The 72,089-nt window shown below is 33.8% G+C and overlaps 2 protein-coding genes, 1 long non-coding RNA gene and 1 pseudogene across 3 annotated transcripts; 3 read left to right on the top strand and 1 right to left on the bottom strand.

The window, feature by feature from the left end:
• The first annotated feature begins 1,099 nt into the window (after nt 1-1,099).
• LOC120120787 (mitogen-activated protein kinase 2-like) lies at nt 1,100-5,765 on the top strand. The gene is made up of 6 exons (XM_039140313.1): nt 1,100-1,411; nt 4,431-4,560; nt 4,631-4,768; nt 4,864-5,196; nt 5,305-5,488; nt 5,573-5,765. Exons 1-6 carry the CDS (start codon nt 1,233-1,235, stop codon nt 5,743-5,745), a joined length of 1,137 nt encoding a protein of 378 aa, XP_038996244.1. The 5' UTR covers nt 1,100-1,232; the 3' UTR covers nt 5,746-5,765.
• A 9,838-nt stretch (nt 5,766-15,603) lies between these two features.
• On the top strand, nt 15,604-17,560 carry LOC120120820 (annotated as a pseudogene).
• Nucleotides 17,561-20,610: 3,050 nt separating this feature from the next.
• On the bottom strand, nt 20,611-24,270 carry LOC120120932 (homeobox protein BEL1 homolog). The gene is made up of 6 exons (XM_039140419.1): nt 23,936-24,270; nt 22,750-23,689; nt 22,246-22,625; nt 21,831-21,891; nt 20,763-20,962; nt 20,611-20,668 (listed from the first exon to the last, which is right to left on the bottom strand). The coding sequence occupies exons 2-6, from the start codon at nt 23,602-23,604 to the stop codon at nt 20,611-20,613; spliced, it is 1,554 nt and encodes a 517-aa protein (XP_038996350.1). The 5' UTR covers nt 23,605-23,689; nt 23,936-24,270.
• A 7,102-nt stretch (nt 24,271-31,372) lies between these two features.
• On the top strand, nt 31,373-33,940 carry LOC120120864. The gene is made up of 4 exons (XR_005515943.1): nt 31,373-31,491; nt 33,208-33,393; nt 33,472-33,538; nt 33,647-33,940. It is a non-coding gene; the product is annotated as an uncharacterized LOC120120864 (long non-coding RNA).
• The last annotated feature ends 38,149 nt before the right edge of the window (nt 33,941-72,089 follow it).

Consider the following 72,089-nt stretch of genomic DNA (forward strand, 5'->3'; position numbering starts at 1 on the left):
GATCGATGAAAAGTTTAGTCTCAAATTCGGTGAAACTTAAAATACAACATACAATATTTTTCAGTTGCTGAAAATTACTTTGACATTACTAACGGTAATGGTAACCATATTTTCAAGGTTAGAGATGAGTTGTTCAACTTTTCTTACATGGATGTATTACTTTTATATATTAACAATGATGATATACTTTGTTCAATGTTGTTAGAATTTGACTCGAATTTAATATGAAACAAATTAATTAAGAGATAATTATATAGAATAAGAAACATAATTTGATTAGAAGTGAAACTTTTTTTTCTTTTATGTAGAAAACATATTTTTAGTAGTTTTTTTTTTAATTAATCACTGGTATCTGATCTATTGACCGACTATTCCAGATCAGGTACTAGAGGTGAGGAAAACCCTCCCAACCCAGTTTGCTCCATTCGCAAACGTCAGGATTCGAATCTCTGACGTTACTTAAGGGACCTAATGCCTCATCCCACTAGACATTGTTTCATTTCTAAAAATATATCCCTATAAATAGATACTATTAGTCCAAAGAGAATTGGATACGAAAAAAAGCAGATCAAAATCCAGTCGAGTGTTCAAAAGCCGGGCCCAATGTGCAGCTGAGTTGCCACCCTGCTATTAACACAAAATGACATATTCAAAAATATTTTTAAGAATATATATATATAATAATATAAATTTTTATAAATAAAATTTTAAGATATATACAATTAATATAATTAAATTTCAAGATAAACATTTATCTACCTTCAATAAGGTGTGTATCCTCCGCTGCCAGCCCAGTAAAAGGAGGCCAAGGAGCGGCAGCCGGCATCCCGTGATCAGCACAACCACCATATCCGAAAAGCAGTTGCCTGAGAGAATACTTGGCACCATCTTGCATGGGTGATTTTAAAAGGTACCACGTGTTAAGCTACGTGAAGGATGGCTTAAAATCAATTTTACTTTTTTAAAAATCTTAAGAAAAACTAGAAAAAGTCTCCTTTTCATCTCACGGATTTCGACCCACCAAACTTTGATCATATCAAACAAAAGAAAAACTCTCCTTCCCTGGGTTTCTCAAAAAAGAAAAGAACCAAGGAAGCTAACATTTTTTGCAGTCTAAAGAACATTACAAGTACTTAAAAAAATCAACAATGATTCTCCAGATATAAACAACCTAGTCTGAGTTTTCTTCTTAGTAAATAACTTGGTTTGGAGCAGAGGAAACGAGGGGGGAAATGAAGAAGGAAATGGGGAGTACAAAAGAGTCAAGCTCAGAGGGAAGCAGTGTGAAGGGAGTGCTCACTCATGGAGGAAAATATGTACACTACAATGTGAATGGTAACCTGTTTGAGGTTTCCAGCAAGTACGTCCCTCCTATTCGTCCAATCGGTAGAGGTGCTAATGGTATTGTTTGGTAAGTTTTTTTTTACTTGTTCAATTTGTGCTACGTTTAATGCTCTTGTTCAAATATTTCATGGGTTCCCAGTTCTTGAATCTGCTCTTGTTTTGTTTGCTGGTTGATTCATTTTTTCTCCCTTTTTGGCTATGTTTTTGTCAACCACAAAACGGAGTATGGGTTCTCTATTATTATCTGAAACTAGAATATTTCCATAAAATGGCTTAGGATTTGCAACGATATTCATATTAGTTGTGTTAAATAAAATCTTATAATTTCAACTTAACAATCAAGTTATATACTCAATCTGAGATGAGGTAAAAAAAAATTAAACACGCAGTAAAAAAGTAACATAAAAGTAATTTAAAGATATAAGGGTGTAAAGAAATTATTGATATTTTTTGTGATCCGAGTTCGAGTACAGGAATATCAAAGATGTAAGCGTTAAATGTTAAATGATTGAAAGTTTATCTTTAAACAAATATTAACTTATAATTATCTAAATTAAATCAAAAAATATAAGGGCGTAGGAATATGGTATAACATAAATTATTAATGTATAAACAATTTTATACAAACGTATATGCAACATATATAATTAATTATTTATTGTAAAATAATTAAAAATATTTAAAATAAATAATACTTTATAATCTATCTTAATTTAATAAAACAAAATACATAAAAAGAGATAGACAACTTTTAAGAATACTACATGTAGCTTATCACAAAGACAATGATATAAAATAACTTATACAATCATTTTTTTAATATAAAGTCATAGTTTTACTAAAAATAGAAAATATCTAAAATTATAATGAAGATTTACGAGCATAACCGTAACCGTAAACGTAAACTAAATTATAATTAGAATATTTTTTTATAACAATTAACACAAAATCTAACCATCTAAATCACACAACCATAAAAAAAAGTTAAAAAAACCTAATCAATGCTCGATTAAAATAAAGATATAAACAAATATGATTGTATCGACAAACGAACTACAAAAGGGAATGAAATTACTGAAAGACCAATGACAAATCGTAAATCAGAGTTAAGCGGCGTGAGAAAATTAGGGGTGTTCAAAATTCGGTTTTAACCGAATTAACCGACCGAATCGAACTAATTCGGTTAATTCGGTCGGGTTAATTCGGTCGGGGAACGATTAAGGTTTTTTTTATATTTGGTTAATGGTTAATTCGGTTCGAAATCGGTTAATTAACAGAAATAAAATTTTAAATTTTAAATATATTATATATAACATATGTGCTCAACCCAAACCATTTAAAACCCAATTAATAATTTAAATTCCAATAATTTTTAAACCTAAATCAATATTAATTAATTAAAAAAATTATATAAATTTTTATTTTATAATTATATATTATTTAAATTAATTGTAAACTTTTTTTCTTAATTAAAAAATATTAAATGTATTATATATAATATATGAGCTCAGCTCAAACTATTTAAAACCCAATTAATAATTTAAGATCCAATAACTTTTAAACCTAAATCAATATTAATTAATTAAAAAATTTATATAAAATTTATATTTTATAATTATATATTATTTAAATTAATTATAAACTTTTTTTAATTATAAAATATTTAATTTTTATATAAATTAGAAAATTTTAATTTTTTTTTGGATAATTCGAAAATTAACCGAATTAACCGAAATTTATTCGGTTCGGTTAATATTTTCGAAAAAAAGTTCGGTTCAATTAACGGTTAAAGAAAAAAAGTTTAGTTAATTCGGTTAATGGTAGTTCGATCGGTTCGGCCACCGAATTAACCGAATAAACAACCCTAGAGAAAACTATTCGCGAGCACAAAACGCGTATTCAAATCAATTCGAGGGTCTAAAACAGGGAAGATAAGTAAGATAACAAATAGCACCATCTTAATCAGTTGTGACGATGTCAAATCCAACACTGTGAACAAAATAACCGAAAAAAAGCAAAAAACCATAAACTACCAAAAGTCAGAGAAAAACATGTCACAAAGACAGAAATAAATGTGTCATAAAGAGAGAGAATATGTCACAAAGATATAATTATTCTTATTAAAAAACTAAAAAAACAAAGAAATAAGATAATTGGCCGGTGACAACCAACATCAAAGTCGGTATCATCGACGGTAAAACAAAATTAAAGAAGAAAATATTGGATTGGTTAATAAAATTGAAACAAATTGTAAATAAGAATAAAAAGGGAGAAAGAGGAAGAAAGTTGCTAGGGTTTTTTAACTTATACAATTATTTAACTCGACACTGCAAATATAATTTATATATTAAATGAAAATTTATCCCTACTACTACTATTATTATTATTATTATTATTATTATGTATTCATAATAAATTAATTTAGATAAAATACTACAAATATATAAAAAAAATTATGGATTTTATTCAAAGATTTAACATCTTATTCCGTTATATCAGTCGGTCGTTAATATATCATTTTTATTAATAAAAAAATAACAATGAAAGTTTAATCTTCAGTTTGTACAAATGACTTTTCAAGTTTATTCAAAATTTAGCTTAATGATATGATTGAAAAATGATTAACGACTTCAAAAATTAAACTACATATATACATTTAATTTTACTTATCACCGTGATTAGGCACTTCCATTTTGTTTGATTGTTTTTAAAATAACTTCGAATTAGTGTTATAAATAAATAGGTCCGGTATAAAATCATATATAAATAAATTCATATGTTCATCATTTTCAATTATAAATCATATATACTAAAATAATTATTATAAAATATCTGAACAAAATATCTATTGATATTAAGAATTAAGATATAAAAAAAAAATCTTAAAATTTCATTCTCACCCATCCCGTTTCTGCCATTGTTAGGTGTAATATATGTGCATGTAGTTTTTGTGATGTTGTAGGAAAAAACATGAAATAGGCGCTCTTCTTATTCCTGTTAAATTTTATGCACTACAATACCACTTAGCATTCAATCCTTTGTTAAGGTGGGACTAATCACATGAGCTCATTGTGGTCCTTCTGCAGTGCTGCCGTCAATTCAGAGACACGTCAGGAGGTTGCTATTAAGAAGATCGGCAATGCATTTGATAACATTATAGATGCCAAAAGGACATTGAGGGAAATCAAGCTTCTTCGTCACATAAGCCATGAGAATGTAAGCCGCAAACTCCAACTTTAGGCATTGCTTCTCAGGGTTAATCATGCATCTCCTTCTGTTTTTGCAGGTCATTTCCATCAAGGACCTCATTCGACCACCGAAGAAGGAGACCTTCAACGATGTTTACATTGTTTACGAATTGATGGACACCGATCTTCATCACATAATTCGCTCTGACAAACCTTTGAGAGATGATCATTGTCAGGTTTGGATGAACAGGCTATGGGGACTGCACATTTATTATCATACTTTCATCAAATGCTGCATATAACTTGAATCTGATAATGAAACCTTTTGCAGTACTTTTTATACCAGTTGTTACGAGGGCTGAAGTATGTACATTCCGCCAATGTTTTGCACCGTGACCTTAAGCCAAGCAGTCTGCTTTTGAATGCCAATTGCGACCTTAAAATTGCCGACTTCGGATTGGCCAGGACCACATCCGAAACAGATTTCATGACCGAGTATGTCGTCACTCGATTGTACCGAGCGCCAGAGTTGCTCCTTAATTGTTCAGAATACACTGCTGCAATTGATATGTGGTCTGTTGGTTGCATTTTTGGAGAAGTTATGACAAGGGAGCCTCTGTTTCCGGGCAAAGATTATGTTCATCAGCTCAGACTCATCACTGAGGTAGCTATATATGGTCTTGCACAAGGCGATCCGCATTTTAATGCTTTCATTCTAGATGTAAACCTCTGTTCATTTTTTTAACGCTGAACATCCTTTCTTGTACAAAAGTTGATAGGTTCACCGGACGACGCGAGTCTCGGATTTCTCCGAAGCAACAATGCCCGAAGGTACTTTAGACAGCTTCCACAGTGTAGAAAGCAACAGTTTTCAGCTAGGTTCCCAAATATGTCTTCTGCAGCTGTTGACCTGCTAGAAAGAATGCTTGTCTTTGACCCCAACAAACGAATTACAGGTACATGAGCCAAGAAACTAGAATTTCAAGCACAGCATGTGTGATGATTGGATATTAGTTATTTTGTTGCATCTCTTTATGCAGTTGATGAGGCACTTTGTCACCCATACTTGGCATCTCTTCACGATACCAATGACGAGCCTGTCTGTCCTCGAACTTTCAGTTTTGATTTCGACCAATCGTCATGCACCGAAGATCACATCAAAGAGCTTATATGGAGGGAATCTCTGCTATTCAATCCAGTTCCAGTTCATTAAGAGAATCTCCTATGGGATGTTTATGTAAAAATGTAGCAGGAATCGGCGTCATTCTCTGGAATTTCCTATATATATATATGTATGTATGTATGTATGTATGATGTTGGTGGTCACCATTCAATTGAGTTTATATAAATTAGGTTGATATCATTCAACTTTACTTCTGTCACCTGAAGTGAAACTAATCTACAAGGAGATGAAACATAACTTTGTTTGTGAAATTTGGCACCCAAAGTGGTTGAAATAAGCCCAATCAGGAGTTAGTTTAGGATCTATATGATGGACTTGTACTAAGATGAGTCGTCTTTCGTCTTCTCTTCGAATAAATCGAATCTACTTTATTGAAAAAATGTTCAGATTATTATATGTATCATCTAAAATTTATATGTTTTCACATCGGTCTAATCAAGAAGGTTTTGAAAATTGTCGCATCTAAACATTTATCTTATAGTTTTGTAATACCATATCATATTGTATGTGTATTTGATTTTTTTTATATAATCTGAATAGGTTCCAACATTGAAAGCCAATAGTAGGGGGGGTTTATGTATAGCATGAGATATTTGTTATTGGCTTAATTTAACACAGTATTGTTTATCGTTACTTTTTTTTTTTTTTAAAGTATGGTTTAAGAATTTTAAGTGTTCAACCTATGGCAAACTTGACCCGAACCCGATTATTCGAATCGATTTACCCGACTAATTACTTGATATTAACCCAGATATGATGATTAAATTTGATCCGAAACCCGGAACATTCCCGACCCAAGTCATACCCGATCCAAAATTTAGCTGACCCAATATGGAATCATATCTAATTTGATCTGGATCGGAAACAATTCGAGCCAAAATTAACCCAAACCGAAAGCAACCAAATCGAAAATAACTCAAACCGAAACAACCCGAACCAAATTTAACCCAATCAAAATTATTCCGAATCAAAAGCAATCTGAACCCAAAATCTATATATACTTGATTAGACTCGTAATAAATTCAATCTGAATTGACCTGATCCAAAAGTTGACCTTAATCGAAAATCAATCGATCCGATATTGACCTGACCCAAAATCTATTCGATCTGGTATTAAACCGACCTAATCTGAACAAAAAAAAAATAACCGATCTGATAGTCACCCGACCCAAAAATTGACCCAACTTGCTAACCCGACCCAATTTACCGTAAACCCGAACTAAATTCGAATCAGACTCGATTTAACCCGAATAAAATTAAACCAAATATAATCTAAACCCGAAATTATCTGACCCGAAATGACCCGACTCAAACTTGATCCGAATGATCCGTTTGAAACCTCTACTTCAACGTTGTTAAAAATTGTGATCTTCAGCGCACGATGATTGATCAACATCGAATTTTTATAAGTTAATAAAAAAATACAAATTTTATATATTTAATATTTTTTAAGAATTGTGATGTTCAGTACAATCATCAAAGAGTCGTCTCTCACATGAATTTTTCAAAGTCTAACATTTTTCAACCACCTAAAAATGATTTCGATATATAATATATATTTTTAATATTAAATAAAATAAATATATGCATCGTGGTGATAAAAATAATATTTATATAGCTAATTGCCCCTAACATATACAACACTCCATTTAATCCAAAAGAATGCACAATAATAACAATGATAAAGTAAGAAGTAATAGACGTTGGACATAGAATATTTAAATATTTAATTGGCGGATAACAGCCGCTGAATGCCTAATTATTTGCTTAATTAATTATCAAAACATATAAAATAGTTATAAATATTCTGAATGGAGAGGGCCGGTGAAGACAATTGTCCCTATAAAAAGTTTAAGGGTAAACTTCATAAATGGTCATCGAACTTTTAGGGTGCTTACAATTTTGTCATTCAAATCACTAAACTTTTAGTTCTTTTTCAGTAAGTTCCCTTCGTTACCTACGTTAGTTTTATCTAACGTGGCACGTTATTTCTCCTCCTCGTCCTCCTCATCCTCCTCAACAATCCCACCAACAAAAACCATAAAATTCAAACCCTCTTCTTTAACAACACAAGTGTGATTGTTTTTACCAGTTTTGTGGTGGTGGAAGCCATGACTACCACCAGTGGCAATTATAAAATCAGACAAAATAAGAGAAGGGTCATACAAGGGAAGAAAACCCGAGCAACCTGAAAGAGAAATAATTGTGAATTTTAAACTAGTCGGGTGGTTTTGAGCCACATTTCTTAGCTTATCTCTTCTAATTTGTTGTGGGACATGGATGGCTCAAAACCTTTCACCATAGCCACTCAAAAAAAGCTTAAAACATGACAAATAAATATGTAGGCCTTTCAATTTTCCTTTTCATTTTGTCTATATTCTACTATTTCATTAACTATATCTTATTCTATTGATAGCTTGTTCAGTATGGATGGAGACTTTGCACCCATGACTAAGCTGGCAGAGAAAACCAAAGTAATTGAAACTAATAAGCTTGCAAGGAATATGATAATACATTTCCAATCATTGTCACTCTACTCGAATGACTTGTTGACAGGTTTCTCATCAAAATCAATTTCCCATAAACCTTTTTCATTTTGGGTAATGAAAAAGTTTAGCAATAAACACAAGATTTGTAACGCCCTAATCCAGTTCGACCCGAAGAACGAATGACTAAAGTGTCACACGAGACCACCGAGGTGGCTAACCTAAATATTTTCTTTTAAATCAACTTTAAAACATCATATAAAATCATTCAACGGTAAATGAAATAAAAATGTGATAATCCAAGTTTACAAAATATGATAAGCTCCCATATGATCCAAAACAAATACATTGAGTTTAAATCAAAATAGAGTTACGACTGAATATAAAAAAGGTCTACAATAGTACATACCCTCTAATACAAATCAAGACATACCCTAAGGATCTCTATCGAGCTGGAATATCTGGTGATGATAATGCTCCATGAATGCTCTCCTAAGAACATGTATACAGAAACACAATCCGAACACTGAGCTTACAAGCTCATTGCCACACTAATATTGTATTATACTGCATGTATTCACTAAATGCGCATGCTAGTGGCATAGGTATGAAAACATAGGATAGTGATATGACATGCCGAGGTAGGCATCCTAAATTAATATTGTATTATTTTGCATTTCAGAGAGCACACCCCTCTAGCCTTCCTAAAATTCCCTTGGGTATCTACGGTGAGATCCAGAACCGCATCAAAAATATACACCCGATAACTTACTCCGTCGAGTCTTGGGACATCTGCATCCAGCTGGCAGTTGAAGTGCCTTGGCACTCATTGGGATATCCTAACTATAAGATAATTACCTACTAAAGTAACTCAGGTGTCCTGACTGTGTCTCGAGCATCAAACAATGATAGTTTTATGTCTTCCTTACTGTTATTGTTTCTAATTGTTATGAGTTTATTTCTTTTCTCACTTGTAGTTTTATATCATGGCTTTCTAGCATTATTGAGTCCCTCAAATCTATCCATTAAAACCCTTAGGTTACTTACCCAAAACTTATTATGTGTATTGATACTAAGCCTCTTAGTATCGGTACTGACCTTTGGGTATCGATACTAACCTATAGGTGTAGATACTACTGTCTTATTGAAAGATGATAGAAAAGGGCTAGTATCGATACTCTAGTGTGAGTATCGATACTTCTAATATGTGGTATCGATATTTTCCTAAGTATTGATACCAAATTTGGCTTTGATGTTTTAAAAAATGCCTAAGAATCGATACCCCTATTGGGGAGTATTGATACTTTACCCTCGTTATTGATATTCCCATGAGTACCGATACCAAAAATGGCTACTGGAATTTACTAAGTGAACTAAGTATTGATACCTTACCTATAGTATCGATATCCACTGCATGAGTATTGATACTAGCCCAAAATTTCTTTGTCTTTAGCATCTGAAGAACAGTATCGGTATTGTTCTTCTAGTACCGATACCCACACCTAGAAATACCCTATTTTAGGCACGAAAATGACCCTCTAACTCACCTACAAGTTCTACTGAGGTTCCCAACAACCAGGGTAAGAAGCAATTTAAGCATGATGTGCGGTTCTATTATAGGGGATATCACTACTTGTTCAAACAATACCCTGATCAAATGATTCAGATATGTGTCCCCGAAGAAAAGTAAATGGATATCTTATTCCACTGTCACACAACTCCCTGTGGAGGTTATTTTGGAGGTGCAAGAATTGTTACAAAGGTCCTCCAATCAGGATTCTATTGGCTCACGCTCTTCAAGGAAGCACAATAATTTTACAAGGCTTACGAAAAATGCCAACATGCGGGGAATATCTCTAGGAGACGCGAAATGCCATTGTAAAATATCTTGAAAGTGGAGCTCTTCGATGTCTTGCGCATAGACTTCATAGGACCCTTTTCTTCTTCATTTAGAGATTTATACATCCTAAACGAGGTGGATTACGTGCCCAAGTGGGTTGAAGCAGTAGCTACTCCTAAGAATGACTCCAAGACAATCTTAAAGTTCCTTCACAAGAATATTTTTACAAGATTTGAAGCCCCTAGAGCCATCATAAGTGATGAAGAAACCCACTTCGACAACAAGCTTATTGCCAAGGCTTTGCAGCGATACGGTGTGAGGCATAAGACTGCTACAACATATAACCTCAGACCAATGACAATATGAAATTTCCAATCACGAGATAAAATAAATATTGGAGAAAGTGGTGAACCCAAATTGGAAGGATTGGTCTCCCAAGCTTGATGAGGCACTATGGGCATATCGAACAGCCTTCAATACGCCTCTTGGAATGTCCCCATTTAAACTAGTTTTTGGCAAAACTTGTCATCTTTTGGTAAAACTCAAACACAAGGCATATTGGGGCATTAAAAATATAAATATGGATGCCCAACTAGCTAGAGAAAAAATGCTACTTGAGTTGAATAAAATGGAGGAGTTTCAATCTCAAGCCTATGAAAATGCAAGGTTGTACAAAGGAAAAACAAAGAAGTGGCATGATAAACATATTTTGCCATGAAAATTTCATGAAGGATAACAAGTGCTACTCTACAACTCAAGATTGAAGTTATTTCCTGAGAAACTCAAGTCCTGATAGTCAGGACCATTCCAAGTTCACAAGGTTTACCCTCATGGAGTAGTTGATATAAAAAACCTCGATGGAGGCACAGCCTTTAAGGTTAATGGTCAACGACTGAAGACCTACAATGGTGCCCCTATTCTGTAAGACAAGTCGTCTTTACTCCTCCAAGATGTATAAGAGTTTGACTTTATTTACGCTTTTCTTTTTCTCTTTAGTTTTATTTTTCTATAGCATTTTTCAGTTTGTTGAGTATATAAATAAACTATATTCATTCTTCTTCTTTCCTTTTAGTTGCTTATTTTATATTAATTATTTTTTCCTTAGTGTTTCGTGCAAGGCCTTTGTTTTTACTATAGGTGGAGCCATGGTATGAGGTAGGAGAGCTTTTCCATATCAATAACAGTAATCCCTTAGTAAAGGGATTATTTTGCAAGTTTAGGAAATTATGAGACGTTGATGTTTAATTGTTCAATTATGAGCGATCAGTGCTGGAAATTGTTATTTGAATGTTGAATTTGAAGTTAGAATATTGTTTTTGGATTAAATTACAAAATATGGTAAGGTTTGGTAGATAATTCGAATATGTTGGAAAGTTTGGGGATTGAGTTACAAGTTTGCAAATGAGAATGCATTAGATTGAAAATATTATTTCAATTTTGTAATTTTATTATTGGATTTCAATTAAGTAAAATGGTGAAGGACCATTTTGAATAGATTTAAAAAGTTGGTATGAATTCTAAAAGAATTCATAAATGGTGACTAAATTGTAAGGTTTATGAAATTGAGTGGCTTGATGATGAATATGAAAATATAAGGAATTGAAGTGTTATATTGAAAATGTTGAAGTTGTTATTGAGCAATGAAGTGATTTTATATAGAATAAGTATCGAATTATATTTTTTGGATTTTGATTATATTAGTAAAATACTAACATATACTTTGAATATTATGTTGTGTACATGATGTTGTCTAGACTTCAATAAATCTTGTGATTGAATCGAATCGAAGGCAAAAGATCAAGTACATGATTAAAACGAATATCGTTATAAAAGGTTTGATAGTGAGGTAAAGGTAAGTGCTTTTTATTTAGTTAGTTATTACTGATTGAGGAAGACTTGCGATAAACCAACCTCGAATAATTTTTAAAGAAAGGTTTTGAATCAAATTATGGAATATTTTCATAATGTTTACTAAAATGATTTATGATTTATTTAGGGTATGAACTGCCCATCATATCGATTCTTTATAGATGATATTTGAAAATTTTACTGATATGGGTAAGATGGTTATATAAATTATATGATTTTATTGTAAAGCCTATTGTATGTTGCATAGAGAGTCGTAGGTCACTGTTTAGTGTTATTGATGTAGTACATTATTGTACTTCACGTGTAGCACCTATGGTGCATATTGATATGGACACTTTCAAGTGTGGATTACTGTTATTGATATATGGGCACTTACAGGTGCATATTGTGCACACTCGAGTGACTCGCGTACCTTGCATTCTCTTTAGATATACATTGGTCTATAAATTTGAAATGTGAAAGTGTTGAATATGTGATCAAATGAAAAATGAATATTTATCGATTACTATGATTTGACATTAGTTGACATGATTTTATAAAATCATGAGATATTGATTTTAGAGGTTTACTAATGAGGAAAATGGCTTATTTAAACCTCAAAGATGAGAATGGAAATCAGGTTGACCAAATTGATGACATTTTTCAAGTGGCCTCTAACTTCTTTGCTTCTCTCTTTCGTACTTCAGGGATGGAAACTTCTCACTCAATCTTGGAAGCTATTGATCAATGTGTCTCAGACGTTGATAATATAAACCTTAGCTGCAATTTCACTTCCAAAAAAGTCCTGCTTGCCTTCAAACAGATTAATCTTAACAAAGCTCCTGGGATTGATGGGTCTTTCAAGATCCTTTTTTCGTTCCTTTTGGGATACTGTAGGGGAAGACCTCATTAAGCTATGCCTTGATCTTCTTAATGGTTCAATCAGTATGCATGAGGTCAAAAAAATGGTCATTGTTCTCATTCCTAAAGTAAGTAATCATGGGTCTATGAAAAACTCTAGACCTATCAACCTGGGCAGTTCCTTATCAACCTTTGTACTATCATTTATAAAACTATGTCTAAGGTCATTGTCAACCACCTGAAACCTATCATGTCCAAGTGTATTGCTCAAACCCAATGTGAATTTGTTCCAGGCAGGAGAATTTCAAACAACTTCCTTGTTGCCCACGAGCTTTTACACTCCTTGAAAAGTGCTAAAAATGGTCTCAATAAAGGAGCAGTTTTGAAGCTCAATATGGAAAAGATGTATGATAGAGTTGAATAGGAATTTGTGTTTAAAATCGTGACCCAAATGGGATTCAATGAAAAGTTCATCCAACTCATCAAAAGATTTATTAGCACAGTTTCGTTCCATGTAAGAATCAACGGACGGTTGTCAGAGAGCTTCACTCCGGAAAGAGGACTCCGTCAAGGTGATCCCCTCTCTCTGTATTTGTTCCTTTTTTGTGCTAAGGGGCTGTCAGCACTCCTCATAAAAGCTCAACAGGACGGTCTTATCAAAGGGGTTAAAATAAGCATGAGAGGACCCAAAATCACTCACCTTATTTATGCGAGCGACAGCATTTTGTTCCTAAAAAATTCCCTCCAATAAGCTCAAAAGATCAAAGACCTACTCCAAATCTATGAAATTTCTTCGGGTCAAAAGATAAATTTTAACAAATCAAACATCTACTTCAGTAAAAACACTCACCTGAATCACAGAAAAGACATCAGACAGATTTTTGGAGTAGAGAAAGTTAAAGACCCAGGGACCTACTTAGGGCTACCTCTGATAGTAGGAAAAGTGAAAATTCCAGCCTTTAACTTCATCAAAGACAAAACAACTAAAAGAATTCAGGTTCATTGCATCATTATTCAGCTGTTATAATTCCTAAAATTATATCATATAACCCTTGTAATTACATGTATGACCACGATCACGATCACGACTCGAGATGAGACGGCGGCGGCAGCGGTGCATGAGAGTCCACCTTGTTCTCTATCACTCAACAAGAAAGTGAGAAAGCCAAACCTTAAATACCATTCACAATAGTATTTTCAATACTATGTGGGATTGAGCATTACCAACACTTCTAACCAAATTTAAAGATTTCTACAGGATCAAAACTCGTTTGCTTTTCAGGTGTTTAAAGACGAGTACTTTTCTAACTCTGAATTCTTAAGCGCCAAAATGGGGGATAAAGTGTCTTACGCGTGGACAAGTATTTTCAAGGCAAAAGAGGTTTTGAAATAAGGTTTCTTTTGGCGAATCATTATGGAAGGAAAAATGAGAAAGTTCTTTGACAATTGGGGGACTCCTCTCCCATTGCATGGACTGAGATCTACAGAGACAACATCGAATCCCCCTTTAAATGCACTGACTTCATGATGCCTAACTCCGCCAATTGGAAATGAAACAAGGTGAGCACCATCCTCCAGCCAGAAGATGCCAACAAAGTTATCAACACACTCATTACCCTAACTCATGAAGATAAAATGATCTGGAGTCACCATAATATCGGATGGTACTCTGCCAAATCAGGCTATAATTGGCTCTTGCTGAAAAAGAACATCTCAACGGAACAAGGGAAAATTTGGAAACTTCTAAGCAAACTTCCAATCCTACCGAAAATTCAAATTTTTGACTGGAGAATCTGTCATGATGCACTACTAACAGGAGGTAAGTTGAAACAAGCTAAACTTTCCGAAGGAATATGTCCAATGTGTAGCGATGAGACCGAGTCCCTGATGCATGCTCACAGAAAATGCACCAAAACAAAGAGAGTATTACACATTTTTGGGTTGGACGAGGCCATCATCAATTGGCTGGGGAACTTGTGCAAAGAATGGCTAGAAAGGATAACTTCCAAGTTGGACACAGAAGGTTTCTCCAAACTACTGGGTTTTTTTATAGAATGTGTGAAATCGGAGAAATAAATGGGTCCATGATAAAGAGCTACAAGAAGAAAACGATGTGATGATGGCAGCTTGGAGTTTGTGTGCAGAACTAATAGAGGCAAGCATAGACGGGAAAAAAATATAATTATGTTCGTTCAATCCAATCTCTAAACCCGTTTGATATATTAATATCTAATAAATTTTAAATTTAAACCTATTAATATTTTAAAATCCAAATAATTATAAACACGAATAGAAAGTTCTCAAATCACTTAAAGAAAATATAATTCCTAAAATTATTTGGAAAGAAAAAGAATATTCTTAAACCCAATTAATTTTATGTTCGTTCGTTTATGTTCATTTATGTTTCTTTGTGTTCGTTTACATTTGTTCGTATGTGTTTATTTATCATTTGATCGAATGAACACGAACAAGCTACATTTCTTAATTAATGAACAAGATATTTCGTTCGTTTAGCTATTCATATCGGTTCATTTATTCGATTAAAGTTCAACGAACGAATAAGAACATATCATCATTCATGTTCATTCAATTCATTTATAAACTTAAAATTTAATAATCAATTTCTCACTCAAAACTTTTTCATATAATTTCTAAATTTGGCACCCAAAATAGATATTCTAGCTCCGCTCATGATATTAGGTGTACTTTTCATTAACCCTGGCATCCAAAGGGACGGATTTGCTTTTCTGGGTACTTTTTCTTGGCCTTTTCCCCATTCTTAGATTTTCCAAGAGAATCGAATATTACATGCAGAAGAAAAAAAATCTTTAATTTCCTATCAAAATTATAAAAATGAAAGACGCCAAGAAAGATTCACAGATAGTATGGAAACAGATTCAGATGAGAAGCCCATCGGGAAACCCTCTTGTTTTTGGACACTCGACCCGACCCATTCCAAAGCTCATGGTCTGGTTAATCCTCTTCTTTTCAATTACTTTTGTTATCTACACTCTCAAGCTCTTAACAGCCCCGGCTCACCTTGCCTCCGGCGATTTCCCCTTCATTTAATCTCTTCAATGGCGTTCGTTGACACCATCGTTTCTCAACCAAACGGCTGATTCGAAGTCACCCATTCATCGCCACCCGAATGTTCGAGAAAAACCGGTGTCGGCAGTACAAATACAAGGGGCTCCGAACCAGCCGAGGCCGACGGAAATCCACGACATTGTTTTTGGAATTGCAGTTTCTTCCAAGCTATGGCAACAGAGGAAAGAGTACATCAAGATTTGGTTCAAGCCGAACAAAATGCGGGGAGTGGTTTGGCTCGACGATAGGGTGAAATACACTCCCGAAGACAAGCGAACGCTTCCACCGGTTCGTGTCTCGAGCGACACTTCCAACTTCGCTTACACGAACCGGCAAGGTCACCGATCCGCGATTCGTATGTCGCGAATCGTGTCGGAGACATTGAGGTTGAAGATGGATAACGTGAGGTGGTTCGTGATGGGTGACGACGATACTGTGTTTATAACGGAATATCTGGTTAGGATTTTGAGGAAATATGACCATACACAATATTATTACATTGGCAGCTTGTCGGAATCTCACTTCCAGAACATATTTTTCTCCAACAGCATGGCTTACGGCGGCGGAGGCTTTTCATTAGCTATCCATTGGCTAAAGCTTTGGTGAAGATGCAAGTCCGTTGTATTCAGAGGTACCAAGGATTGTACGGGTTCAGACGACCGGATGCAGGTTTGTATGGATGAACTCGGTGTCCCACTCACTAAAGAACTCGGCTTCCATCAGGTGGGTGAGAGTTGGTAAAGTGCATTATTTCTGTTTCTTTTTATTTCTGAATTTATGAAGCATTAGCCATCATGTTAAATTTATAAACATATACATTTGTGAATAAGATGTTCAACTTATCAAATTAAAAATTGCAGTGTTTCAACCTGGGTAGGTGATTAGCTCAATGCATTAGATTTATACTGAATTTTATATTAGATGGACGAATTTAGGAATTCATATTAAAAATAATATTCGATTCTTAGTGTTCATTGTTGATTATCTGGAATCAGTATGACGTGTATTGGAACTTGGTTGGACTCCTAGCTGCACATACAGTAACACCATTGGTGTCAATGCATAACCTGGATGTGGTGGTCTATTTTCCCCAATGTGACCCGGGTTGAAGCCCTTGAGCGGCTTATGTTGCCTGTAAAGCTGGACTTGGCCTGAATCATGTAGCAGTCCAACTGCTGCAATAAAAGCAAGAGCTGGACTGTTTCTGTTTCATTGTGTTTTGCTGTTCAAGTCTTTAGAGGAATCTTTTCACCACGGGAAATGGAAATACCATCGAGGACATTCTTGAATTGGTACCGAAGAGCATACTACACGGCATACGCATTCAACACACTCCGGTTAGTCGAAACCCATGCCAAAAGCCCTTTGTGTTTTACATGTCGAAGGTGAGAATGGATTCGGAAGTGAACCAAACCGTGAGCGAGTACGAGCGGCACCGTGTTCCTCACCCTCCCTGCAGATGGAAGATGGCTGATCCGAGTGCGCTTGAAATGGTGATTGTGAACAAGAAAGCAGACCCCCATCTATGGGATAGATCGCCGAGAAGAAACTGTTGCAGGGTCATGGAATCAAAGGAAGCAGGAACCATGGTGGTGAATGTGGGCGTATGTAAGGATGGTGAGGTTAGCCAAGTATAGTCATCAATATCTCCAAAGAATAGGGACAGTGTCATTTGGGAAAGAAGCAAAAAATTATATTTTGTCTAAAAAAAAATTGCACTATTCTATTTTACTAGTTCAATTTATATTGAAGGTGGGTCCATAAGCTTGTTTTTAATTGAAGACTGATCTTAATGATTTTGTCCATGATCCAAGAAATGCTTGATTTTGGCACCGACTGAAGTTAATGTCATGGTTGCCTCCTCTCTAGTAATGGTATTGATTAGGAATTTTTACTTCTCTAGTTAGTGAGTGCGGATGTAAGCTTATTTAGGGTGGGCACAATGGTGGGTAAGAAAGTGTCGGTGCAATTGACAATGGTCAATGGGGCATAACAAAGTGTCGGTGCAATTGCAACGTGATGGGCAACGTGTAAGCCCTACATGTTTAATAACGTCATCCGATGACAAGACGGCATGGCAACCGCTTCTAGAAAAATGGGTGTCATCCCTCCTCTGAGACACATAAATATTCTACACCAGTATGATCGGTCCACCACATTATAAATCACATTTAAAGACAGACATAAGTCGAATCAGATTAGTTTAGGTTTTTAATCTCTTCGAATTTGATTTAAAAATTAAATCCTTCGCTTTTGACTGGATTCGGAATCTGATATGATTTTCTAAGTTAAAATTTTATATTTTAATTTGACTCGATCCAAGAATGTAAAAGATTATCCGTTGGGCTTGGTTGTTACCTCCTACCATTAGCTAGCTGGGTTAATTAGTCTGTTTTGGTTTCTTTGGGCTGATACATTTGGGTTATAAATTTTCAATAGTTGCAATCCAATTTGAGAAGAATCAATAATAGTAAAACTTATGTTTTCATTATTTGACTAATATCATTTAACTCTAGGTGCACACGAATCGAACGACCTTATTGGTAAATGAATTGTTGTTATTCTTTGAGTTTTCGAGTTTATACATCAATAATGCTAAGGATGTGAGCGTTCAATATCAAATGGTTAAAAATTATATTTGAACATATAATGTCTTATACTTACGTCATATTAATAAATAAAAAAAACCTCCCAGTGCCACTCATTCATCTCCGTTGTCATTTCCGGTAATAATATTGGAATTCTCACAAAGAATATAACATATACCAGGACTTAAATTTTGGACTTTGAAGTGTTGACGCAAAATTGCAATCACTTCTCTAAAATAACAAATTTTTTACACTTAAGAATCTGTAAATTGTTTAAATATTAATTGAACGTTACATATCACAAGAAGAATATTTACCAAGTTGTTCAGTTGACAAGTTGAAGAGAAAATTGGGCAGAGCCTCAAGTTCCAAAAAAAAAAGAAAAAGAAAAGCTTCCAATGCTTTAGCATATACCCCTTTTAACATGTGATTCTGCAAATATATGTATATATATATATATTGGTTGCTAAAACATGTTGAACCTAATTAGGGTTTATATATAAGTATCAAACATGCATGGTGGCATTATATATATGGAAAAACCAATCCGATTAGAAAGAAACATGCACTGTGACATTCACAGATAGCCATAGATTTATTCCAGAGATTCCATTAAAATTTTTGATTCTATCACCAAACAAAAATCAAATTGAAGTCTGTCCTTTTCAGCTCCCAATATAAAACAACTTTCACTGCAGTAATTCTAACGAATATCTTTAACGTACAAATATTCTATAAACCAAAGAATTTTTGCACCTCGACAACAAGTTAACAAAAACCATGTCAAAAATCCAGACTTGTTCCTTACTTAAATACCCAGCAACCATTTGAACGTAAAGAAGAAGAAGAAACAGTAAATGCCATCTTTTTTGCGTTCCAAGAATAATGCTTTACGTAGTACGTCAACTTCAGATGAAAAGGCTAATTAGGTATGCATGCATTTCATTTTTTTTTATTTTCACAATTAAAAAAGAATGATTAAAACATTAATATGTAAAAATCAAGTAAATAGACGTCAATATTATTATCGCAGTCATTACAACGATATTGCAAGCAATTACTCGAAACCCTTTTTTTCTCTTTGTATCTCACTTTAATTTGAAGCAAATTAAATGAGCATTTATGTCAGGAGTGGATGGTTTAATGCCTCTAGTGATTGTTGAGCTAATCTCCTGTGGGTTTAGTAGATTACTTTGCCTATTTTGTTCAAGGCAGCAGTATGAAGAAAAAGGGATTCTATTTCATATTAGGGTACAATCTTCATGCATTAACTTCTTCCTTCCTTGGACATATAGCTATGAATTGTAGACCACACCTAAAAGTAAAGTTTTGGGAATTTGGGCTTATTTAAAGCCAAGTGTATGATATATATACAATATCGAACTAGTCCGATCAATAATGTAATCGTAAGGTTCGAATCTGAGTTCTTTCCTTACAATTTTAATCTATTTTATTATTATAGAGAAGAGAAAAATCTAAACAACAGTTTCTTTGTGATCAAGCTAAAGAGGAGGTGAGTAGGGGCACTTTTATTGGCGAAAGCAGTAGCATAAACCATGCCAAAGTTGTCAAATCATAAAGCAGGCAATTCTTAGGACATGAAACATCGTCTTCATGAAGATGAATTAGGGACCACAAACAAGTGGAAACGATAATTCTTATGGGGATTGTCTTAATCTCCAAAACTGATCCCCCCCCCAAAAAAAAAGTTGTGTTTGCTAATTTAATTTGTCTTTATGGAAAAGGAAAAATAAAAGAATAAAAATATCTACATTAACCTCAATGAAACATTTTGAATGTTCAACTGAAACAATAACCACAATCAACTCAATCACTTAGGCTTAGGCAAAGAGATATATAGATAGATGTTAAAGCTTTTGCAATTAAATAGACTCCACCCAATAGAGGAAAGTAATATACGTATAACCTTTGCATCAGGAACTGGCAAATCCCACATTTACCTTGCAGATTAAAACAAATATGTTCTTAAAATTGAAAAGAGTTACCGATCATCAAACCAAAGCGTAAGGTTATGTATATATATTTGGTATTTATCTACGTCACCTGCTACACTACTGATCTACTTCCATTTCCATCATTTGATGAGAACTCTATGAACCCCACCAACAATCTGATCGAATTTGAGCTTTGTTCTTATTGTCACCTTCGTTGCTATCCAGCCAAATCATGAAGCAGTTGTGCCCCCATCAAGTTCCTGTAAGGCAAATGCTGTCCCTCTCCGTCTAAAAGAGAGTACTGAACCGGTTGGCAGTCTTCCATTTGGTCTCTAGGGTAAAAAAGTGGAGTTTGTGATGCCGGTGGGTAGGCTAAGCTCACCCCACTCCCATGAGCTGGTTCGGGATGGGTTTCTGATCGGCGAGTGGAATATTTAACCGACCATCTCCATTGTCATTATCATCACCATCCTGAACTCCATTATCTGAAGAGTTCTCGTGCTCCTTTGTTTCTTCCAAATACATTTCTTCCACCATTGGTTTCCATAGTCTCACTCGAGCATTGATGAACCAATTGGATACCTATCGGAATACAAGCAAAAAGAAAAAGTCATCATCATACACACATATAATATGATATAGCATAACATAATATAATACTTTCGTATATGGAACAAATGCCAAATGCAATAATTGCATGTGATTATAATAAACTTAAGATCCCAAGAATATACTTGGTCAGAGAGTTTGGTAATGGAGTGTCGTCGAGTATGGTTAGTTTGCGAGGGTGTTCCTTTTCACGCATGGAATTGGGATACTTTCAAGAACATTGTTGATAAGTGGGGTTTATTACTAGCTATCGACGAAAGTTGTCTGTCTCCATCATCTTTTGATCGGGCAAAAATTCAAGTCCTCATAAAGGCTGATGCGAGAATTGATGCGATGGTGGAATTGAAGGTTGGTGACAACTTCTTCAAGGTCATGGTGCATGAGATAGAGCCTTCATTCAAACCAAACTCTTGGGCTCCTGAAGAATACGAGTCTCATTAGATCTTGTCTCTTCAATTGTGGTTTTGTTTTTATCTATATGGTTGTAGGTATTGCTTTTAATTTGTATTATGTTCTGTGCGTTGTTTTTAATCCTACTGCTAGTGGCGTAATTAGAAGGTGATTAGATTGTGGCTTTGGATGAGGTTATAGGGTTAAGGTGTTTGTTGTAATAGTGTACATCACCATGAGAGGATATTTCGTGGTGTCTTTTATATCGGGTATTATTATCAATAAAATTTGAGGTACTCTTTTCTTCCTTCCAATGTTCGTTAACATACTTTTAGTATGTGAACGAATACGAAGGGAGTTTTTAATGAGACCTCCAACTTCTATCAAAAAAAAAATAAATTTATTCATACGGACTCAAATGTATATAATATGGGTAGTGATTTGGACATGCCTGGCTCCTTGAGAGGCCGGTTTGGCGGGCTAAGATATGTTTATCGACATCGCTTGGATACCTGCAAAAGTTTTATTCATGGAAATGCAGAGTTAGTACTGAAGCTTTGCCTCCATGGATAGTACTTTTGAGTTACTTGTTTGTGAGGGAAACATGGGTCCTACATATACATATATATATATATATTAACAGAATCAAATGCAGATAAAAATAACACAGAGAAGCTGACTAAAATGATTGAAATAAGACGGCATGTGGAATCTGAATGGTGATGGGTAGAAACTAACAAAGACTGCACATTGCTTTACCAAGCTAAATGATTGAGACTCAAACTTGCAGTACTGTTAAAACTAGTTTGTATTTTACGTATAAAAAGCCTTTGAACAGAAAAAAAGAGAGATTAAGAGATGTTTACGGGTGAAGGAAATGCTCGAACAACCAAGCTCGAAGAACGGAAACAGATCTTTCAGGTAGGCCTCTTTGGGGTCTCCAAGGGTGACTCTCCATGCTCATCTGTTGAAACGCCCTTTGTTGCCTCAAAGCTTGATCCAGGACCCTTAGCCTCGGTGTTTCGCCTTTTGTCGTGCCTGGTGCAACCGGGTCTTTTTCTCCCATGGCCTTCCTTGTGGCCTGAATCTGACTCACAATCCCATCTCTTAAGCATCTAAAATGTCTCGACATGGCTTTGGAGGCCAACGCTGAGTACACCGATGCAGCCCCGGTGCCGGCTACCGCTTCGAACGAAGATACGACTGTTTTCATTTGACTACAGTAGACCTTGTATCTTTTATCCACCTACATAAATATACATGAAAAAAAAAGAAAGGGATAGGGGTGAAAACGATGAGTTGAATTCCATATGAAAATAAATGAGAGTTACAGCATGTAATACATAGGCAGATGAAATTGAACATCATACCTCTTCAAGCATTGAAAGCAACTTGGTTTTCCTTCTCTGCAATTCGGAGAAGTCAAGGGAATATAGGGATTGTTTCCTCGAAGGGCTAGCTCCATCATCATCGTTATCCCACTGTCTGGTCTTATGGGTCTGCTTTTGCTTCGATGCATCAAACTGCTTTATTCCCAGGCTGCAAAATTCATTCAAAAGTTCCTTAGCAGGGTCCAAGTACTTAGAGCGCCTCAGCTGGAACTGGCCTTGATTTAAATTTGCAGGCTTTTCAAAGAAACCATCTCTGGAACTAGAACCGATAAACCTCGTGTCATCTGCCTGGTCATGACTACTGTGGCTGGTTTGTCTAAGCTCAAAAGACTGCAACCCGATACTGGCCGTAGGATTACTGGATGAAAGTGAGAGTGAAAGACCTTGACTTGGCCTCTGTGATGGAAACACACACCTCAAAGAAGAATCATCAACAAGCAACTTGTTTTCTTGCCAAGGACCTGACTCTGGTCCAACTATTAGATTCTCTGCACTAGTTTCAGATATCCCAGTTGTGAACTCGGGCTTGTGGAACTCATGTTGATAGAAATGGGTGGTTGACTCATTGATCTCCTTGGAAGAAGAAGGGTTGTTTTCATGTTTGTTGAACCACATGGCCATGTTGGTGTCACCTTGTTGCTGCTGTAGGTTCTTGGAAAACCCTATCATCTCCATGCCTGTGGTCAAATTGAAGATCTCTGGATTGGATTCAAACCCTTGGATCTGGTTCACCATCTGGGTTTGCATGTTACCAGATGAAACATCCGAGTAACAAAAACCAGTACTTGATGAGACAATATTCCTCGATTTATCTTCACAAAATTCTCTAGCCATTTAAATCCAGCTTTTTCCGTTACTTTGTTTATGCTTTCTTCTGCCCACCAGCTTCTCAGATACTGATCAAAAGTTGATGCTGATTCTGCAACTACTAATAATTCCATCAAGATTCATTCCAAGAATAAAGGGCAGCCATAAAAAACCAACAATTAAAGCTCCATAAAAAATACTAGCTGATAAACGAAGATCAATCTGTTGTAAACAAGACTTTAAAGAAAGGTACTCTTTTGATCATACAAGTAAACAAAAAGAGAAAACTTTGGTTTTTCATTTTTTCTTCTTCTAGACCAAACTTTAATGTAAGAGAAGAGAAAAAGGGAGGCCTTACCAGTTATGGGAACAAGTTGAAACTATGCTGTTAAAGAATCAACAGCAAGGAAAGAAAGAAGAAGAATTTAGATGGTGAAGGAGATGATGATGATGGTGATGAAATGCTGCTCTTCTCAAACTGGATGTGTTAAAGGCCAACATGGTCTGCCATGAAAATACAAACCTAGGAAGAAAGATCACATATACATATATATATTATTTAGAAATAGAAGCTCGGATATAGAGGTGATGATGACCCTTGTTTATAGCCATTATCATAGTTTCTCATTTTCTCATTATTCTTCTCCTCTTTCTCAATATGGTTTGCCTTTTCTTCTCTCTATCTCCATGGCTGAAGTGGGTCAATGCATTATGATGTAAAAATACCTCCAAAATAGACATCCAACTATGAAAATCAACAACACTATACTTCCCTCAATTATTTGATAACCAACAAATAAAATATACTTTTAATCGTGAATCACATAAAATACTATTCAACAAAGCTATTTGCTGCCAATAATGAAGGAAAAGATATTATATTTTTCATCATTTTTAATGTGTTAAAATTATTTAAAGATAAAATTGACCTTAAACCTACCGCATCACCTCTTCATTTCCCTTTTTTAATCATTATTTTTCCAATAAAAAAAATCAAAATGAAGGGAGGTAAGCCCAAAACTATATGATCTTTGGAAGAAATACATATTGGGGGCAGGAATCCCAAAAGAAAATTCTTTATGTAGGAGTTAAATCCAGGGTTCTTTTATTGGAGGGTGGGGTGCAGCTGTTGTGATTTGTGAACCAATAATATACATATTATATTTAAATAATAATAATTTGTAAAATATAAAAATTATGATGAACCAAATATTATTAGTTCTTAATAAATTACATTATATAATTAAAAAATATGATGTAATTTTTTAATTTGTTGTTAAGTATATTTTTAATCAAAATTATAATGTGAATTTTAGGTCCTATTTTGGGTGGTGTAATGGAATTGTTCCCAAAATGATGGGGGAGGCTAAGAGTTGAACAGAGAGAGAGAAGTGGTCCAATGTATTCTCCATCTAATTCTAATTCTAATTAATTGCTCTATTAATGTACAGTCCATTGCCAATGGGATGGGACCACATCTTCTTCTCTTATTTTTTTTAAATAATTTTTGTGTTTCCTTTTTATTATATTTCCTTATGTATTTATTTCCTTTTTAAATAATTATGGCTAAAAGACATTTCTAATTTTAAAGAAAGATATTTTTAAATTTTATCAGCTTCAAAATTGAATAATTTTTAATTAAGGATAACTACTTACCAAGTTAATATATTTTTATTAATTTTATGTGATTTTTATTTATATTTCGTCTAAATTCTAAAAGAATCATTAAATTTAATTATTAATATCTAAAATGTGTAAATTATAGCTTTGATTTTAAAATTAATATGACATGTAAACATTAAAGGTTAAATTTATTATATATCAATTGAAATTATGTAACATTAATAGAAAATATTAAATATGTGATAATTAATATTTTCAAAACCCACAGAGATTGTTTTTTCTTTCTAAGAGATTAATCTATTTAATTTTAAAATCGAATGACTTAAAAATTCTTTTTACCAAAAATGATTATCGTGTTCTATTAATTAGAGTTATTTTGATATATCTTGACATTTTTAATAAATATCCTGACATTGTTTGAGTATTGTTGACAATATCTTAAATATTTATTTAATTAGACACAAATTTCTTAATTGATATTTACACTATGTATCTCAACAGTAAATACAAAGCCAAATATTGAAAACGTTTCGTTTTCAAGTTATTTTCTATGATTAATCTATTACTAATTAATTTTAAAACCAACACCTAAAAAAACACAATTTTTTTAATTAAAAAATCACTGGAAATATATAGATATTTGACGCACCCTCTCACGTTTTTTTCATCAATTTTCATTTAAAAGAAAATAATCAAAACAGATGCTGCTATCTATAACGCATCCAAAACACGCGCGGGAGGTGAGACTGGGGAACGTGAAAACATAGAAAGAGAGCAAAAAAAAAAGGCTTAAACAAAAAATAAGTACCTAAACTATGCTTTTTTTTTTGTTTTTGATTTAGGTACTTAAATTATTTTTAGTTAAATTAGATACTTAAATTATTATGTTTAATTATTTTATATATTGATTTTTTTGGCTTAAACTAAACTTAGGTACTCAAACTCTGCCATTTTGTTGCTTTGAGTACCTAAACCATTTTTTGGTCAAACTAAGTCCTTATATTATTATATGTAACCACTATAATTACCTAAACAATTTTATTGGTCAAAATAAGTCCCTAAACTACGACTCATTTTTTATTTAAGTCTCTAAACTATTTTTTCATCAAAACAAGTATCCAATTTTGTGTGAAGTGTCAACATCTTATTGGTCGAAAAATATTTTTTTCTAACTAAAAAATGATGGGACTTAAAATGTTTAAATTTAATAATTTAAGAACTTAGTTTGACCAAAAAATAGTTTATGTAATTAAAGAAAAAAAATACATAGTTTGAGTACCTATTTTTACTTTAAGCCTGTATTTTTCAATTAGAAAATGGTATACTTTAAGTACTTCTTTTTAGTTTAAAAAAAAAAACCCCTTCAATTTTTGTCCGTTAAAAAAAAGGTGGTCCTGTGAAGAAGCTTTCTTCGCCGCTTGCCTACTTTAACTCTTACCCTAAAACCCCATTGACCACGTCACTCTGCTTTTCCTTTTATTTGCTTGAAACCCACCGCGCATGTTAGCAACTACCCCCAGCCATTCCCATCTCCAAGGTTTCAGTCTGACTTCATCTTCTTCATCACAGTTTGTCAATCGTCAATTCCCAGTTCCCACAGTGAAACGAATACTGAAACCCCAAAAAGAAAATGGGAGAAAATTACCTTCCTTGGCCTTACGTAACTTTCATTAGAGATCTTCACCGAAAAGCTTTAAAATAATAGTATTTACATTACATGACAATGGATAAAGTTCTCTTTTTTACTACACAGAAAAGCACTGAGAATTCGTACGAATGATTGAAGGAGTCCAGAAAAAACGGGGGGGCTTAGAGTTTTAAAAAAAGATACCTGCGAGAGCCCTGGCTGTACATCTGAACCAGAGCACACTTTTGGGATTAGTTTATTTTCATTTTTAAAACTTGAAAGGAAAAAAAAACTAAGGCTTCTTCTTTATAGGGTGGTCCATCCATCCATTTTCCCAATACTTTTATACGTAGATCAATGATAATTGGACCATCCTACCTCGGCTAGACCGTATAGCTAAATGTGAGTTCAGTGGCTGACCACTGTGGCTCTACTCTGGTTTGTCTGATATGTCATGGACCTAGCTTTAATCATCAAGGACGGAGTTTTTAAAGCACAGAATCAGAACCATCGGAGTTTTTAATATTGTTTGGGGCCGATTCATTAGTGGTTGGTTTGGGGATGTCAGTGTTATTATTGGTGGACTGGAATGGTCTTTAGTTTATTCACAATGTATCAATGGAGTGTGCTTTTGGGACAATACAATACGTGCTTGGGGGTATGGGGTTGTCTTTGTTTCCCTGTATATCGAGCTCTTCTACCTTTGCTCGGTTCCCAAACATATAAATACCGAAGACCATTGATATTAGAGGTATGTGTTTTTAGACAATAACAACTCACACATATTTTATTCATGTGGCTATTCAAATTTGAGATATTTAAAAGAATAACACTAACTTTTATCATCGAGGTTTCTTAATATATTCTTATTAATATAATTTTGAGATGAATTTGGACCCACCTTTTTAAAATTTGAATGAACATTTCAGTTTCCCTATATGTTTATTTACATTAACATGACCGGGGAATTCAGAAGTATCTCGTTTAGGGTTTAGAAACAGCATGATTTGCTTTCTCCAGAATATTTAATGGAACGAAAGATATAGTTTGAAAACGATGCCTACTTTACGCTTTAAATTTCAAGCTAATTATGCATTTGTTGGTATTATATTATGAGTTTGTACAGGAAGCCTAAAAAGGCCTTTTTTATACATTATTGATAAATTATATTTAAAAAAATAAATATCAATGATAACATTTGGAATATATATTAGTATATTATAATTTAGTGATAGTGTATAAACTTATCCATAAATATTATTAGTAGCGAGTGGCGGAAGTGGAACAGTATGTTTTCATAACGAAATATTCGGCGTGTGAAGCTTGCATAAATAATGGACGTAGACAATTGGTCGGAGACAAAGGCAACATTCGAAAGATGACTAGGTCTGTTGGAGCTGTTTGTGAAGCCATTTATGTGTTGTTGACTGATAACTGATAACTGATATCAGAAATGATGTGATATTATTAATTAATTATAGCTTAAAGGTTTAGGATCCTAATCCTCTCAAAAACTTGACGATTTAACCGAAATTTTCTTTTAATTTTATATATCTAACACACTTTCTGACAAGGCGCGATTGACCTCTTAATTTTATCGATCTAACATCATTTCTGATAAGGCGCGGATCGTCATCCGTGCATTTTCTGAGTTTCGTCCAAGCCAGCGTCAATTCATGAAATGCACGGATAATCATCCACGCCTTATCTGAGCTGGCGTCACGTAATCGCGTCTTTCTGGAGTTTTTGACACGCTCCAGCAAGGCGCAGATGGTGGTTCCACCCGAAATACTCGATCTTTAAAATCTCTCTTATGCAAACATCACCACATTAATGCCTTCTATTTTTGCTTCACCATTTCTTTCGATTTTTGTTGTAAGGTAAAATTATTTTTTACTATATTATATTTATTTTATATATGATTATTTGAAGAAAAAAATTATTGTACTAATTATTTTGTATTATTTTTGCGGTTGTAAAATTGGAAAGTGATATCATACCTCGGGACATTTTTACCGATATGATAACGATATAAAATTACTGTGAAATTTTTTAAATTTATTAATTAGCTTTTATTTTAATTCATATATTATTTATTTAATTATGTATGTTTCAGCTATTGTTTTTGCATATATAAGACTCTAAATCTTTCAAACTCTCAGAATGACTCGAATTTCAGCTATTGTTTACTATGTTGGAGAAATTCGGGAAGATGAAACCGGTGTCATCTTCACATCAAATCATTTTGTCAAAATATCATTCAAGAGAAACATCACTCTTGAGGAGCTGATAACGAAAATTTCAATGAAGGTTCATGTTGGAAGTACTAGAATATTGTCGTCACTTCAATACAGATTTCCAACCGCAGTATTTCCATTAAATTATACAACGTTCGAACTATCTAACGATGATGATATTGCTATAATGGTTGATTCTCAAAATAATTATTCAGACGCCGATACAGAGATGTATGTGAAATTTGTTGAAGTGTGTAATGTTCATGGTATGTCATTATGCTCCCACTATGGGCTGGCTCAACAAGCTGATCAAGTTCACAACACAACTCAAGTAATATGTAATTATTTTAACTCGTTAATAGGAAATTCACATCATGATGTCATCCCATCAAGTTCAATAGGGAGAAATTCATTAGCAACTTCTTACGATTTGTACCGAGGTGGCTCTACAAATAATCCGTATAGCAATATCGCGTTCAGTTCAAGGGGAAGACATTCATCTGCCAATTTATTTGACTTGAATATGGAGATGCCCTCGACGCAACAATTTGTACAGTACCCATTTGACATGATGTCTTCTAGCTCCAGGGGGAGACATTTAACTGCGAGCTTATTTGAGCTCAATGTCGAGATGACTTCAAGTTCAAGGGGAAGGCATACAATTACAGGCTTGTTCGACCTAAATGTTGACATCGTAGAGGAACTCTCATCTCTACCAGAAGAACCTCTTCGTGAGCCAGGTGCGGATAGTGATGAGATTGGACTATTCATTTAGCCAAAATCACCACAGTTCAACATAGACTCCGATGATGATAATGTTTATGAAGTTCCCATAAATATGGTACACACTGAACCTCTAACACACATGTATGAAGCTGGCTATGGTGCAATATACATGCTAGAATTTGTGGATATGCATAATGTCAGTGACTACGGATTTAACTCATCAGTCAGTGATGGTGAGTTATATAAAGGAATTAAGTTTTCATGCAATGAAAAAACGATGATGACAATTAAGAATTACAATATTTGTAATTCTGTTTAGTCTAGAGTCGACCGCTCTACCACCAAAAAATATGTTTGTCACTGTGTCCAACGTGATAACGGATGCAATTGGATGGTTTGCGTATCGAAGAGGAAAAGAAAAAATAATATATGGGAACTAACGATATACAACGATCCTCACACATGTTGTGCTGGAGGGATCAACCAAGATCATCCCAACTTGTACTCTGATATTATCTGTCAAGCCATCATACCCATGGTAAAAGCAAGCTCTCATATAGCTATTGTTGTGTTGATTTCAGCTATACAATCGCAATATGAGTATATCGTCTCATACAAAAAAGCATGGAAGGCAAAGCAGAATGCTATTAAAAAACTTCACAGCGAATGTGATACATCTTACAATGAACTACCAAGTTGGTTTAGGGTAGTGAACAAATTAAATCATGGGACAATTATCGACTTCGAAACCTGTCATGCATACCACAATGATCGAGTGCTTCATGATTGATGCTAATTCTACCGGCTTTTTGGACTTACCCATAGTGTATTAATGATGTGAAATACTACAAGCTCGTGGTCTAAATAGACGGGACATACTTGTATGGAAAATACAAGCAAGTTTTACTATTGGGAGTTGTCCAAGATGGTAATCGCAACATACTTCCAGTTGATTTTGCCATTGTTGAAGGAGAAGATACATATTCTTGGGCTTTTTTCCTCAGAAACTTATGCTTACATGTTATCACGAGAGAAAAATATGTGTCATTTCAGATAGCATAGATGGGATCAAAGCATCAATGGATTCTTTGGGTCTAATGTGGCAACCACCTTATGTCCAACATCGATACTGTATACGACACATTGCTGCAAACTATCATGGAAGGTTCAAGAAGAATGATGAGTGCCAATTACTTGTGCACATGAGCATGTCAAAACGCTATTTTTTATTTCTTAATCATTTTTATTTTTTATAGAACAAAGTTAGTAAGTTATACATTTGATGGTTACAAACTACTACCTGAAATATTTGAGTCAATGCTTCAAGAGTTGCGAGGAAAGAACAAGGAATTAGGGGTATGTAAATCCAATCCGATCCAAAACAGTAACCGAAAACTGATCCAAAAAACTGATAACCGAAAAAGCTGAAACCAATTTAATTTATTTGTTTTTTTTAAAAACCGATCAGTTCGGTTCAGTTTCGGTTTAGAAATCCGAAACTGATCCAAACCGAACCGGACCCATATCTCATACAATGAACGGCATCATTTCAAGTTCCTGGCATAAAATCTTAAACCCTAGCCCACTTTCGACTCCGCCTCTTCTCATCCTCCTCCCTCGAGCAGAGCACAGCCCCTCACTCACAACCCAAACGAGATTAGTCGAGCAGAGCACAACCCCTCTTCTGATCCTTCATCCCAAGTAAGTTTGTCTTGTAATTACAATCTTTTCTGATCCTTCATCCCAAGTAAGCTTGCTATTCTTCTTGCATCTGATGTTTACGGTATTTATCCATAATTTCTTTACTTTTCTTTTGTTTATCTATCTGCTCCAGTCTTTATGGTTTGTACTGCCAATAGTCTCGCTTGTAACTGTTCTATCTGGGGTCACGTCTATCCAACGAAATATCAAGACGGAACGGGATCGACAAAAGAAAATAACCCAGCCCCAACTTCACTGTTAAAAGAAAAAAAAATAATATTTCTTCGAACTTCGAAGCAGATTAGTTCGGAATTTATGGGAACAATTTAGACTTCACCATCCCTGATAAACCCTCTTAACTGAATTAGTGAACTGCACAACTGGCCATTCGAAAGTGAACTAGTCAGGTAAAACATTGATTTCCCACCATTAATTTTCAAGTTCTAGCTACAATTAAACCTTTTACAGGAGAATAAATAAAGGACAGTGAGGCTGATTGATAAGAGTTGAGTTACTTTCACCATTGATTTTCAAGTATGCTAAGCCACTGATCTCATCTAGCAAGCAGATAGTTATATCTCTCATGCTTTGTATTGCTATGCTTTCAAGAATGACTACAAATGTAAACGACTGAAAAACTTACCGGGCAATAGGAGACCAAAGACTATTTCTGTTTGGGTTTTATGTCAAATTGATGAGGAACAGTCTGTTTACGAATTGAATAGCTTCAAGGGTTGGTTATATATATATTGAAGGGGGGGAAAAGAAGTTTCTTTAGTTTTCACCCATTTTTGCACTTCTTTTTCTTCATTGTTTTTTTATTTGTTTGCACTTTGCAATCTGTTTTTCTACATATCATATCTTGGATTTGTACTTTGTTTACTATACATTTACTTCAATTGATCCTTGTTTCTACAACTGCTTATCTCTGTTCCATGAAGTATTCATAGCGGTTGCCATCAGGATCACTAAGCATGCATCATTGTCAACTATACGTTACTTATCAGCAACTGTGTCGAAATTCTTGAATCCAAATTTAATATTTTGGTGAAATTCAATGGGTCAATGATAACGAAACTGTATAAAACTGATTTCTGAAAGTTAACATAAACACACAACTAGACCCATTAAAGAACGTATATTAAAGACAAGTTGCAGTAAAGCAACATAAAGTCGAAAATATTGAGAAGCGCCTATGTTATTAAATTTTCTAGTGAATTAACTAAAACATAAACAGGCAGAGTCTGGAATGAACTAGCAGATTCTAGGATTAAGATGCATCACACTGTAAAAAACTGGAAAGCTGATGGTCAATTGTACACACTATACAATTTTCAAATGCCTTGTAACAAAATTTGAGGGACTGTTATTTAGCATATGGAAAACCAGGTAAGCGTTATTTTAGTCAATCATTAAAAGGTTAGCAATTCAACACTTTTTTTTAGCAATGAATTTATATGCTTTGTTATTGGCCTTGTAAACTCTAGTTACTCTCAATTGAACCTATAATCCAGATTATGTATCAACTATCAAGGCATAAAACAAAAGCAGAAATTAATCTAAACTCTGTGCTCAGCAGAAACACAATGACAAAACAACTAATAGAAAGTCAATTTACAATCTAGCTAATTAATATTTGGCATGCCTGGCTCTAACTGATTTTTGTCACAGTTGAATTATTTGTTCGAGATTGTGATATGGGATAGTCTGTTATAGGGTGTCTACTGTTGCTTCAGAGTCTGCTTTTAGCACAGGAGGTAGAGTACTTAACTGTTATAGGAGCTCTCTTACTCCAAAGACCGTTGAGGCTTTGATTTGCACCCAAAATAGGTGTTTATCCATCCTCCCTAATATCAACTGATGTTGAAGAGCTCGTGGAGGATTTAGAAAAGCTTGAGCTAGGTATTTTTATTGTACCTCATAGTAGTGTATTTGTTTTTCACTTATCATACTAATTGGTTATATTTTAAATATTTGTAGATCTTGCCCCAATTTTGCAACTAAATAAAGAGCAATCTGATGCGGAGTCTGATTAGTTGTTGATTTGGTATAATATTTTTAATTGGCTATTTTTCGTAATAAAAGTTATATGGTTTTTTTTAATTGGATGCTTTTCTTTAAACTTGCAACTGACTTTGGATCATGTTGTTTGGAGCTGTTTGGGATCATGTTGCTGTTTGGAGCTGCTGTTGTTTGGAGCTGTTTTTGGATCATGGTGCTGTTTTGAATGTGCTGGCAGTGTTGTTGTTTTAGAATATGTTGGATTCTATTGTATTTTCTTTCTTTATCTAAACTGTGATTTGTTGCAATATGGTTGCTTGTGGCTTGGGTTACTGTTCTGGAATGCTTTGAATTTGAACAATTACACAACTTTTAGTAGTGTATTTGGGGTTTAGAATTTGAACAATATGCTATTGGAATGAATTTTAGTTGATGTCATCATTTTGAATCTGGGTTCTTGTTACTTTTTGTTCTTTTTTTTATTTTTTTCTACTGTGGTGTATTTGCAGTCTTGTGGAATGATCTTTTGCAGGAATGGTACAGTGGTAAGTTGAATTTTTTTCTTGTACAAGTTTGGAACCAGTTTGTTCCTTCCTTTTTGCATATTGATCGCATCTTGAAGTTAAAGTTTACCACATGTAATATAGATGTTTAGGGAATAACAAGCATCAATAATTGCAGTTTAGAGATGATGGACAGTGAAACCCCACCAACCTATCTCTGCAGTCTTGAAGGATTACTGAAACAGGCATGAGTTCTGTTTATTGAAAAAAAATTCTTTCCTTCTTTGACTTGGAGTTTTGTGATTTTAGTCGTTGCAATTTTAGCTGCTTAAATCTACAAATTGTGTTGTTCGTTTACCTGAATTTATTTTGTAATATATTAAAAAATGATTTTGTCGTAAAATATTAGAATCCAAAATTCGAACAAATCCAAACCGAATCCAGCCACACTTAATCGGATCGGATTTTTTTTAGAAACATCCAAACCAATTTAAACCGCAAACATTTATACTTTCGGATCGGATAAATTTTTAGCCAAAAATCGATCCAAACCGACCGCGAACACCCCTACGAGGAATGATATGATTACATCAGTCTCATCAACAAATAAATGTGGATAAATGCATATGATGGTGGATATCGATATGGACACATGATAACCAATTTGGCTGAGGCTATCAATTTGACCTTAAAGGGGCACACATTTACTAGTAACGACTTTGGTAAAAATGTCATATTTATGTTTGAGAGCGTTTTTTGCCAAGTTCGGGGAACAAACTCAAATTTGGATGGGAAACAGTTATGTCTATCACTCAAGATTAGTTACAGATCTACAAAAAAGAATTGTTGCATAAAATGAAATGTTTGTAACAAGTTTGTCTAGAACCTATGAATTATTTCGTGTCCCAGAGATTCCGCAACCTCTTCAAGGGATTTAAGCTAACTCGTTCAGAGTTAATCTAAGAGACAGATGGTGCGATTGTGGGTTTTTTTCAAGTTATGAAGTATACATGCTCTCATGTCATAGCAGCTTGCTCGCATACCCGTTAAGACTATAACCGTTTTGTGAATCCCGTATACCGACTTTCAGAAGTGTTTAAGGTATATGAATTTGAGTTCCCTCATAGGTAATGAGAAAACCCCTAATGAGGTTCAAAATTGATTTCTGATTGTACCAGATTCGTCCTTATTGAGGGAGCCCGGTCGTCCAAAATCCACTCGAATTCATTGTGATATGGTTATTCGGGAAATGTCCAGAGAAAACAAAAGATGTGGACATTGTAGAAACCTATGACACAATAGGAAAAAATATCCATATCTTTTGTCATCAAGTAACCGTTGATGCTGTCTTTGATGTTGTCTTTGTTTATGAAATCTAAATTTTTGTAATTTAATTTTCATTTACTTCCAGATAATGTCATTTGAGCATCACTGATTAATTAAACAAAAAAACTATATAACAAAAAAATTAAAAAACGCTAAATAATAAAAATATTCTAACAATTAAGTAATAAAAAAATTAAGAAACAAAATAAATAAAAAGTAAATAATTACATACAAAATTTACAATTGTTTAAGTGCAAATAATGTACAGGAGGTGTCTGTGCATGTGGTGAAGTTTCACCCACCTAATAAACAGTATATGAACCCTAAGTTAGATCTACAAACATGGAACTATAATATCCACCATGAGGGGTCATATAACTTTGCGTAGGTGGCGACATTTGGTATGAAAGCGGTGGTGTCTGACTTGACTACAGTGTCATATGAAATGGTTGTGTGCCATATGATATGGCTGTGGTACCATCTGAAATGGTTGTGCAATGTACAACGATGTAGACGGTGGCTGCTATAAAGGTTCTGGTGCTATAGCTGAGGATGATCCAAAAGTTCCTGCTCTCTGTCCACGAGTAGGGGACAATGATGTTGTGACGATGGATGTCTTGGTCGACGTCGATGAATGCTCCCACCTCGTGCTTCCTTGGAAAGTATGAACAGTTTTTAATTCATGTTGAACCATTCATAATAACCATCTGCAACCGAGTAATGATCCACATAAATGGGTTACATAAGGGGAATGCGCCTACATCAATCCTCTTATATCATTACCCACTCATAGGGCTTCAACATCCAGTCAACTTCTTTTTTACCCCGTCTATCGATGATATGCAAATCGTCGAGATTCTTTGGCACTTCCGGAAGAGATTGTACAAAACCAAATTGTTAGAGCACGTGAACAGTGGGATGCCACTCGATAATAACATAAAATATCAGAGGGACTACCGCCATCCAGACATCTAATGGGCCTCTTAAGTGATGTGGGATGCAAATCCTCATCTCTTCAGTACAATAAGGAGCCCATTCAAACAAAAGCAAATATATATAATTCTTATCAAAATAATAATCTAATTATATAATGATAATTAAAAGTACATTTTGTTAGTTAAATACATACTTCTGTGCTAGTCTTTTGATCAATTAGTAGCCTAATTTCTTCCAATTCATCAGGTAAATTCCGATGATCTTTTCTTTCACTTGACCATCTATTAAGTGAAATAAATTTTATTATATACTAAATAAAATTATTAATATACGAAATCAGTATTGTAATTACCTCAATAATAGCGGGAAGACAAACGAGTTTTTCACCACCGGACATAAAAAGGGCATGCGATACCACGCCCAATACTTAAGCAGAATGAGACATCCACCGATAGCATTTTTCTATAACCAGTAGCTCAACACATTTCCCTATACAAAAATGTCAAAACTTAGTGTGTCAGCGTGATGAAAATCGGCGAGGTGACGCAACCACATACAATGAACTTGGTTGCGCGATTTGTCCAACATCAGAAGCCCTCCTATGAATTGTAGTATGCAAGCCCGTGCATACATTTTTAACCTGCTCCTCGGAGGCGTCGCCACTCAAATGCTTGAAATTTGCATCCAACTAATTTAACTAAATTCGACCACCGTTGAAATTAGGCAAGATACCTTCAAGATACTCCTTGCACAAAATGCCAGTCACCATGCGCCACCCCAGAAATCACATCTCCATCTACCGGAAGTCCCAAATGTATGGAAACATCCTATAGCGTAATTGTGCACTCTCCACATGGAATATGAAATGTGTCTCTGGTCTCCACCGCTCAACCAATGCAGAAATAAGGTTGGATTCAAGGTTACAATACCTTTCATATTTTGCTACGTAACTGAATCCAACCTCGACTAAATACGGTCATACACGAGTAGATATCGCTAACTTAAGATTACGAATAAAGGGATCTAATATACAATCTCTCCTAATTTAATAAATATTATAGAAATTAAAATATAAACTAATACTAAACAAATTAAATAAATAAAATATTAACAATCATTAAAATTAAAATATAATTTAAAATTGTTACCGTATCAACAAAATGTCTCGATATATGATGTTCATCTAAACGTAGCAAATATTCCATTTTATAACTGTAAAAATTAATAAAAAAAATTAATAAAATAATAATTTATTAATTTATTATAATACAAAAAAATATATTTTACCTTCTTAATATAATTTGAGCTTTGAGAGAATTTAAGAAAGTTTGAGCTTTGAGAGGGTTTGGATTTTTGTGTTTGGTTTGTGTTTGAATGAAGAGGGGATGAGATATTTATAGGAATAGTGGAGGGGGTTAGCCGAATTTCCCATAAATGTGAGAGTTGTGAATAGTTGGGGTATTAATGGAAGGTGCAGATCATCATCCGTATCTTATTAGCGAATATCAAAACCCCTAAAAGGGTACGGATGACAATCCGCGCCTGTCATTACGTGACACCAACTCGAACAAGACACCTTTCATGACGTGATGTAAATTCGGACGAAATCCCAAAAAACGTAACAAAAAAGATGCTAGATCAATAAAATTAAGATAAAGAATTCTGACATATAATTATTTCCTGTCAGGTGTAATATTTCGGTAAAATCGACTGAAAACTTGATATATAAAATTAACAATGATCAACTCGAACAAGACACCTTTCATGACGTGATGTAAATTCGGACGAAATCCCAAAAAACGTAACAAAAAAGATGCTAGATCAATAAAATTAAGATAAAGAATTCTGACATATAATTATTTCCTGTCAGGTGTAATATTTCGGTAAAATCGACTGAAAACTTGATATATAAAATTAACAATGATTGGTGCTTTGGGAGAGGAATATAAAGCATAGCAGCCGACAAGGGTCAAATCTTTGTAGCAGATGCAGTAAGATGAAAGATTACTTCCAATTACACATTTTGGAATAATTTATACCATAGAATGCTACACTCCAAATATTATCCCAACAAATGCAATTATTTTAATTATGAGTAAAATATATTTCAATTATTTATAAATTATTTAATTCAAAGATTATAAATAAATAATTTAATTAATATACTGTCATAAATATACTATATTATTATTTAACATTAGATGAATTTTTATATGAGATATTTTATTTATTAAAAATATTAGATTTCAAATAATTATAATTAAGTCATTCAATTAATTGATCGTAACAACAACAACAACAAAATACTATTCCCATATGCAATGAGATAAAACAATTAATTGATTGTAACCAAAGACTAATTTATTGTCAAAAACATGCTACGAGTCATTATATATATAGTGGCTGACTAACCTCAAAATTCACCATAAAATTATTGTTTACATAATAAGATTATATTTTTGATAATATTCTTTAAAAGTCATAAAATCTTCCTTAAAACTTTTAAACATCTTGAACCCGATTTACGCCATCCACTATCATATGGCCTTCGCTTTGGAAATGTTTTTCCTCTCACAAAAAATAGTATCTCCAATATTTAGAATGTCGAATGGAGCCCTCAATCTTTAATAAATTCAAACTCGAAATGAGTTTTGTTTTCAATTAACTGAGTAACTCGTTTGTGACCAAATTTTAAAAATAAATAACCTATTTATAATCTTATTGATTATTTGATATATGTGTATAATTTATTCAATAAGAAAAATCATTAAAATTGTTTCTTAACAACATCTCTTAACGTGCGTTTAACTGCCAATTCTCTAATAACTTATTTATGACAATCAATTAATCGAGTGGGTCATTTGTAATTTTTGAAATTGAATGACATATCTATAATCATACTAATAAGAGGGACTTCTGATATAATTTATCCTTTAATTATATATTAATGAAAGAAAAATTGTAGGGTAACGTATATTTTTGTGTGCGTGTATATCTTGGTTTCTTTGTTTTTATTGAACGGAACAAATTCGTTCACACCATGCACTTGATTGCACAACTAGAGCCGGTGGGTATTGCCTTTTGTATAAATATTTTAACTAAAAAATATTTTAAACGTTTAGAACTAATAAAAGATATAATTTTAATACAAAGGCTTAATTTAATTATGAGTATAAATGTATACCAATAATTTAACTATTATCTTATTATTATCACTTAATCAAACCTAAAATATCTTATAGATCACATGGAGAACATATGCATTTGGGAGTGGGGAGTGTGAACTTTCTCATACTTTCAAGAGTATGCATATCTTTCTCATGAAAAAAGGGAGAGTAAATATATCTTTATTCCTTTTATCTTTTATTCCCTCTTCTATGGGAAAAATTCCAATTTGTCTCAAAAAAATTAATATATATATATAATCCTTTTCACGTGTTTCCATATTAACTAAAAACATTACTTATGTTAGTATATGCATATTATTGATTCATTCCTTTTTATTTTAAATATACATGATGGTTTCAATTCCTTTTTAAAAAATTAATAAAAATCAATTATATTTTTAGGGATAAGTCAAAGAGAATTTTATTTGCCTTAAATGTTAGTCAAATGGATTTTTTTTTTCATTTTATATTAAAATATAAATTTCACTTTTCTATTTTTTTCGAAGAAAATCTGGTTATCTTAGACGTTAGACATATTGAAAATTTTCGAATCTATCTTATTCTCATTTAAATTATTTAATATAAATATTTACATTTTTTAATGTAGTGGTTATCTGAGGAGATTTTTTTCCTCTAGATGATGAATAATTTAAATTCTTTCGAATTAATCATATTTTAAATTCCGTTGTTATCATTACCGATATTAAATTTCACTTTCATATTTTATTCGAGGAGAATCTGATTGTCTTAGGTGTTAGGCATATCGATCTTTCGAAACTATTCTATTTTCATTTAATTGTTTTAAGGCATTGGTTGTTCGAGGAGAGCTTATTTGCTCTAGACGTTGAGTAAATTAGATTCTTTCGGATTAATCACATTTTAAATTCTATTGTTATCATTCTTAAAAGCTCGAAATATTTTTAATCTATTCATCAGATTTTTAAACAAGATACAATCATAAATTATATGGACTTTTGATATCTTTCTAAACGTTGAAAGATTTCAAGGTTATTTAATAAAAGACTCTATCTTCAATTTTTTCAGACTTTGCGAGATTCTTTTAAACTCTCTTAGACGTTAGAGAGCTTAGGGGATCTTAAAGAGTTGTGGATTCCCATTTTTAGCATAATTCATAAAAATCGGGATTTTTTAAAGTGAGTTGAAGTGTTCAATATTTTTCTAGACGTTGAAATATATTCGAAATTGCCCATGATAGATTTCATCTTGAATTTTTTAACATAAATTTATACGTGAATTTTTTAGGTTTTCGATTGTAATTTCAGGTTCTCTTAGCTGTTAGGGAAACTGAGATTATTTTTAAAAATTTTAAAATTTTGCATTAATTTAAAATACATTAATTACATTCAAGAGTCTAAAAAAAATTTGTAATTAAGTAAGCGTCGTTTTTACAGACGTTGTGAGAATGTTAATCTTTCCTCACACGTAATCGTGCCTCTGAACCCAATTTTAGATTTTATAGACGTAAAACATTTTGGTGACCCAATCATACCTAAAATGATTGATGGTGACTCCCAACATTTTATAAAAAAAATATGTAAACCAAATTTTTATTCACTGGTAAAACAAAATTCAATCAAAATGTCCATAGCAGGGAATGTAAAACCCAAATTCTGAGTTAGGAGTTTCGGGCTAACCCCATAGAGACTTGGTTTAAACACATTAGCTTGTAGCAAACCTTGGCTTAAGTTTGAGTGGATTTGGGCTTAGTTTGAGCCCAACACGAGTTAAAAAGGGTGTTTTTAATTTGTGACTAAAAATTAGAATTTTAAGAGAGCTATTATACAAAAAATTCTTGCAAATGCTGAAAACTCATAAATTTGGATGATCTCAAGTTTGTCACCCTCTTTTTTTCTCAATTCTCTTTTGTCTTTTCTTCTTCTTCCTATAAGCCTTCATCTTTCCTCTTCATTCTTTCTTCAAGGGTGTGGAAAAGTTGATAACTTGGTGAACTAGCAAGTTTATTCTAAGATTCTAAAGGTAAGAATCATAACCCTTTTATCCCAAGCTTCAATTCAAGCTCTTAATGTCAAGTTTTAGCCATGAAAACAAAATATGAGTTTAGTGGGAGTTTTAGAAACCTAAGTGAAACCAACAATGTTAGTAACACTTGCGGTTGATTATTGTCTAGTAAGAGAAGTTGTAGAAAGCTCTAAGGCAAAGGGAAAGGAAAAGCTAGCACTTGGTTGAGCTTGAGTGTTTCCAGTAACTTAGGATATCAAGGTAACTCACTTCTAACTCAACTCTACTACATTGTAGATCACTAGGAGAGTTTGTTAGATTGCATAAGTTATGAAGCATGTTCATGGTATATTCAACATTTTGGTGTTTTTCAGCATGTTATGTCCTTATTATAACCTATTATCGGACATAACACTCTAATAACATTTTAGAACCTCAGTAGGACATTTGGGAGTATTGGAGAGGTATTTTCGTGCACAAAATAAGGTATTTCTGGACGTGAGTATTGGTACTAGAAGAACAATACTGATATTGTTCTTCATATGTTAAAACCAAAGAGATTTTGAATTAGAAGTATCGATACACATACAATGGGTATCGATAATGTAGGTGAGGTACTGATACTCATTGGGTGGTATCGATACCAAGTTCACTTAGTAGATTTCAGTAGCCATTTTTAGTATCGGTACTTATAGGGGTATCGATACCAAGGGTAGAGTATTGATACTCCCTAACAGGGGTATTGATACTTAAGTATTTTTCAAAGCATCGAAACAAAATCTGATATCGATACTCAGGAAAGTATCGATACCATGTACCAGAAGTATCGAAACTCAAGTTAGAGTATCGATATCATCTCTTTGTTAGCAGCCTTCAATAAGTCAATAGTATCGCTACCCATAGGTTAGTATTGATACCCAGAGGTCAGTATTATGACGGTTGAGTTTAGACCGACTCAAAGATTTTTGGTTATCGACTCGAATATTTGAGTGAAGAGTTTAATTTTTGAGTTATCTATATGGGTCATAGACTATAGGTAGTATGGGAACCCTAGTATTAAACCCAATAGATAAATTATAGTTTTAAGGGAGTGCAAGGAGCAGAAGGGTAAAATGCCCAATAAAGTTAGATTTTATCTAATCAATGGGAATAAGAACGAGGATTCTAGAAATGAGAGCTAACGTTCTTATTTTTTTTCTTCTTACCCATTTCCTTTGGTTTTTACTTCACAATTCAAGCTTTGGGAAAAAAGATATAAGTTAATGGAGAAAAAAAAGGTGTTGGTTGTTAAATTTCCTTTAGTGATGGTCTTATCTGAATAGAGTATAGGATTTGGTTTCCATGGAATAGAATGCAAGGAAATATTATGTTATGTGTAGGAACAAGGTGCAAAGATGGAGGATTATTTGTCTTTGCATAATTGTTGGTATGATTCATTTGTTCTCTTTAGTCTAATAATTCAATTTTTTAGAAAAATGAGCTGAAGATCAATCCCAAAACAAAGACAAGAGCAAGCTTGGGGAGTAAGGAAAAGAGGGGTTTTTCATCATCATCATTTTGTAAGGTAATGTACAATTGTTCTTTATGTTTTATAAGATATAAATAATTGATGAGATGGGTGTAATTGGTGATTAGCGTGTAAATAAGAGTTTTAGGTTGGAAACTTGATTTTAGTTTGGAAAACATGTTTTAGGTTGAAAACCTGATTTTAGGTTAGATACCTTATTTTAGTTTGGAATCAGGTTTTAGGCTGGAAACCTGATTTTGGGTTGGAAACCTGATTTTAAGTTGGAAACTTGATTTTAGTAAGGATTAGAGGGACTTACACGGGAGCACCTAATTATATTATTCTAGGTGACTCACACGAGAGACTCGAAGGATTAGAATGACTCGCACGAGAGCATCTAATCATATTATTCTAGGTAACTCACACGGGAGCATCTAATCATATTATTTCGGGTGACTCGTATGGGAGCCTTGCAGAATTAGAGTGGCTCACATGGGAGCACCTAATTATATTATTTCGGGTGACTTGCACGAAAACCCCGAAGGATTAGAGTGACTCATACAATAACACTGAGTCATATTATTCTAGGTGACTCACATGAGATCCCTGAATGATTAGAATAACTTGCACGGAAGCACCTAATCATATTATTATAGGCGACTCGCACGAGAGCCCTGAAGAATTAGAGTGACACCATCGGGAGCACCTAATCATATGAACTTCGATGAGAGTGACAACAGAATTACGAGAAATGTTTTCTTTGATATATAATGGTTATTTCTTTTACTTACTAAATTTATATCATATGATTGAAATGAATAATTGTATATTACTGGGCTTTAGTAGCTCAGCCTTCGGTTATTCTTATACCAGGTAACTAGGTACTGACATTAACTTGGAGCGCCATCATCGGAGAATCCCAACCTTGTTGCTTAGAGTACAATTCTAGATTCTTTTGTTGGGCTATGTATCCATGTACATTGGGTTGTGTTAGTTGGGTTTTTGTATTTTGAAATACATAATATCGAGGCTTGTTAATATTATATTTTGTTAAATCTTTTAATTTAACGGAGCTACACGTTTTCTTGAAATTTCAGTGTTCTTTATTACTTTTGAAGTTATTTTATATTACATAAATTACGAACAGAGTCCGTTGCGGTATTGTTATTGTGGCATCTCAATCCCGGGCGGGTTGGGTGTTACAAGTACTGATATTGAGAGGTTTAGTATTGGTACCCATAAACAGTTTAGGGTAAGAACTCCAAGGATATTAAGGGATAGTTTTGAGGGACCCAATTACACCAGAATACCATGGAATAAAACTACAAGTGAGAAAAAAAATAAACTCAGAACAATTAGAAACTATAACAATTAGGATGACATAAAACTAGTATTGTTTGAAGCTTAAGATACACTCAAGACACCCGAGTTATTTTAGCAGATGCGATCGTATAGTTGAATATCCCAAACAGTGCCAAGGCATTTCAATTGCCAGCTGGGTGTAAATGCCCCAAGACTCGACAGAGTAAGTTGGTTGAATGTACGTTTCCGATGCAATTATGGATCTCACCCCAGATACCCAAGGGTATATAGGAAGACTAGAAGGGTGTGTGAGCTCCGAGATGTAGAACCCTCAGTCACACTATCATATTAGCATATTGTCTTCATACCTATGCCTCTAGCATGCACAATACTGAATATATGTAGTATAGTACAATTATTAGTGAGGCCATCCTTGGAGCGTTATCATCACCAAATATTCTAGCTCATCGGAGATCTTTAGAGTACGTCTTGATTTATGTTAAAGTACGTCTTGATTTATGTTAGAGGGCATGTACTGTTGTAAACCCCTTTTATATTCAATCGTAACTCTATTTTGGTTTAAACTCAATGTATTTATTTGGATGATTTGGGAGCTCCCATATTTTGTAAACTTGATTATTACGTTTATCTCATTTTCCTTGAATGGATTTTTATATGGTGTTTTACAATTATTTTAAAAGAAAATTTTTGGGTTAGCCACTTAGGTGGTCTCATGTGACATTGTAATCAATGGTTCTCCGGGTCAGACTGGATTAGGGTGTTACAGGGAAGATCAACAAGATTTCAAATAAGTGTCATCTTGATCAGTTGTGGTGTCGTCAAGTCCAATCCTTAGAAAACATAGATAAAAGAATGATCAAACGACCGAGAAAAAAAAAAGAAAATTATGCCACAAAGATAGAAATACACGTGCCACAAAGACAGATATAAACGTGCCACAAAACCATAGAGAAAATAAAACAGTTGGTCTACAATCAGCATTAAAACTAGTGTCATTACCGGCTAAACAAAATTAAAAAAAATAAGAAAATTTTAACCTGATCTATAAAAAAAGATACAAACACAAAGCAAAAAGAAAAAGAAAAAAGGAAGTGAATAAGAGAGTAGCTAAGAGATAATAAAGCAATTTCTTATTCTTGAACTTGTTAATTTTTCGGATGATTATTAAAATTATTGTCGTTATAATTAGATTTTTAAATATTTTAAAATAATTATAAGATAATATTTATTCATAATATCTCTTAATCATTGATAATACATACATCTTATAGATGTAATTGCTCAAATTCATAATCTCTTAAAAATAATTTTTTAATCATGAACGTCAGTCGTTGGATTTATTATAACTAACTTTACCGATGATTAACATATTTGTTGATATATGACCTTATACCGGCACATTTTATTACCAACAATTTTTTTTCGATCGAATAGGTCTTACAAGTATTAGGCCATGCAAATTTATTCTATATGGAAAAGAGTAGTTTTTAGGAATAAATTTTAAATTACATAGGTCAACATGAATTTTTTTTGTCGGCATATGTGTTTTATGAAAAATAATTAAATCATCATCAATTCCATAAATAAGGTAAGCTTATAATTTTTTAAAAATATAGCCAATACTAACTTTTGAAATAAAATATTCGATACATGTAATACCTATACGAACGAAAAAACATTGATTTGTGTGTGTAAATATTCCTATGTCGATGGTCATAAAATGTGTCGGTACCGACAAATATGCTATCCGTCGATATAGTCCTAATTATAATGATATTTTTTTAACATAATTGTAATGATATATTTTAGAGTAAATTACAAAGTTGGTCACTTTTTTGTTTCATTTTTTTAAACACAGTCACTCAATTCAAAAAAATTAATATATGATCACTTTTGCTTCATTTTAATTAAGATGTGCTTAACATAAGCGCTCACTATATTTTTAACTATTTTTTAACGTAACACATTAATAGGGACCATTTTATAAATTAAAAGCAATTTAAGGATAAAATTCTAATTTACTACTTTTTTATATTTATCTTCTTCCCCTAGCTTCCCCACTTGCTCGTTCAAAGTATTGGCCACATCTAGAACACATGCTCGTTCGTAACACCGATACAGGACCCCCCCCCCCAAGTTGTAGAACTCCGATGCTCTTTGTGCGACGGTGTTTTCTCAGTGTCGTAACCGTCTTTCGGTTGGGCCCTTGAATTGGGCTTCGACGTGTATTAAATGAATTGGAGTCGCCACCGACCATGTTAAAAACGAATTTAGGTGGGTCGGACACCATCTTACCTGATCTGCGCTTTTCCAGAAATTTGTCGGGTTCGGGAGTCGGTTACGGTCAAGGAAGGATTAGCACCCTTGAACCGCCCTTTCGGTACCAATTAATTTTTAGGTTGTCGTTAAATGCGAAAATTAGAAAATTTAAATTGAAATTAAAAAAACTCGATTCGAATTGCTCACCTTTGATCGATTGAGATTATTAGGTGACTGAAACGAATTGCGCTTCAAACCTTGGGGGACGGCGGAAAGAATTAAAGAATCTTATATTTGCATAATGGTCCCTGCTATATATATATATACAAACCAGCTGAATTTCGTTTCATAATCTTCATTTACTCTCAAATTCTTTCTCCCTCAGCCGAGAGAAAGCTCTCAACTCTCCCAGAACTCTCCCTAGGCGATTTCCGGTCGCCGCCTTGTGTCTCCTCCGCCACTCAGGCCACCGCGCCGGCCGCCACTGCCGGCGGCCTATGAAAACCCGAACCCCACCAAAAGAAACCTCACGTCCCCGTGAACCCGAAATCAACACTCAAATACCCAAACAACCCCCTTGTCGGAGTAGATCTAAAGAAAACCCTTTCGGGTTTTACCTTTCCGGTGACTTCTCGCTTTTCCGATGGCCTCTTTGATACGTGCTCCGATGTTTTTTCTTTTGCTCTGCTTTTGGTTTTGGCTTGTTGTGTTCAATGATTTTACTGTTTATTGATTTTCTTTGGGTTCTCTGTTCGGTTGTTGGTGTGTTTGGCTATCTTGTTTGTGGTGTTTGGCTTACTATTTGTTTTCTCTGTTGATGGCTTTGTGATGGCTTGGTTTGTTCGACTGTGGTGGTCTATTTCACTGTGTTCTCAGTTTTTGGTCGTGATGCCTCGTGGGTTCTCCCTCGGTTCTGGGTTCTCTGATCCTCCCCCTGTGTACTCTTGGCCATGGGTTTTTATAACCCCCCACCGGTCATTGGTCTGTTCCGAAATACGGGGCTCTCGTGGCCGTTGAGGCCGGACACCCCGGGATGGGTCAGTCCCGGGAATCTCGGCCGGAAAATCTGACCGTTTGGGTGACGTGCTTGACTCCTTGAATCCCTTGTGCGGCGCCTGTTGACATGCGTGCCTAGGGTTCTCAGACCATACCTTTGCTGGGCTGGTTCAGGCCCGTTCTGACTTATTTGGACCTCGTTTTGGACCTGAAACAAAACCAAAATAAGTTAAAAAATGAATAATAATAATAATAATAATAATAATAATAATAATATATATATACATAAATATTTTCAAAAACATATAATATAAATTTTCAAAATGTTTTTTCTTAAACTATATATATACGAATGTTTTCAACATGTTTTCAAAATATTATATAAGTTTTCAAAAACGTTTTAAAAACTATATAATATAAAATGTTTTCAAAATGTTTTCAAAACTATAATATATGTGTTTTCAAAAATGTTTCAAAAATTATATATAATTTTTCAAAATGATTTTAAAAATTATATATATATTTTTTAAAACGTTTTTTTTTAAAAAAAAACTATACATTATATAGTTTTAAAAACTATTAAAACAATATATATGTATGTAGTTTTAAAATATGTATATATATATATAAATATGTGTGTATGTACATATAAAGGAAAAAAAATATGTCGATGAAAATTAGTGTCTACAGCTGCCCCTCTTTGTCCTTTTTCGTGGAACGAAAAATAGGACAAAGATAAAAAGACACAAATTTTCGTTCTGCGGAGTTGAAAAATAACTCCCTGTCGTCTTGGGTTGCGGATGGCTCCTCCGTCGCGAAGTCGAGTCCATCTCGAAATGATATAGAATTGAAGCGCCGTTCGGGATTTGAATCGGGATGTGGCTTCTTGTTGCAGTCCGCCTCGATCTTTTCTCGGTTTAAAGATCTGGGTTGGAAAATTCGACTTGAAAGTAGTTTCTTGACTCCACCCTGTGGTTGATAAGCCCTCGAGCTGAATAAAATCGAACCTCGAAGGTCTTCGTTGACAAATAGCTTTTCTCGTCTTAAGCTATACTGCCGGAGAAACGGTTGATTGTCACTAAGTCACGGCTAACCCAAGTCTTCTTCTGGATATGAAAACCTTGATTGCCGCCAAACAGTAGTGTGATTGAGGTATCATCGAGCTGAATAGAGTTGAACTCGACAATTTTATTGACAAATAGCCCTTCTTGCCATGAGCTATGTTGTAAATGATATGACCTCGAAGTTGAGTGTAATCGAACTCGGGAGTCTTTGGCAGATGGCCCTTCTTGACTTAAGCTATGCTGCAAATGATATGCCTTGGAGCTGAGCGTAGTCGAACTCGAAGGTCTTTGATTGGCAGATAACCCTTCTTGACTTAAGTTATGCTGCAAATGATGCGCCCTCAAAGCTGAGCGTAATCGAACTCGGGGGTCTTTGGCAGATAGCCCTTCTCGGCTTAAGCTATTCTGCAAATGATGTGCCTTGGAGCTGAGCGTAGTCGAACTCAAAGGTCTTTTCTAACAGATAACCCTTCTAGCCTTGAGTTATGCTGTAAATGTTATGCCCTCGAAGCTGAGTGTAATCGAACTTAAGGGTCTTTGGCAGATAGCTCTTCTTGACTTAAGCTATATTGCAAATGATGTGCCTTGGAGCTGAGCGTAGTCGAACTCAAAGGTCTTTTCTAACAGATAACCCTTCTAGCCTTGAGTTATGCTGTAAATGTTATGCCCTTGAAGCTGAGTGTAATCGAACTTAAGGGTCTTTGGCAGATAGCCCTTCTCGACTTAAGCTATTCTGCAAATGATGTGCCTTGGAGCTGAGCGTAGTCGAACTCGAAGGTCTTGGTGGCAGGTAGCCCTTCTGGCCTTGAGCTAAGCTGCAAATAGTTTGTTTAAAAATGGCTTCCCTTTACCGGTCGAAAACGGTCATTATTCTTCCGGTGGTTCCCCTAAGCTGGTCTGGGAAAACCTACTGATAAATTCTGACAGCCGGATATCTTCCGTCGTGGAATTGAAATCTGGCTTGAAAGTGTTAACTGAAAACATGTTGCTCCTGGTGAGTTTGAACCGAACTAGATTCGATCTGAATTGGTTCTCGAACCCATCTGACATTGGTTCTGAGATCTGTAGTTATGTAAAGTCGGTTGAGGTGTAACTTCTTGCTGCTGAGTTACACCATCGTTCTTTAAAGGTGCTTGCAAGTCGAGTAACCTTCATCCTGAAGTCGAAGCTTGACTTTGAAAGCTGCAAAATTATGTATGCTAAAATGATGAATGTGATGCACCTAAGTATGTCTAAGATGCATGCAACATGAATAAATTATGTGTTATTTCTTGGATGGAGTCTCGTGCTTTGCCTGCCAATCTGGTCCATGGAATCGATCGTGCCCCATTTGCTTCTCGAGCTTGGGCTTTACAGACATTTCATATCTGAGATCGTTCTGTTTGAAAACGTTTTTCTCCTTTTTCTTGTTTCAGGAGAGAGAAATGTAAAGTATTGTTCGCAATTGAATCAAATTGTAAATGTGAGTTCAAAAAAATATCAAAGGAATCAAGAGCTCTTTTAATGCTTTCAGAGTTAAAAATCTTTGACAAATGTTCAAAGGGACAAGTCGGCTTTAGGTTGGCCTCCTTTCTAAGGTTTTTTGGTAAAAAATGTCATTTTTTAAATATCGCCACATGCTGTGGCACTTTAATTGGGTGCGGACAAAATGACGCAACTAGCATGATCAATTACTAGACCTTTTATCTCAGTCCTCTGAAATTTTTCATTTGTTCAAGCTATGTAAGCTCTTCCAACAAAGGCAGTGCAAAAAATGAAATTCTTGAGTGCTCGTGTGTAGTTGACTATAACAGGTGTTCCTTAACTCCCTTAGTCCATTTTACCGAAAATTTCTTAGATAAATTTAATTTAATTTGTTATTATCTGGCTAGCTGAATCCATAAAGCCGGGGCATTTAACCAATTGCCTTAGAGGGACAACTTAACATTATAATCACTCTTATCAAGTCAACTGAAGGGTTCATCTCATCACAGAGTCTTCAACCTGACAAGAGCAGTGGAGCAAACACCGAATTGCCAAGTGTCCGAGCAATGTCATGGTTTGAACGTAATCTACTCATAAGGCCAGGGCTTTCACGTTTTCTCTATAACCAATTGCCTTAGCGGAATAGCTCAGTTTTTACGGATTTAATTTCCTAAGATTGTCAAGAAGAACCTGTTATAGCCTAGGTGTTTTTGAAATTCAAGGAATCTCATCTTTAGAGTTCAATTTTCAAGCAACTGACCTAAACTGGATTCACCTACTCGACTCTTTCATTTGTAAAGATCATCATCGTCATTGAACGTCTTAAATAACAAACATAGTAATTGTCATATGCAAATGATGCCCCATGTTATCCGCACCTTATGAAAGGAAAAGGGTATATTGGTTAATTACAAGAGCGGGGTATGGTGTTTGAGGGTATATTCTGGATAAGGTCAAAGTCCTTGTTTTAAATCATGTTACTTCGTCAAAGATTCGTAACTTTGAACCGTTTACAGAGTTTCTTAATTCAAATGATATGCAAAGAATTACAAATTTGCAAATATGATCCATTGCTTAACATCTTTTAAAGTAACATAAATTTGATTAAAATGTTTTTACAAAAACTTGAGAAAAAAAATGGAAGAAAAACAAAGTCAAATAGAATGCCTCAAATGATGAAATGATATTCCTCACTTGGATGCCCCCAAGTTGTTGAAGTCGATCCAGTTCTGGTTACGCATCTTTTGTACGACCCTCTTAAATGCGTAACAGTTCTCAATTGTGTGCCCTGAGACTCCGCCGTGATATTCGCAATACGCATTCTCGTCATACCACTTGGGGTATGGGGGCTTCATGGGTTCTACTGGATATGGTGACACCATATGGGTGTCAAGAAGTTGCTGGTAAAGCTCTTTGTAGGTCATGGGAATAGGGTCGAAATGTTCCCTTTCCCTCCTGGAGTCTTGTTTAGAAGTACCTAACGGTACAGCCGCAGTTGGTTTTGGGCTGGAGATTGTAACACCTTTGCTGGAGTGTTTGATGTTGTTAACCTCTCCATCCCTCTCCCTCATAGGAGGCTTCTTACTGGCTTCCCCATCCTTAATCCTGCCTTGCTTTATGGCCGACTCAATCATTTCTCCGGCCATAACCAAGTCTGAAAAGCTTCCTGATGTGATCGCCACCAAATGCCCGAAGTATGGAGCCTTCAGAGTCTGCACGAAGAGTTTCCGGGTTTCCTTTTCATCTAACGGTGGATGAACTTGCACAGCCAAGTCCCTCCATTTTTGTGCGTACTGCCTGAAACTCTCGTTATGCTTCTTTTCCATGTTTTGTAGCATAACTCGATCTGGCCTTATATCATTGTTATGCTTGTATTGTTCCAGAAATGACTTGGCCAGGTCCTTCCAGGTCTTGATATTTGATCGGCTTAGCTGGTTGTACCACCGAATGGCTGAGCCCGACAGACTATCCTGAAAGCAGTGGATCAGAAGTTGGTCGTTTCCTCCATATCCTGTCATCTTTCGGCAGAACATGGTGATGTGAGTGGATGGGCAACTATTCCCGTCAAACTTCTCGAACTCCGGGGACTTAAATTTCGGGGGAAGAACCAAGTCCGGGACTAGACTAAGTTCCGCTGCATCGATTTCATGGTAGTCACGGTCTCCTTTGACTATATTCATTTGGTCCTCCAATTGTTTGATTTTTTCCTCCATCTTCCTCGCTTTTTCCTCTTCGTCCAAATCCGGTACATGGTAATAACCCGGATTGTTCTTAGGGTTGAATACAGAGGACGAGGGCTTTGCTTTTGCAGCAGATGAGTCCCCTCGAAGTTCTGGTAAGATTTCAGGTGAGATAACCACCTGTGGGGTAGGTTGTATAGTTACCCCTTCCGATGAACCTGCCCCAGGCGCACTGGTCTGTTGTAAGCCAACTAACTTGGCAACGATCTGATCAACCAAGGACTCTTGGTTCTTTGTGATTGTTTCCAGAGTATTTCGACTGTTCTGGTTTATTTTGTCTTCTAGTTCCTTTTGTAGTTTTAACATATTCTCCTCGATTTGTGTAATTCTGGCTTCCATCCTCTTCTTCTTCAAACGAGTGTAATGTGGATGGGGTGTGTCCAGTACTTGAGGCGGTGTATCCAGTATTTACTCCTTTTGATGAGACATGTATATATTAGTTAATGTGAATGCAAACAAAATGCACAAAAAATAAGAAATGCAAAATGTCTAAATATGTGATGCATGAAATGTCTGAGGCATTGATCCAAAAAATGTGCCTGTTATTCTGAATAACCCCTATTGGTGACAAAAGTGTTACGTCTGAAGAGACAAAAAAACTCTTTTTGATGGTACGAATCCTGTACAGCTTCTGACAGGTTGATTCGTCTTTTTCACTAGTTGAATATCATGCCGAACCATCTCGGCTCCTTTGGCTAAAATGTGCAAATAATGAGATGCTTGCCCCCAAAAGGTCTCGAAGGACTGCATCTCCGGCTCTCACTATCTGCCGAGCTTGTTTCTAAAAATGCCATTGGAGCGAGAGAAACTATCCAAAGCTTGCTTCTTGAATTCATCAGTAATGGCATCCCGCTCAGTTAGGGTTTCACCATCTTGTTCTTGTAGTTTTTTTAAAAGGAGCGACCGGGTCAGTGACCTTTTCCTCGTATTGCCCCTGCAACTTTGCCTTTGAGTATTCTCTGACCACGGCTGGACTTCTGAGCTTTTTATCTCTTTGTATTGTAACCCCTTTGTCCATTAATGTTGATTATTCATGCTTAACAAACACATTTTTGGTGGATCAACACCTCGTTTTAAATGATGCGAATGATGAAAATAAAATAAAAGAAAACAAAAATAAAAAGAGTTAGTGAGGTAAATCAAAACAAAAATGAAAAAATCCTACCCCACATGATATCTACCCCACATGCTTTAATTCCTACCCGGACATGATCTCTATCCCGCATGCTAATTTCAAACAAATCCTAACCGCATATTTGTCTAGTTCGCATGCTTTTGAGCTGACAATAAAGTAGGAAGTAAAACATCCTAGGGTTTGGAATGAGGTTTCGGGGTGGGTTCTAATTCCCTGTACTTTCCCGGTTTAGGTTCTAAAAAGGTACTCGAGTTCTCCTTGCCGGTGCCCCCTTGGGCTTGCCAGACCCTTAGTCCTAAGCTCATTACAAGCTTGTGTGGACTAAGTTAAACTCGAGAGGACACATTCCCTTATGCCCATACGGTGAATAAATTCACACGAAGACATAAGGTATATGAATCCCGAAGGCTACTTGCTAGGCATATGCGGTGAATAAATTCACACGAATGCGTCGCTTTCACCCCCACTTAAAAGGGTTCGGAGCTCGGGTTTAGAGCTTAGAGATGACAATTTTGAAAAAATCTGAAATCATTAAAAAACATCAGTACAACTATTTATTTGAAACAAAATAATCAAAGGTAAATAATTGGAATCGAATAGATAAATTAAAATTTAAATTTACAATTTTCGCATAAAAAGACAACGGAAAATTAATTCTGGCCTGACTCACTTACCTGTTCCCAGTGGAGTCGCCAAGCTGTCGTAACCGTCTTTCGGTTGGGCCCTTGAATTGGGCTTCAACGTGTATTAAATGAATTGGAGTCGCCACCGACCATGTTAAAAACGAATTTAGGTGGGTCGGACACCATCTTACCTGATCTGCGCTTTTCCAGAAATTTGTCGGGTTCGGGAGTCGGTTACGGTCAAGGAAGGATTAGCACCCTTGAACCGCCCTTTCGGTACCAATTAATTTTTAGGTTGTCGTTAAATGCGAAAATTAGAAAATTTAAATTGAAATTAAAAAAACTCGATTCGAATTGCTCACCTTTGATCGATTGAGATTATTAGGTGACTGAAACGAATTGCGCTTCAAACCTTGGGGGACGGCGGAAAGAATTAAAGAATCTTATATTTGCATAATGGTCCCTGCTATATATATATACAAACCAGCTGAATTTCGTTTCATAATCTTCATTTACTCTCAAATTCTTTCTCCCTCAGCCGAGAGAAAGCTCTCAACTCTCCCAGAACTCTCCCTAGGCGATTTCCGGTCGCCGCCTTGTGTCTCCTCCGCCACTCAGGCCACCGCGCCGGCCGCCACTGCCGGCGGCCTATGAAAACCCGAACCCCACCAAAAGAAACCTCACGTCCCCGTGAACCCGAAATCAACACTCAAATACCCAAACAACCCCCTTGTCGGAGTAGATCTAAAGAAAACCCTTTCGGGTTTTACCTTTCCGGTGACTTCTCGCTTTTCCGATGGCCTCTTTGATACGTGCTCCGATGTTTTTTCTTTTGCTCTGCTTTTGGTTTTGGCTTGTTGTGTTCAATGATTTACTGTTTATTGATTTTCTTTGGGTTCTCTGTTCGGTTGTTGGTGTGTTTGGCTATCTTGTTTGTGGTGTTTGGCTTACTATTTGTTTTCTCTGTTGATGGCTTTGTGATGGCTTGGTTTGTTCGACCGTGGTGGTCTATTTCACTGTGTTCTCAGTTTTTGGTCGTGATGCCTCGTGGGTTCTCCCTCGGTTCTGGGTTCTCTGATCCTCCCCCTGTGTACTCTTGGCCATGGGTTTTTATAACCCCCCACCGGTCATTGGTCTGTTCCGAAATACGGGGCTCTCGTGGCCGTTGAGGCCGGACACCCCGGGATGGGTCAGTCCCGGGAATCTCGGCCGGAAAATCTGACCGTTTGGGTGACGTGCTTGACTCCTTGAATCCCTTGTGCGGCGCCTGTTGACATGCGTGCCTAGGGTTCTCAGACCATACCTTTGCTGGGCTGGTTCAGGCCCGTTCTGACTTATTTGGACCTCGTTTTGGACCTGAAACAAAACCAAAATAAGTTAAAAAATGAATAATAATAATAATAATAATAATAATAATAAATAATAATAATATATATATACATAAATATTTTCAAAAACATATAATATATAAATTTTCAAAATGTTTTTTCTTAAACTATATAATATACGAATGTTTTCAACATGTTTTCAAAAATATTATATAAGTTTTCAAAAACGTTTTAAAAACTATATAATATATAAATGTTTTCAAAATGTTTTCAAAACTATAATATATGTGTTTTCAAAAATGTTTTCAAAAATTATATATATAATTTTTCAAAATGATTTTAAAAATTATATATTATATATATTTTTTAAAACGTTTTTTTTTAAAAAAAAACTATACATTATATAGTTTTAAAAACTATTAAAAACAATATATTATGTATGTAGTTTTAAAATATGTATATATATATATAAATATGTGTGTATGTACATATAAAGGAAAAAAAATATGTCGATGAAAATTAGTGTCTACACTCAGCGTCTAATCCTTCACGAACAGCTTCAGAACATCTAAAGAGGGGAACATGTCCCAACTTTAACTCTTTTGCTAAACCCATTTCTTCTGTTTCTTCATCTCCGACAACGGTAGTGGCCGAAACCGCTAGTAATAGAAAACGACGTTATTCTTTGGTCACGGTAACTGCCACTGACCAGGTCCTTGTCCCATCTTCGTCTGGTTCGGGTTGCTCTTATCAGGCTACTCCGCTCGCTATTGTTGATCCTTCAAGATCATTTGGGGAGTTAGCTTACTCTCCGTCGCCTGGGGCAGTTGTGACGGCTAGTGCTGGAAGTTTTGCTCCACAAATTCAACTCATTTGGTTTTATCTGGAGGTAGAGAGGATTTAGGTGCTTTGGCTACGTTGCCGCCAGTTTCAAGTAGGGAGCTTGCTGGGAGTAGATTGGATGTTAAGTATGAGGAAGTGAAAGCAGAATCTGAGGCCAGGATTCGAGGTGTTATGTTCTTTCAGCTTTCATCTGATGGGCGGAAAACAGAGCTTGGTGGAAAGCCATGGAAGTGTGCGGCGCAAGAAGATGGGACTGGGGAAGATAACATTTAAGAAAAAGGGTAAACTAGAACTTTGTCTTTAAATTACTTTGCATTTATAAAATGATCCATAATTAATATTTTATATAAAATTCAGAGGTTAAGTTTAATTACTTTAACTAACTGACCACATCATCATACTAACGAAATAAACATTTCAATTATCATTTCTTAATTAAAATAAAACAAAAGTGATCACGTATTAATCTTTTTAGATCGAGTGATCATACGTTTAAAAAAATGAAATAAAAATGACCAACTCTATAGCTTACTATAAATTTTATTAAAATATTTAATAAAATTAAAAGTAATATATATATATATATATCGTGGAATTAAATCTTTTTTAACGTAAAAAATAATATAATTTTATTAAATAGTTTACTTTTACAAATAATTATAATTATATATATATATATATATATTATAAATAATAAATTTAAATATTTTTAAAAATAATTTATAAGATATTGTAACGAATGTAAACAAAAAGAAATAATAATTTCATCTATGTATTTTTAATTCAATTTATTTTTATTAAAAATACATTTTTATTAAAATTTTTTATTAAATATATCTTATATATATTTAAATCAAATTATTTTTATTAATTATATATAATTATTTATAAAATTAAATTATTCAATAAAAATAAAATCTTTTTTTTGGCATTTGTTATAATATGTTATATAAATATGTTGCATTACATTGGAAAGACAGCGGGTTAGCATGGTGGTTTGGTGTGGGTATCTATCCCATTGGACACAAGTTCAAGTCACTAAATTCCCTTTTTATTGTGTACATATGTCTTCTTTCTCAATTAGTTTTCTATTTAATCTGATGTCATCATTTGATTAGATAGAAAAGAAAATTAAATAATTAAAAATAAAAAAAAATCCATCAGTCACGTTGTGACACGTGTTACACTCTGATTATAGGATTAAATTGAATAAATTAAATTAAAATTAGGATAAAATTGATAGAATATATAACTATCGAGGACCACAAGCAAAATTATGTCAATTTTGTTAACTATCACGTCAGCATGTTGCTCAATTGTTAATGAGAGGTGATTTGATTGACAACAATTAAACAATTAAGTGATCTGATTGAAAAAATTAAAAAAACGGTGGTAAAAGTAAAATGACTAAATAATTGAGTGGTCAATGTTATAGCTTACCCAAAAAAATTATGAAAAATAATATAATTAATATTTTATTTTAAATTATTTACCTTTAAAATTTTAACTAATTTATAATTATACGTTTAGTACTTTAAAATTTTAAAATTTTATAAATTAAATAAATGATACTCATAGTTAGTAGTTGTCACTGATGTTCGATAAACGTAGCAAACTCATCGTAAATTTTAACTGTCAATAAATTTGAATATTGTCATTTATGACAATATATTTATATGTTTAAAGTATTGTAATATATATATATATATATATATATATAGTAATAATTCATTTTATGTTTATATCAATGTATTAAAGTATTATGTCATGTAGTTTAGTGGTTATAGTTTGATTTATATGTACAATACTTAGGGTCCGTTTGTTTCACATAAATCATTTTTTTTCGAAAATGTTTTCTTTATTTTTCAGTGTTTGGTTGGAGAAAAACTAATTGGTCAACGTAAAACATTTTTCTGGTCAACAGAATTTTCTTTGTGCTTTTTGGAAAATGACTTACGGTTTGATTTTTCGTAAGTCATTTTCTGAACTTTTCACTTCAAATAATAAATACTCAAAATAATTTTATTTTATGAATTAAATATTAATAAAATATTTTAATATTATTTTAATCAAAATATTAATTATTAAAATATTTAAAATATATTTATTAATATTTCTAATAATATAATATATATTTTTATATTATAATAAAACAATCAATTATATTATAATAATATAAGATATTAAATTTTTATTTTAATAATATATAATAAATTATTAATAAAATTTATATTATTTATTAATTTCATAGAAATAATATTATTAAATTATTAATAATGAATAATATTAATTATATATTTAATATTAATATAATAATGTAATAATATTTTAATAACGATATTTAAAATATACTAATTAATATTTTTAAAATAAAATATAACACTATACTTTACTAAATAATTAATATAATTAGAATATTTTTATTTCAATAAAATATACCATATTAATATTTTTATTAATAAAAATATAAAAATTATATTTTAATAGTAAATAAATTATTTTAATATTTTAAAAATAATAATATTAAGTTTTATGATAAATAATATTATTTATTATATTTATTATTTGTAATAAATAATTTTTTAAAAATTCATCAACTAGTAAGAAAAGGGTTTAAACAACATCTTCCAAACATCGTAAAACTTTACGTTTTCTAGAAAATATTTTTCAGTAAATGTAATTCATTTTACAAAACATATTTTCAGAAAACATTTTCAGTGAAACAAACAGACCCTTAAGTTCAAATCATTCTCCCTTACTTGTTGAATGGGTCATTAATCAAAATTAAATATACGGGGAGTATCGATCCGAAATAATGATAACAAAGTTTTGGAATTAGAAAAAAAGGAAAATAGAAAGTATTATGTCATAGTAGGGATGGAAAACGGGTACAGTTTCGTGGATTCCGCACCGCACTCGCTCCAATTGGGGCGGGGATGGGTATAATTTTAGCGGGTAGTGGGTGGGTGTGGATTTAGAAAGTGATACCCGTCACGGGTAGTGGGTGGGTAATGGGTTTGAGACATTACCCGCCCCACATCCTCCCGCCCAGCTAAATATCTGCCCGCCCGCTCACTTTCTATTATATATGTAGGTAGTAGTGAATTTAAATTGGAGCGCTATCAATTGGAGGAAATAAAGATTGATGATTGTAATACTGGAGTATCAAATGTCACAAGTATTGCATGAAATTTTAGAATGTTGTGCCAAAGAACAAAAACATTATGTGTTTGTCCTTTATGTTTCTAAACTTTAATTATGTTTTTTTATTATGGTGTTTTATGTACTTTAAGATCTATATTAACACTTAACTCAGATAATCCTTGGATTATTTTATTATGTTTCTTAGTGGACATGTTTTTTTTATGTTTATTGCTTATATATAACTTAAGTTTGCTTTCAGGTGGGTCTAGACAGGTACGTCACTAGTGGGTAGTGGGTGTGGGGATGGATTTGAGAATGTACCCGCGTGGGCGAGTGTGGATTTGAAAATTTGTACCCATCAGGGGTGGTGGGCGGGTGGTGGATTGAAAAATATTATGTGGGTATGGGGATGGGGGAGGAGATATTCGCACCCGACCTGCCCGTTTGCCATCCCTATGTCATAGTCGCATTATTTTTAGCATTTTGTTTTAACTAGTGTTCTATATATTTTTTAACTTAATTAATTTCGCAGGTTGTCCCTCTAAAGATAATAAGGACTTGTTCGGTTTAAAAATATATATTGTTTTTATTTTTATTTTTAAAAAATAGAAAACGTTGAAGAAAATGTGTTGGGTTGAAAAATTAGAAAATAATTTTTGAAACGTGAAAATATGGAATCATAAAATATTTTAATTAAATGAATTTTTAATTTAGTTATCGCTTTTATGCTCGAGGTTCTATATTAATTGTTCGATTTAATAAATTGCTGAAATTGGTCAGGATTAATATTATAATATTCATTTTAGGTTTAATTTCACCTTAATCCTTTAATTTAGGAGAATTTTAAATTTAGTCTTCACTTTTATGCTCGAGCTTTCATTTTAATTATTTGATCCAATAAATTGTTAAAATTGATTAGAATTAATATTTGAGTCTTCTCCTTGGGTTTAATTTTACTTTAGTCCTTTAATTTAGGAGAATTTTTAATTTGGTTCTCGTTTTTATGCCCGAGGTTTCGTTTTAATTATTCAATCCAATAAATTGCTAAAATTGGTTAGGATTAATATTAGAGCTTTTGCCTTATATTTAATTTTGCCTTAGTCCTTTAATTTAGAATAATTTTTAATTTGGTCCTTACTTTTATCCCCGGGGTTTCATTTTAATTATTTGATCCAACAAATTGATAAAATTCGTTAGGTTTTAATATTATAGCCTACATTTTATGGTTTAAACCCTCTAAGTTCTCTAAAATTCATAAATTGACACTTTAGTTAGAAAGAATCCTTAATTAACTTATTTAGTATATTTAAATTCAATAATTGATGTTTGACTGTATAATACTGTTAGGATCGAAGAGGCTCAATTGAAGAACCGAAAATTGCACAAGGGGGTGAATTGGCAATAAAATGTTTAGGGAGTAAGGAGAGCAAAAGATAGAAAAAATTTGGCACAAGGATTTATAGTGGTTCGACTTATCAACTAAGTCTACCTCCACTACCTTAGCTCCTCACTAAGGATTTTCTAACAAATTCACTAATTTGTTCTTTCTTTTTCAAGGACAAAGAGATAACATTTACAAACTCCCCTATCTTTTTACTTGGCTAAGATAGAACCAAAACCCTTTTACAAAAGGATAAAAGAAGTAAACAAAGAAACCTCTCTAAGGTAGGTGTTTACAAAATTTAGCTCACTAAAACACAAATATTTGCAAGAGAATTGGAATAAAGAGTGAAAAGTTGTTCTCTTGTGTTTGATTACTTGGATAAGTGTTCTAACCCTTCTTTAAGTGTCTTAAACTTGTATTTATATGTTGGAATGTTGTTGTGGCCGTTTCTAGCCGTTGGAGGTGTTTTGGAGCCGCTGGGGATCAATTTTCGTGCAAAATAAAATGGCCCAGAACAGAGGGTGTCGGTAATCCTAAAGGGAGTATCAATACTACCTTTGTTTATATTTAAATCAACTAGCCATTATTAGTCGTTGGGGCATGATGGTATCAATACTATAGCTATGGTATCGATACTACTATGTAAAGTAGTATCGGTACCCCTTTGGGTATCGGTACCATTTTTGCATTCTAGAATTTGAGCAATACTGATAGTATCAATACTACCTTGTGAGTATCAATACTTCCCTTACCTTTGGTATCGATACCATATGTATCAGTATTGTTCATGAGGTATCGATACTGTAAGAACAATATCAGTACTACTTGTACAAAAACGTATTTTGTGCTCAATTCCAAGTAAAATGGATTTTGAATTATTTTTGAAAACTTTGAACAAAATTCAATTCAAGTCCAAAAACATTTTGCCTTAATTGTTATATCAAAATATAGTTCAACAATCTCCCCCTTTTTGATATAACAAAACATTTGAAAAATTGTTTTTGGCAAAACTCCCCCTTAATAAAATGTTTAATGAAAAAGATACCAATTGTTCGAAAATGTATAAAAATGTTCAGCTCCCCCTTTTTCATTAAGAAATTAAAATTTTCAAACCATACTTCTCCCCTTTTTTGTTATATAAAAAATAATTCAACTTTAAAGTTCTAAAATAACTTTGCAGAGTAAGTGATATATTTGACATTAAAAGCATTTGAAAAATAAAAAAAACTCCCCTCAAAAAGTGCATTCCAAACAAAATTTGACTTTAAAAGCTTGACACTTAAACAAAATTGAATTTCAACAAAGAGTAACAAACATGTTAGTAACACATGAAATTCAATATATCTAACTCTAAAATATTTTATGCAATAGCAAATGTTGAAATTAAGTGTATATGTATAAAGTCTTCCAAAAATGTTATGCATTTGAAAAATGGATATCAATTGTTAGAAAGATATCATTTATAATAAATCACTTGCATAACCATTTAAAATTAAAGTCAAAAATTTAAAGTTTGTAAAATCAAAGCATTTGAAAAGTTGATATCAATTGTTAGAGATATATCATTTGCATTGAAAATCAATTTTGACCAAAATTCATTATGATGGACTAAAAATTATGAAAAATCAATAAAACTTTAAAATGTTCATCATAACACCTTTTTAACATACATGAGATGGAAAACAAAACATAACCATTTAAGATCAAAACTCATGCATGCCAAAGAAACAAATGAGCAACCAATTATGCAAAATTAAAAAGCTTTTAAGCTTAGAGGTTACCCATTCCTTTTTTAATGTGGCTAGAGCATCTTGATTTCTTTATTTTCATCACCATTGCTCCCACACACCTACAAGATACATTTAAGTAGATTTTTGTATCTAAATTGCTTTGGATCCTTGAACGTTAGTTTCAATGCCCCTTGTTCCATATGACCATGAAAATGGCAATGTGAGCATTTTTCCATTTTTAAACATAATGAGTTGTTTTGAGAAATTAATTCTTTTTCTTTTGTTAAGCTCTCAAGCTTAACTTTCAAATCAAAATTTTCTTTTTCTAAATCATTGATTTTGATTTTTGAAATTTCTAAGCCATTTTTCAAAATTTCATATTGATTTTAAAAATCAATTATTGCTTTCAAAACCAATTCATTTTCAACTTTGAGTTTTGAAATTAATTTCTTATATTTGGAATTCATGGTCTCAAATTGCAAATACAACTCATTATAAGCATCTTGTAACTCATCAAAAGAATGTGAATTTAAATCATTTGAGTTAGAATATACTATTGAATCTCCTTCGATGGCCATGAGGCATAGATTGGCTACTTCATCTTCATCATTAGAGTCATCTTCATCACTCCAAGCTGCCACAAATGCCTTTTCCTTTGATGATATCTTCTTCTTTAGGATGAGACATTCATACTTGATATTCCCCATTCTTTGACAATTAAAGCACACTGGGGACTCTTCTTCTTGCTCGATTCATGTTTCACTTCTTTGGAAGACATGAATCTTTTGAACTTTTTGAAGAGCTTGGTCACCTCTTATTCTTCATCATCGTCTTCATCCACATTTTCATTTGAATCTTGATAGCTCTCATTTGTGGACTTGAAGGTAATGCCTACCTCATTTTTTTTTCTTGTTTTGCTTCTCTTCATCTTCTTCCTCTTTCTTCACTATCAAATCACGAGTGGGAAGAGAACCAATTAGCTCGTCGAGAGTGAGAGACTTTAGGTCTTTAGCTTAGATAATCGCCATCTTCTTCGATTGCCAATACTTTGAAAGAGAGTAGATCATCTTCCTCACAAGCTTCTCATTAGAGATTACTTCTCCAAATCCCTTGAGAACGTTAACAATCACGAAAAATCTATTCGTTATAGCTTTGATGTCTTCATCGAGTTTCATCTTGAAATTCTCGTAGCTATGATTGAGAAGACTTATATTGGTTTCCCTAACTTAATCGGTTTTTTCATGAGTGACTTGGAGCTTATCCCAAATCTCTTGGCATTGGAACAAGAGGAGATTCTTCCATATTCATCCGAGACTAATGCAAAAAAAAAAAGAATGTATATAGCCTTAGCATTGAATTGGAACTTCTTCTTCTTTCCATCACTCAAATCATCCATCTCGTCGGTTGTAACCTTTCATTATAGAGTTCCAAGCTCCTAAATCATTTGCTTGAATGAAGAGCATCACCATATTCTTCCAATAGGCATAATTTGCTCTATTGAAGTAGGGTGGCTTGTTGACCGGTTGTGAATATTCAATGTAATAGGCACTGGAGGTTGAAGTTATCTCTTTGTCGGTTGCATTGGGAATCGATGGTGCTTCTTCTAGGATCGTCTCAAGATGGTTAAACCTTCTAATGAGTCAAGCTTTGATATCAGTTGTTAGGATCGAAAAGGCTCAATTGAAGAACCGAAAATTGCACAAGGGGGTGAATTGTTAATAAAATGTTTAGGGAGTAAGGAAGGCAAAAGATAGAAAAAATTTGGCACATGGATTTATAGTGGTTCGACTTATCAACAAAGTCTACATCCACTACCTTAGCTCCTCACTAAGGATTTTCTAACAAATTCACTAATTTGTTCTTTCGTTTTCAAGGACAAAGAGATAACCTTTACAAATTCCTTATCTTTTTACTTGGCTAAGATAGAACCAAAACCCCTTTACTAAAGGATAAAAGAAGTAAACAAAGAAATCTCTCTAAGGTAGGTGTTTACAAAATTTAGCTCACTAAAACACAAATATTTACAAGAGAATTGAAATAAAGAGTGAAAAGTTCTTCTCTTGTGTTTGATTGCTTGGATATGTGTTATAACCCTTCTTCAAGTGTCTTGAACTTGTATTTATATATTGGAATGTTGTTGTGGCTATTTCTAGCCGTTGAAGGTGTTTTGGAGCCGTTGGGGATCAATTTTCGTGCAAAATAAAATTGCCCAGAACAGAGGGTATCGATGATCCTAAAAAAGAGTATCGGTACTACCTTTGTTTATATTTAAATCAACTAGCTGTTACTAGCCGTTGGGACATGATGGTATCGATACTACTCTGTAAAGTAGTATCGATACCCCTTTGGGTATCGGTACCATTTTTGCATTCTAGAATTTGAGCGATGCTGGTAGTATCGATACTACCTTGTGAGTATCGATACTTCCCTTACCTTTAGTATCGGTACCATATGAATAGTATCGATACTATTCATGATGTATCGATACTGTAAGAACAATATCGATACTACTTGTACAAAAACGTATTTTGTGCTCAATTACAAGTAAAATGGACTTTGAATTATTTTTGAAAACTTTGAAAACTTTGAACAAATTCAATTCAAGTCCAAAAACATTTTTCCTTAATTGTTATATCAAAATATAGTTCAACAAATACGATTTTAAAACAAGATAATATTCATTTGTTAGGGGTTAGTAGTGTATCTTCCGCATTATGCTCGGCAGTGATCACTATTGATTCCCGAAGTAAATCAATATCATTTTCCGAATCTCGCATCATGGTTTTAAAATTATTAAGGTAATGTGAATTTATTAGGATTAATAACGAAAGTTCTGCTTGTGCTTGTGGTATTTGTTATTAGTCCTAATAAATTAATACCATATTTTTAAATTTGCAGACATAATGGATTTTAAATTAAATAAAACTTTGAACTCAAAATTTTTAATTTTAAACATACGGTAATCGATTAACTACCAATTTTTGATTTCGCATACCAAAACATTGATATATTTAGTAAACTAAAATGTTTTATTAAAATTATATGGTTTTAGGTGTTCCAATCTCACCTTAAAACTGATTAGTGGCGACCCTCATCTTTTTACAAACATTTTTCAAAAACTTCGTCTAGCCTAGCCCCTAAAATTCATTACGACACACTCCATACCAATCACTTTTATTGATATAATATTTATCACATTAGTAATTAAGTACATGAAAAAATCTCAAGTCAACAATAAACGTTGATTGTTAATAAACTAATAATTTATATCTATAAATATCATTTTAATTGAAACATTGATCACTAAAATACTCTTTAAAAAGCTTAACTAAAAAATAAGTTCTTAAACTATACCGTTTTCCCTAAATAGGTGCTATAACTTTTTTTGAATCATCCATGTGTCTAACGTTACAAACATTATGTTGAGTTAATCGATTGACGGAATCGGCCAAGAGGGGGTGAATTGTAATTAAAAATTTGGTGGAAACTTTTTCAGAAAATTGAAAGTAATTGCACAGCGATTTAGAGTGGTTCGACTTTCTCAACCAAAGTGTACCTCCACTACCTTAGCTATCCACACTAAGGATTTTCTACAAATTCACTAATTTGTCTTTCTTTTGAGGACAAAGAGTAACCTTACAAACCCTCAAGAATTATACCCCAAATTCTTGAGAACACTCTCTCCCAAAGAGAACAATACAAATTTGCAAACTTACAAGGAAATCCTCACAAGGTAGATTGTTTGCACAATTCTAGAACAAAGAAAAAAACACTCAAGAATGAATACAATTGAGTACAAGTAGTGTTCTTGAAAGCAAAATGAATATTGAATGAAAAATAGGCTTGAAATGCTCAAACTTGAGGTTTGATGCTTTCTCTTTGATTCTCTCTTGATTCTAGTTGCTTGTTGTTTCTTATGATTGATCAATGGCTTCTAAGCTTGTTTAAATACACCTTGAATCACTTCTGAATGTTGGGGATCATTAATGAAGTTATTGGAGCCGTTTAAGTGTGAAAACAATTAATATTTCTGCTTGGAGCGTGGGGGGAATCGGTACCCCCTTGGGGGGAATCGGTTCCCTCCGAGCATTCTGTTTTTCTCAGAGCCAAACCATTCAGGGGGGAATCGGTTCCCTCTGAGCAATATGGAATTTTTGGCTTTGAAATGGTTCGAAATATTTTGTAAAATTGTTTTGAAATTATTTTAAGATTAAAACTTAATTTTACACTTGAGTAAGGATTAAAAATGATATTTGAAAGATTTAGAGTAATATTTTGATATTCGAATAATTATATCAAATATACTTAGAAAATATTTTTGGAAAATCTTAAAATTCATTTAACTTAATTTTTTATATCGAAATATCAAAATGTTTTCATCAATCTCCCCTTTTTTGATATAACAAAACATTTTAGTAATTTTAAGATTTTGAAATCAAGTTTGAAATTACTCCCCCTTGATCTAACACTTCTCGCTTTTAACATTTCTCCACCTTTTTGTTAAATCTAAAAGACTTTTTAAAAGAATTTTAAACAAGGTTTCGAAAAGTACTTAGCCAATTGATTATAATAGATATAGCTTAAGCTGCTAAGAACACAATCAAGAGAAACGTTAGTCATTAGCTTCTATGATTGTTTTTACTTTGGTTGTTGGATATTTGAACTAATTTGATGAATATTTGAAGAGAATTCCGATTGAAAATGTTGTTTTTAGGAAAAATGGAGATTTGAGAGATGGAGAGAGTTATTTGCGTGAAGAAAGAAGATAATAGGGTTTTGAGCAAAACATAAGGGTTCTGCCCGATAAAACCAGAACCCTCAGGGGGTATCGATTCCCCTATGGGGGGAAATCGGTTCCCCTTCAAGAGGGTATCGATTCCCTCTACACCAAAAATGCTAAAATATGATTTTAAGCACACAAAATGCTAAATTAATTTTCTCTAGTGGTATTGGCAACTCATATATAAAAAATTAATCATGTTCAATCAATCAAATTAATCGTTAAACTACATTTGAACATAAAGTTAATTTTCATCAAGAATCATAAACTCCCCCTAACTAATAGCAATGAATGTAATCAGAAATTACTATTATAAGCATTTTTCATTTATTCTTTAAAGTGCTAAAATTATTTTAAACACTAAGTGAAGATAGGTTGGTCAAACCTAATTCTCTCCTAAGTGTCCAAAATCTTTCCTTGTCTAAAGGCTTTGTCAAGATATCCGCTAATTGATGCAAAGTATCAACAAATTCTAGAACTACATCTTCTTTAGTGACATGGTCTCTAATGAAGTGATGTCTTATTTCAATGTGCTTAGTTATAGAGTGTTGGATGGGATTTTTAGTGAGACAAATAACACTAGTATTGTCACACTTGATAGGAATAGTACCTACTTCAATTCCATAATCAAAAAGTTGTTGTTTCATCCATAAAACTTGTGCACAACAACTACCGGCTGAAATGTATTCCGCTTCAGTGGTAGATAATGCAACACAATTTTGTTTATTTAAAAACCAAGAAATCAACATATTTCCAAGGAATTGGAAAGTACCGGAGGTGCTTTTCCTATCTAATTTGCATCCTCCATAATCCGCATCAGAAAAGGCATGCAAGCTAAAGCTAGAGTCTCTAGGATACCAAAGTCCTAAACTAGGAGTGTCCTTAAGGTATCTAAAGATTCTCTTAACAGTTAGTAAATGTGATTCTTTAGGGCATGATTGAAATCTAGCATATAAGCAAACACTAAACATAATGTCCGGTCTACTTGCAGTTAGATAAAGTAAAGATCCAATCATTGACCTATATAATTTAACATCTACACATTTACCTCATTCATCTAAGTTAAGCTTTGTTGAAGAGCTCATTGGAGTGTCATGAGGTTTGCCATTTTCCAGTCCAAACTTCTTGAGCATATCTTTGACGTACTTAGCTTGATTGATGAAGATGCCATCTTTTCTTTGCTTGATTTGGAGTCCCAAGAAAAATGAGAGTTCCCCCATCATGCTCATTTCGAATTCACTTTGTATTAGCTTAGAAAATTCTTGGCAAAGAGCATCATTAGTAGAACCAAATATTATATCATCAACATAAATTTGAAATACTAATAAATCTTTACCTTTATGCTTTAAAAACAATGTAGTGTCAACCTTTCCTTTTAAAAACATTTTTCAATTAAAAGGTTTGACAATCTTTCATACCAAGCTCTTGGAGCTTGTTTTAAACCATAAAGTGCTTTTGTCAATTTAAGAACATGATTTGGAAATTTTGAATCTTCAAAACCTGGAGGTTGTTCCACATACACTTATTCTTTTATAAAACCATTTAAAAATGCACTTTTAACATTCATTTGATATAATTTAAATTCATGAAAACATGCAAATGCTAATAACATTCTAATTGCTTCCATCCTAGCTAAGGGAGTGTATGTTTCATCATAGTCTATGCCCTCTTCTTGAGTATACCCTTGAGCAACAAGTCTAGCATTGTTTCTCACTATATTACCACTCTCATCAAGCTTATTCCTAAATACCCATCTAGTACCTACAATAGATTTATTACTAGGCCTTTCAACTAATGTCCAAACTTTACTTCTCTCAAATTGATTTAACTCTTCTTGCATGGCCATAATCCAATGTAATCATTTAATGCTTCTTTAATATTCTTAGGCTCTATGCATGAGATAAATGCAACATAATTACAAATATTTCTAAGAGAAGATTGAGTTGTTACCCCTTTGGATGGATTACCTATGATTTTACCATCATTGACATAGTTGTACTCTCTTGGATAAGATACTTCCCTTTCTTCAATGGTTGGATTCTTGAGAGGATCATGAGTTACCTCATCTTTTGTTTCTTCCTTTGATGATGGTTCTCCAACGTCATGTCTAATGTCATTTATAATGCCTACATCATCATTCACATAAGAATCCTTCCTCGGAAGGGGATTATCATCGAAAACAACATGTATAGACTCTTCTACAACTAAAGTTCTTTTATTAAATACTCGATACGCTTTAGAATTTAAGGAATAACCCAGAAAAATTCCTTCATCACTTTTAGCATCAAATTTGCCAAGGTTTTCTTTACCGTTGTTCAAAACAAAACATTTACATCCAAAAGGATGAAAATAGCTAATGTTAGGCTTTTTATTTTTGAAAATTTCATATGGAGTTTTCTTTAAAATTGGCCTAATCATTACTCGATTTACAACATAACAAGCGGTATTTGTGGCTTCCGCCCAAAAATATTTTGGCAAATTATTTTCACAAAGCATGGTTCTAGCCATTTCTTCTAAAGTTCAATTTTCCTCTCAATAACTCCATTTTGTTGAGGGGTTCTAGGTGCTGAAAAATTATGGCTAATACCATTAGAATTACAAAATTCAGTAAATCCAAGATTTTCAAATTCAGTGCCATGATCACTCCTAACACTAGTTATAGAGTAACCTTTTTCGTTTTGGATTATTTTTTGAAAACGTGATGAATTTTTCTAATACTTCATCTTTATTACTTAAGAATAGAACCCAAGAATATCTAGAATAGTTATCTACCAAGACAAATGCATATTGTTTTCCACCCAAGCTAGTAGTTCTAGATGGCCAAAAAAGATCTATATGGATCAATTGTAATACTCTACTAGTTGATACGTCATTAATGGTTTTAAAAGAAACTCGCTTTTGTTTTCCTTTAGCACAAGCATCACAAATTTTATCATTATCAAATTTTAGTTTAGGCAGCCCTCTTACTAAGTCTCCTTGAATTAACCGTTGCAAAACACTTATGCTAGCATGCCCTAGTCTCCTATGCCATAACCAACTATCATGCTAATCTTTTGCAACTAGGCATAAATTAGTCACATTAATAGAATCTAAATGCACCATGTAAATGTTTCCTATTCTATGACCAACAAGCATAATCCGATTAGATGCAATGTCAATAACTTTACAACCATTAGTTTCAAACATGAAATTGAATCCTTTATCACAAAATTGACTAATACTCAAAAGATTATGCTTTAATCCATTCACATATAAAACATTTTTAATTTGTATGGAATAGGTATTACCTATTGTACCTATACCTTCAATGTGACCTTTTGAATTATCACCAAAAGTCACTTCTCCTCCATTTTTGGCATTAAGCTCTATGAACCGGTTTTTGTCCCCGGTCATGTGTCTCGAGCATCCACTATCAAGGTACCATGAATTTGAATTTGTTTCACGTGCCTTGTAGCAATGCTCCTTTCCCTACAAACATAGATTAATTTTTGATTTTTGGTACCCAAATTCTTTTGGGTCCTATTCATTAGTTTCCAAAATCCTAGTCCCCTTAGGTATCCATTTGTGTAGGATATCTTTATCTTTTGTAGTAATAAGTTCTTTAGGAACTCACATACTTCTAACGATTTTTCCATTAGAGGTTCTTTGGGGACCTCTATGATTGTAGTTTTTAAAACCTTTTCTAACAAAGTTGGATTTTGAATTTTCTCCTTTTTCAAAACGTTTTGTTCCAACTTTATCAAAAGAAGTTTTAAGATCATCAATTTTCTTTTGATGATCATCATTGACCTTTGAAAGTAAATTTTGCAAATCCAAAATTTTCTTTTCAAACTCTTCTAGTTTGATTTGTAAATCTTTGATTTTACTTTCAAGATCGTTGTTGGTTTTGGATATGAGTTTATTTTCATTTTTCAATTTTGAAACATCAATTTTATATTTTAAAAACAATTTCTCATAATCCAAAGCCAACCCATTATATTCCTCTAATAGCTCATCATAGGATAAATCATCATAATTAGATGAGTTAGAGGTTACCTTAGAATCTTCCCCGAATGTCATCAAGCACAAGTTTTCTACTTCTTGTTCCTCTTCATCAGAACCTTCTTCATCGGTCCATGTAGCCACATGAGCCTTGTGCTTATTCTTTGATTGACACTTTCTCTTCAATTGTGGACAATCATATTTGACATGCCCCGGCTTTTTGCATTCATAGCAAATGATCGGGTCCTTCTCTTTTGGTTCATTTTTTAGGCCTTCATTTCGTTTGAATTTTCTTCCTCGGTAAGGTCTCATCATTTTTCTGAACCGTTTGACAAACAATGCCATTTCCTTGTCATCGTCATCTTCATTTGAATCACTCTCATCTTTTGTGGATTTGAGAGCAACTCCAATATTTTTCTTCTTCTCCTTCTCATTTGGTGTCTCGTCAATCTTATCAAGGTCCACCTCATCTTCAAGCATCATTTCATGAGTGAGGAGGGAACCGATTAGTTTTTCAATAGTTAAGGACGTTAGGTCCTTAGACTCGATGATTGTCGTCTTCTTTGATTGCCATGATTTTGGAAGGGAGTAAACTAACTTCCTCACAAGCTTTTCATTTGAAATGATCTCTCCATATGAGTTGAGACCATTGACAATCGTTGAGAATCTATCCGTCATAGCTTTGATATCTTCATTTGGTTTCATCCTAAAATTTTCATAGCTATGCGTTAGAATACTAATTTTAGATTTTTTTACCTCATCGGTACCTTCATGAGTGACTTGAAGCTTGTCCCATATTTCTTTGGCGGTTGTACAAGATGAAACTCTTCCGTATTCATCTAGTCCAAGAGCACAAAATATGATATGAATGGCTTTAGAGTTGA

Source organism: Hibiscus syriacus, unplaced genomic scaffold, assembly GCF_006381635.1.
Source record: "Hibiscus syriacus cultivar Baekdansim isolate YM2019G1 unplaced genomic scaffold, ASM638163v2 tig00110348_pilon, whole genome shotgun sequence".
NCBI lineage: Eukaryota > Viridiplantae > Streptophyta > Magnoliopsida > Malvales > Malvaceae > Hibiscus > Hibiscus syriacus.

Bases quoted from the DNA above. Each gene is read 5' to 3' on its own strand.
- LOC120120932 (XM_039140419.1), bottom strand. From the start codon at position 23,604: ATGGCTAGAGAATTTTGTGAAGATAAATCGAGGAATATTGTCTCATCA. The intron at 21,892-22,245 runs GTAAACATCTCT...AAACTTTTGCAG, and splicing joins TTCGAGCATTTCCTTCACCC to GTATCCAAGCGATGTCGATA. The intron at 20,669-20,762 runs GTGAGCTTAGCC...ACTCTCTTTTAG, and splicing joins AACCAGCTCATGGGAGTGGG to ACGGAGAGGGACAGCATTTG.
- LOC120120787 (XM_039140313.1), top strand. From the start codon at position 1,233: ATGAAGAAGGAAATGGGGAGTACAAAAGAGTCAAGCTCAGAGGGAAGC. The intron at 4,769-4,863 runs GTTTGGATGAAC...AACCTTTTGCAG, and splicing joins TGAGAGATGATCATTGTCAG to TACTTTTTATACCAGTTGTT. The intron at 5,197-5,304 runs GTAGCTATATAT...CTTGTACAAAAG, and splicing joins AGCTCAGACTCATCACTGAG to TTGATAGGTTCACCGGACGA.